Raw genomic sequence first — 72,089 nt, forward strand, 5'->3', positions numbered from 1 at the left:
TGGAGACCCCCTGCTTCAATAATGTCATTAAAAAAAATTAAAAGCCACGCAATCGCCTGTTAGAGGTGCGCCGAGAGAGTTACTTATTCTGTCTACTATTACTGCGCGTCTCTTACTAACAGATGCAGTCCAGTGGGATTCACACAGTGGGGGTGTTATTCAGAAGAAGGGACCCCCTCTGTGTTAATCCTGATTGGCCATTAGTCTGCACTTGGGGAGGTTTCTAGCACCAGTTTGTTCTATCCCAGGCTAACAACCATATGCACTCTACAACAAAGTTGCCATACTCCAAACTATTGCGAGTTTCTAAACTAATGTTGCGAGGACAAGAATTTAGCTGATATATATATATATATCTATCCTCGCAAACATAACCTGCTTCAATATATATATATACATATGTATATATATATATATACACAGTGTTCGACATATATATATGTATATATATATATATACACAGTGTTCGACAAACCTATACATTTGCACGCCCCGGGCGAGTGGATTTAACATCGTGGCGAGTACCTATTGGCCCAAGCAGCACACGTGTGGTACTAGGTGGCGAGTACATTTTGTTGTTCGGCGAGTACATTTTTTGGTGATTTGTTGACCACTGTGTATATATATATATATATATTACTGATCCCTATCGCTATGCTGATACTGACAACATAACTAGCTAGCAGATAGACAGTTATTAGTCATTTCATAATGGGGGATCCCTCTTGCCTCATATACATTCTAGATTGACTATAAACAGCTAGTACAGTAATTGATACTTATTTACTTGTAAAAACTGTTTATTCAGAGCCTTCAAGCTTATAGTCTACTGCAGCTAATATGGAAGTATGAATTCAACATCTAAATACTTGATGCTGTCCTTCTGCACTACCCTCTCTCAAAACAGGTTTTACCAGTTTTAGTCTATTCAAGGGCATTGACCCCTAATGACTCGACCTCTATTTTACCTACAGCAGGCATCTATTAGAGCTGTCATTACCTACAGAAATGTAGTACTTGTTGATTCTACTGACCACCTGTTCTCCTACGGTTTTAGTGTATACTTACCTCACTGGTTCAAGTCTCCAGTATTTGGTAGCTGATACTAGTATATCCTTGTCTTACTCGCTACACTTTAAGGGGCATTATCACCCTCACACCTTATCCATTGCTAGGTTCGAACATCTTTAAGTCCACAAACCACTTCTACTGGTTAATTTTTGACCATTAGAGGGTGTACACGGTACTTTTAGACATACTGTGGTTTTGTACTATGTGTATACTTATCAGCTCCTTTACCTATTGAGGGTTCACACTATTATACTGTATCTGGAGATTGAAGTGCACTTTCAAGCTGTGCATCTACACCCCATACCTATCCCTATATATTTGACCAAGGATATCAGATTTGTCCTTTGTTGGGCATCATAGCCCAGGGAGTCTGGACTTTATCTACAGCCCATAAATCCCATATACACAATCAATATCCCAGCACTTATGACAAAGTTATTCGAGGGATTTATTCTGCATCGTTGCTTTATTTTAATACCATTTACTTTATATGATTATGTTAATAAAATGTGTTTATGATGTCACATATACTCATCAGGGAGATTGAGTACCCATAACTGGGTTTACTTGTCTTGTTTCAGTCTACTATATATCCCTCTACCCAGAGGTGCACCTTCTCCCGGCACGCACCCTCTAGCTGAGCGGGGGTCATTCTTTTTTTGTACAGGGCCATTTGTCTGGTCATGGGGAATCTGCGGTCTGGCAGTGGTTGAATCAACCGCCATCTATGGTTTTCTGGCATACTACGTGACCAACCATCTGGCTACATAAGTTGTAAATCAAACATAATGTACAAAAACAAGAAAGAGCACAATGAAAGAACTGGTAAATGTAAATATCGTTTATATAGAGAAGTAGCAAAATATTAAAAACTCACATCAAGTATAGGATACAATGGCACACCCGCAGTAAGCATCACAACAAAACGCAGTGTCTGGCTGGTAATGTCCGACCTCCTAGCAATGAAAGTCCTGCAGAGGAGTACAGCAGCTGAGTAAAGCACTGTGTCGGTAGCTTTGTGACAGGCTATAATAATACACCACCAAGAATATAACTGGGTTGAACCGGACGAGACTTAGATATGATAAAATATAATTTATTCCTTGAAAAAGGTGAACACACGAGATATACAAATAACAGACAAAATATGGACACTTACTTAAAGGTTAGGACAAGAAAGCCATCAGGATACAGGATGGGCTATTTCTTCCATAATTCAGTTGACATCACAGCAATACATGCAGATCATGCAGACACATGAAGGACACATGAAGACATGAAGACAATAGCCATAGGCTGAGCCTGGTTCTTATACAATTATTTCCCATTGAACACAACCTAAACCCAGCCCCTCTCATAAATCAGTGGTGAGGTTGACATTTTTCCTCAGAGTAAAACTCCTCCCACCCAAGGACGTTTAAAAACTGCTTTTCCTATCTAAATAACTTCATAACTTCAGTTCAATTCAGTTATACTTACTGGCACGCGAGACATATTAATACATTCCGGCATGCATGACGCTCCCAATAAGACTAAATATTATAGTGTAATACTAAAATTAAGAGAAATATTAATATCTGTCTCTTAGGACCTGCTAAACATCAGGTGTCGGTAATCGTTAGTTGCGGCTCGGTCCCACGAATACACATATGTAGCTTTTAGCACGTTCAGCCAAGGACATCTCATAATATTCTTATATTTAATAAGGTCACTCATTCTGATATCTGCTTGCGTAACCGCACCCCTGGCCCCCATCAAGAAATACTTTGAAGCAGGGCTGTGTAGTGGACATCTGTCACTGGTGCTATATTTCACACCCAATGCCCCAGACCTCCTGTCCTAGCTGTCTCCCAGCAATATACCCTTGGCCTGAAAATTAGGTATTAACATACTGTACACTAAAAAAACCCTCTACTTTTCACACCCAACTTCAATCAAGCCTTTTGAAGCCCAGAGATTTCTGAAAAGACACCACGCATCCTAATGTATTTTCCTAAACTGCTGCTCATTAACCCCTTAAGCCCCAGTGTGTGTGTGGTGCAGACACTGGCCCAGAAACAATACATTTATACAGGGGAATAAACAGTTGGATGGCTGAAGCAAGGCAAAAACACATTACTGGACCCCAGCCCAGTTAACCCCTTGCTTCCCAGGTGAGAGTAGAGGGTGGCCAAATGGGGTGTAACCCCTTTAATCCCGGGCCAAATCCTCTCTATCATGACAGGCACCAGCTCCTAGCAGGACAGCTGATCGGCAGCTGAATGGAGACACCAGTGGTGACGTAGCAGAGGGAGGGTGACACAGCCTCTACGCGTTTCGTGTAATACACTTCGTCAGAGGCAGTCTCATGAAACCCATCAGGCAGCCAGATATACTGTAGGCAACCAAATTGGTAACACATAGTGCAAGGTAACAAATGAACTAATGAAAAAATATAAAACTGACACTGGCACCAAAAACTGAACAGCAATAAATAACAAATTGAAATATCAAACATTGACGCTGGTACCAAACATTTTTAAGCAATAAAAAACAGATTTAACAATACATTGAACACATTATTGAAATAAGTAATAAAAAAAGCAGGGACCTTGTTGGGAGTTGTGTCCTTGCAAGAAAAAAGTCAGTAAGTCAGACAGCAACAAGCATTATTTGATAAACCAGGGCAGATTTATTCCTTCCAGAGATTGGTACTTGAGATTCAGAACCAATCAAATCACTTAAAAAAAAACAGCAAACTAGAAAAACCTGGTTTAAAGTACCATATGGATTGCAGGGTTTCTTTAAGCTCACCATATGATTGCAGGGTTTCTTTAAGCTTACCATATGGTTTGCAGGATTTCTTTAACTCAAAGCCCCCGTCCTTTGTTTGGACTTCCCTGAAAAAGTTTTTTAAGAAGGTAGGAGCAATAGATCCTAGAGAGACTGTAATTGCAGGGCAGCTGCAGTGAAGTCAAACCTTCACCCTCTCCCTGATCTCTCAACTGATACCTCCTTAAGTATTACCAGACACTTGGTTAATTCCAGGACTAAACCAGGTTTAGCCAAATACACAGGGGAGATATTTCAAAACAGAAATGTAGCACTGTTCACCCCCCCCTCCCCCCCCTTCTGGGAGATGTTGCTGCTGCTACAGGTGTTCATAGTGCAGTCATACCTGTGAGGGTCCAGGAGAGCCGAGTGGTCTGCGATGGTGTGGGGAGCAGGACAGGCTTCTGGTGATCTTGATGTTCAGCTCAGGGTGTCAGCGCCCTCAGCTTCAGTGGGCTCCAGTATTCTCAGAGACAGACCCCACCAAAGCAAACATCTTCCCCACCCCTGCCAAAGGATGCTTTATTGTTGCAGTCACTGCAGATGTTACACAGCGGATGCAGATGGATATCAGAGGGTCCCAGGTCTCTGGATGGTGCTAGGCCCTCTGGTAGTCTTGAGGACTTAATCTCTCTTAGCCCAGCAATACCAGGAGGACTGACTGCCCTGGCTCACTCCCAGTCGGGAGGTGCTTGACTTTTTGCTTCCTCACCCCAGGAGGGTGGGAGCTGGACTCAAGGTCTCACCCCTGTAAGGGGCTGAGCTTCCTCTATAATTTGGTCACTTCCTCCCTGAGGCTCAGAAGGGGAGGGCACAGGATCTGCACCATGATAGGCTGCACACATATTCCTATGTCACCACCACTTCTGTCACTGAGGTAGTCAGAATGAGGGGGGTCAATGCCCCCAGGATAGCCTGTCACCGTCTGTAGCTACTAAGGATTTATGTGGCATGGGGTAGAGAGGCTGTCTGGGCCAGCCATGCTACATAAACAAATTAGAAAACATAATAAACATGGCATTAAATATACAGTTTCCTACAACCAAAAATATGTGAATATTATACTGTAAATACCAACTGCAAGTTTTTACTCTTGCAAAGTGAGAATTCAAACCATTGCGGTACCACCTTCCATACTTTAAACACCTACAATGGTATAATACACCATGTCTGGAATTGCAGGAAAGAAACTCCCCTTCCTTTACCAGATACTGCCCAAGAAACAGCAAACACCAAACCACCTTAATAAATCCTGATATATTCCAGGTAAGGATTTGTCTATCTTTATACCCTGGAATTAACCTCCTTTCTTTTATTCCTGCTAGCATTGCATCTTACACAGGTAAAATACATTAAGTACTGTGTAACAAGAAAATAAACAATTCCTGCATTTATTTTGCTGCCTTCAGGACACCAAATGAAGTTTAGAAAAGTTTAGGGAAAAGTAGAGAAAAGATAGCTAGGCCCAGCAAATAGGAAACAGAAACAGAAAAGACAGAGTCAAGTGGTGCACTGATTGCAAGAAAAAATATTCATTTTAATTTAAAAAAAAATTTACAAGACCCCCTCTGTGTTGATCCTGATGGGCCATTAGTCTGGTCGTGGAGATTCCGCGGTCTGGCAGTGGTTGAGGCAGCTGCCACCAACGGTTTTCTGGCCGACTATGTGACCAACCATCTCGCTGAACAAGTTGGAAGTTAAACATAATGTATGTAGTCCTCTTTCCTTCTGATCTAGAGCGACCACTAGTGCTGTATGTACCTGCTGTCTCAGCGAGATCTGGGCCTCCGCTAACTGTGAGCCTCGGGGTAATATTAGGGTTTTGGCAGCGCCTCCACTTACCCAGGATCCCCAATAAGTGAGATTCCCCAAGGTAAGAATAATAATAATACACTTCAACTTTGTAACCGTTTACTAATACGTTATTGCATAAACTTAGCTTATTAGGGATAACACACATACAATACCACATATGAATGCATGACATGCAGTAATAAACACCTGTGGCTCGGCCACTCTCCTAAGAGTAATGTCACTTCCCACCACAGCGTGCACCCCACACCGTGTCCACTGTATATATATATATATGCTCAGTCCCTTGGTCACTCAACCCAGTGTCCCAAATGAGTCCTCCCCCAAGGCGGGATCAGTGCCTGATGGTACCGGTGTTGGTGCACTTATTAAATACCTTCCAGCTACTCCTGTAACCAGCAAGAGACTTCAAAAAGGATCTGCCGATCCAGCGCAATCTCTCACGAGTTGGTGATGCCCAGCAGCTTGAGCCCAAACCACTGTCGCCACCGCAGCTCCACGACACTGTGTCCTTGTCTGCTACTACAGTAAGGAATAGGTGTCTCTCTATAGGGCGTCCCTGCAGCACCACAAGCTTATGGTGACTCAGGGTATACACTGGGGCTTGAGGGGAAATCTGGCCTACACAGGTGGGTCACTGACCCCCTGCACACACACAACTTCTCCCCTTTCTCCTCCGGTGCCCTCTGGCTAGCGTGGTCTCTCCCCCACGCTTCCCTTTCCTGCCTGCCAGCAATCCTGCACTCCTATTGGTTGCCTGGTGTCAGGTGGCTCTGCTGAGGCTCATGGAACTTGTAGTTAACTGCAGAGCCTCCTGGTGATTGGCCGGCCGTTCGCACGCTTTGCACTGCGCATGCGTAAACTCTCTCTGTCCTGGCAGTCGCGCCTGACTTTTGCGCAATGTCCAACCAACATGGTGGCGCCCTGTACTACCGGGCCACCGCGGAACCTCCGAACGCTCCCTCAATACACACCCCCTCCGAATGCTCCCTGCGGCGAAGGTGAGAGGGAAACCAGGACACCCCTACATGTATATACTAAGTTAAAACATATAATACACATACATGTACAGTACATATGTGCACACACACACACACACACACACACACACACACACACACACACACACACACACACACACACACACACACACACACACACACACACACACACACACACACACAGATGAATGGGAGAAAAGGTTAAGGATTAGCACCCTGTCTTGGATCTGGGTTCTAGATTGTAAAGTCCTTGCGACAAGGTCTTCCATTACCTTACAGTACTGTATGTTATAATGTATCTGTTTCTCTTATACCCACTGTTTGAACTATATATTCCCTGTTTTTTATTTTCTAAAGTAAAGTAGGGGAGTGACGATTTGAAGGGTGAGTGCTATCTTTTTTTAAACACATTTTAGAAAGGACATGAAGTAAATGGGTGAAACAACAGCAATAAATATCTATATATATTTAATTGTTTCCTTTTGTTTTCCCAAAAAGGTATCAGGAATGATAACAGGATGAATCTCAGTGTCCCAGTTAAATTGGCAGCCTTCATCCTGCAGACTTCTCTTGGGATTTTGGGAAACATCATTGTCCTAGGAGTTTACACTCACATCACTCAGATCCAGCAGAAGATGAAGCCGGTAGATAAAATATTCTGCAGCTTAGCATTTTCCAACATGATGATTCTCCTTACCAGAGGATCGCCACAGATAATGTCATATTTGGGCCACCAAAATATACTGGATAACGTTGGCTGCATTGCCATATTCTATACATACAGGCTATTGCGTGGTGTGTCAATCTCTGCCACCTGTTTTCTGAGCGTGTTTCAGGCCATTGTTATGGCTCCTGCAACATCCAGATGGGAGTCCTTGAAAACCAAAGTGCCTAATTACGTTCTCCCATTCTTGGCTGCTTTTTGGCTAGGCAGTGCAGTTATAAACATATATATCCCCCTCGGTGGTCTTGCAAATGTTAATGGGACGGATCCCTTCTACAGGGTGGGTAGCTGTTTGTTCAGACATTATGGACTAGTCATTTCAGCACTTTACAGCACTATGGCTAATGGATATGACTTCCTCTTCATCTCCTTAATGCTTCTTAGTAGCACGTACACTGTGTTCATTCTCCGAAGGCATGGACAACAGGTCAAGTATCTTCACTCCATTGGAACTGCCACGCGAGAATCAGTAGATAAGAAGGCGTCTAAAAATATCATTAAGTTGACTGCCCTTTATGTTTTCTTCTTTTCAATCGACACTTTTATTATGATTTACAGTGTCACTCCGAGCAGTTTTCCGGCACTACTTCCTGAGATTCGGCTGTTTCTGTCTTCTTGCTATTCTATGCTAAGCCCTTTCCTGATCATGACTTTCAACAAGAAAATTAAGATTCCAGTGGGCTGGTTCAGAAAGATGGAAAAGTCTAATGTGTTGTGTCTGTAATGGGGAAATGTAGCTTTATAACTTCCCAAATAGCAGCTTATGGGTAAAGTTCTTAGACTGGGTATTTTGTACATTCTCTTAATTAGTTGGAGGCTAACAGGTTAAAACACACACACACATATATATATATACACACACACACACACACACACACACACACACACACACACACATATATATATATATATATATATATATATATATATATATATATATATATATATATATATATATATATATATATATATATACATACACAGAGAAAAGCCTGCAACAGACCAAGAATCAATAGTGCCAAAATCAGTATGTAAAGTGTAAATAATAAACACTACTGATGGTGCTAGGGATGATTATAATACGTAAACAAAATGAAAAAGAAATCCCAACTACAGCACTCTAGCATACAACAAATATCAAATGTATTAAATACATCACATAGAAAAAAATGACAATTAAAAATAACCACAGTGTCCCTGAAGCAAAAATAAAACTGAAATCCTCACTAAAGGATAAAGAGACCTCCCTTAAGTAATAAGAATGAACAATATGCTAGAACACATTGTATAAGTGTGCACTCAAATGCTAGCTAACCCACAAGTGTGGAGGCATGTGAACAGCCTCCTATCACTCAGACCGGCCGGTCAGTAACCACAAAGGATTAATAGTACCCTGACTGCAAAAATTGTATTTAAAGGTCTAAGTAAACCTATAGCAAAGATTGGTATAGAGCACAGATTGAAACAATCAAAGAAGGTCAACAGATGCCAAATAGCCAGCATAAGAAATAGCAGTTGTATCCTCTATTAGCAAAAGAGAAAGAGGAGTGGAAACCCCCTCTTGTGATGCTAACCAGGGAGCAGACTATGCCTTGGTATAATTGATCAACATCTTCATTGCATAAGACAGTTCATTAAGACTCAGGAATCCAATTGTCCAATATAATAAACACACTCCCATACACATGCCACTAGCCTGTATAGGTATATCTTATGTGGTAGTCTGGGAAATGTGCAGGACTGATCACATGAATGAGAAAAAGATTACTCACTGCTGACCTTGGGGGATTTCCTGGTCCTGTAGGCGTACTCCTACCCAGGAGTATCTGCAGAAAGTAATGGGAAAAACGGCGGTGCATCTGCTGCTGTTGAAGATGAATTGTAACCCAAAAACTGCAAACTGCAAAGAACTAGGTGCACCTAGTTCTTTGCGTATCCTCTGTTAGTAATAATGGGATACTTAGCATAAGTCCATTGAGGATATCCTACACCAGGAGTCAGCTGCTAACAATGTTGTTAGAGGAAGCAGCATCCTCACTGCCGGCGCTCCGTCGTCACCAGGAGCACCACGAGTACTTCCACAGCAGGGGAAAATGATGAATCAGTGACACCACGGCACACACAGACACATGAGCCCCGACGCGCACGTTTCGCCACCTGCTTCGCCCGGGGGCTTAACGTTAATGCTGATTGTAGCTTTTTATGTAGTCGCTGTCGTCGTGATGTAGAGGATAATCAGAGAAGTGATAGTGACGGAAACAGTACTGCTGATTGGTTAGTTCCGAAAACACTCCTACGAGGGGAGGAGTGATCGGAGCAAGGCTGATGTAATATGCCTAAATGAAAATAAAGTATCAAGACAATTAAAAATTATATGTATAAGTTAAAAAAAAAACAGAACATATATATACAAAATGTTACAGCTAATCTGCCATATTGTGGATACACACATCCTTACTGATATACTGAGAACAGAATGCAAGCACAAACCCACCCAGCATCTTAATACAAGAAGGTTTACTAAATGCATAGCCGTAGTTGTACCTGATAGTATTATTTACTCTGTACAAGGTGAGAAAAAAGACAAAGGGGGGTATGCACTAAGCTCAATGGGTTTGCGTTCTGATGTTCCAAAAAAGCACGTCCGTTAAAAAGTGAGGCCAGGGACGCGATTCGCTAAGGTCTTGAGCTCATTTTTTAACGTACCTGCTCAAAACACCCACAGCGTACGGTTTGTTTTTTTCCCCCTTCTAGCGTTCTTAAACTTCCCGTACGCTAGCTGATAGAAAAAAAAAGCCGCATGTAACATTTGCATGGAGATTTGCCATATCCATGCAAGGCTGTTACAGGCGATCGTACACTAAATAAATACATTTGATTAATAGTGTACATGAGCAGGGGGTCTCCGGAGCTGAACAGCATTGGTTTCAGGTCTGAGGACCCCCTACTTCAGGAGATATAGGCCCCGTTATGGGGTGCCGGTATCCCCTGTAGAATTTCAATGTCCCGGTCACATGACGCAGGAGCTTGAAAGTGCAGTGGATACCGGCACCCCATAACGGGGCCTTTATCTCCTGAAGTAGGGAGTCCTCGGACCTGAAAACAATGCTGTTCAGCTCCGGAGACCCCCTGCACATCTACACTATTAATCAGATGTATATTAAAAAAAGAATTAAAAACATCAATACACGACCCCCCCCCACCCCCACCCCCCGCCTAACAAATACAGTACAATAATGTGCAAAATTACTATTATCCAGATATGGATAATAGATTATTTTCCCATTATTAAACACTGCATTAGCATACCTAAATAAAGTCAATAAAAACAGTAGCCAGCTAATCCAATCAATACAAGCAGTAACAACAGTAACCATTAATTAATTAAACCATTAACCAATTAAACCAATTAATTCCTAAACCAACTCAAAATGAATAGTAACACTAACCAATCAAACCAATGAATTACTACTACATTAATGAATGTAACCATTTAAAGACAAAGAAATACATTCAAACAATCTCTGAAGTAACCATAAAACACATTAGCTAACATAATACAACATTAACTACAAGCGAACACCAATCGCAAGCATTTTATTACATTAAGCAGGGAAAAAAAACAATGACATCCACATAAGAAAGTGACATTAAAAACACCAACAGCAATACCAAGCCACAAATGCCCCCAAATATTGTCATAATAATGTATTCATCTGTACCCTAAAGTGGTACAGATTAATATATTATATGTCAATGTGACTCCCCCAAAAAATCAAGAAACACATCTAATGAAGACACCTGTAAAAAGAGACATTTACAAACATTCAATATATTACTTACCACTAGAAGTGCTGGCCCTCCGACTCCCGGGGTAACAGGAAGCTCACGTACCTTGAAGGCCTCCAACAGCATCCGATGCCATCCGCCATGAAGATCCGGATCAGGTACCCAAATCTTCTTTTTTCTTTCTTTAATCACCTTCTTCTATCTTCATCTGTCACCATTTCTTGATCTTCTTTATCTTCTTTCTTCATCTGTCAATCAAAAAAACCCCATGGTAAATCCCAACCAATGTTGTCTCGTCATCTTCTTGGGCTCAAATGAGGCGTCACAGCCTTAAATAGGGCTTGTGACATCACATTTAGCCTCAAAATGGTTAACAGCCACCTGATTGGCTGTTCAAACCATGTTCCGACTTTAATTTTTTTTTTTACATGACGTCACTTAAAGGGAATGATGCCAGCCAATCAGAATGGCTGTGCTTCATTTGCCTGGCAATGCACAGGTTATTAAGAATTTATATTAGTGTAGGGACCCTTGAAACGTGGTCTGCCGTGAAGTTTGGCTCAAGGGCTTACAACAATTTGGCCAAAATGTTAAACTAAAAGACCATTTTATTTATTAGTTATTTTTACATGTATATTTAGGCACTGTACCGTATATAAGTTTTTCTGGATGTGCACTGAGCTTTGTCTGTGTTTTATGTTATGTCTCTGGTTTTAAGTTTCTTTTGAGAAGCAAGAATTCTCCCACCAGCACACCCTGAATTTGATGTGCCGGATGGACACTAGATGCATGCAGTATCGTATTAGTTGATGTACTTTTACGATGGATATGAGTACTGATGCTACCATCTAGATCAATATGAATTCTTACATCCAAAAATTCAACATAGTCTAGGCCAATAGTACTGGACAGCTTGATGTTAAACCTATTATGGTTGAGGCTCTCGATGAACGTCTTAAGGGCCAAAGGTGACTCATCCCAAATGATAAAGACGTAATTTTGAGCCTCAACCATAACAGGACATGCTCGACCCCAGGATTGATCTCTTCCTGGGAGACGACCTCCCGTTCCCAAAATCCCAGAAACAAGTTGGCATAGGAGGGTGTGCATGTGGCGCCCATTGCCGTTCCCCTGATCTGCAAATAAAATTGACTTTTGAAAACAAAATAATTGTGCGTTAAAATAAATTTTAGTAACTGCAACAAAAATTCAACCAAATCAGGATCCAGATTGCCCCAGGTAAGGAAATACCGTGCTGCCTGTACCCCATCGCTGTGATATATGCTGGTATAAAGGGATTCCACATCACAGGTAGCCAGCACGGTACCACCCTCCAGGGCAATCTGTCCAATCAAAGTAAAAGGTCCGTTGTGTCCCTAAGATGAGAAGGGAGTGTATCAATGAATGGTCTGACAAAATGATCAAGGAAACGGCAAATGGGCTTACACAACCCTCCTGTACCAGATACAATAGGTCATCCTGGGGGGCGTGTGACATCCTTGTGCACTTTCGGCAACAAATAAAGTGTCGGGACTACTGGATGTTTTGAAATAAGTCCCTCACTTTGTTTAAGAGTAATGATCCCTTGCATTACTGCATCTTTAATAATGCCATCCATACAGATTTTAAATTTAACTGTGGGATCATTGGGGAGTGGTTCATAGCACCCTCCATCACTCAATTGATGAAGGGCTTCCCTTTCATACATGGCCTTGGGCCATAAAACCACATTCCCCCATTTGTCAGAAGGCTTAATTACCAAGTCAGTCATGTCTCTAAGTTGTTGAACAGCAAGGTATTCACCTTTGGTCAAGTTAGATGATTCTCGTGATGTGGTCATTGTTGTGAATTCTTTCGTCACCATAGATGCAAATACTTCAACTTGAGAACAAGTCTGCAATAGAGGACAGAATACAGATTTTTGTTTACTGGCGGGAATACAGTGGACACCTCACCCACAGCAGGTTTTTGTTTACATACCTATATATATATATATAAGACACGAAAAGCCTGCAACAGACCTCAAATGACACGTGATAAAACCAGTTAAATAAAGTGTGAGGGTCAACAATTGTTTCATTGTTCAGTCATTATAATTTCAGCTTTGTGGACACTGTGGACCTTTTTATTATTTATGTAATGTGTTTGAATAAATTTTTATATATTTTTGTATGCTAGAGTGCTATTTTGGGATTATTTTTGTTCTTTGTTCCTGTTGCGGTATATGTATATATATATATATATATATTTATATATATATAATATATATTTATATATATATATACAGTAGAGGCAACTCTTATTCTAACAAAAACCAGTGGCAATTCCCCAAAAAAACCAGGAAACACCCAGGTACATTCTGAATACATGCCTTAAACTTTCCTTAACTAGCCCCAGCATTTCTGCATTGATTAATGGCCTATCAGATTAACAGTGGGGGTCCCTGGCAGTCCCATTCAAACTGAATTGGACTGCCAGGGATCCCTGCTGTGTTAATCCTATGGGTCGTTAGTCAATGCAGAAATGCCTTAAACGTGCCTCAAACTAGCCCAGAACATACCCAGCACATACCCAGCACATACCCAGAATGTAACCCGGCTAGTTTACGGCAAATGTTAGAATAAACATTGCCTCTACTGTATATATATATACACACACACAGCTGAACCCCGTTATAATGCGGTGCTCGGGGGCCACAGAATGAGACTGCGTTATAACCGGGATCGCGATTTTAAAAAAAACGGGAGCCGCGCTTAATCTGTGTTATAAGCGAATCCACATTGTAGCGGATCACGCTATAACAGGGTAGATATATATATATATAGACATGTGGTAACCAGGGGGATCCTGATGACAAAAGACAGCACACCGCAGTAATAATCCAAAAAGTGTGTATTGTGAACACAGGGCCGCCAACGTTTCGGTCCTCGTAGAGGGACCTTCCTCAGGGCTGTGCAACAAGTGCTTCATATGGGATAAGCATCTGCCTTCTAACAAACGTGAGTGCAAACCTCCATACCAATAACTATATATATATATGTATATATATATATATATACATATATATGTATATATATATATATATATATATATATATATATATATATATATATATATATATATATATATATAATGTTTAAAAGCAAAATTGTTCCAGTGGCATCAGTGAGTATTTTAATGTCTCTAGACACAATTATTTTTCTGTGCATCAATCAAATTGCTAGACCTGAGCTGATGTTAACTAGTAACCAATGTATTAACCCTCAAACTAATATACGGTATATATACATACATACATACATACATACACATAATGCAGAAACCGCCCGCAGTAAAAGGACATTAGAAATGCAAGAATGTCCTTATCGCAGGGATATTGGCATTTCAGTCTTCACTTGTGACGTTTCTCAAAACATAGTGCAGGGTGAGACACAGATTCTCAAATACCCTCCATAAGACACTAGAAGAATTGCCACAAAATACCCTGAGCTTGCAGCTGTGAATTTTTGCTCAACTACCGCTGGAGCATAAACAAACTGTCAAAGCCACTCCACACGAGCACAAGGAGCAGAGCCACAGAGGGTTTGATTACTGTCTTCATTTGCTATTCCCATTTACCTTTCATTGACTGTTGTGGACTCCTGGTGCTTCTTTGCAAGCTGCTTTCTTGCAAGCTGTGTTCAGCCTTTACTGTACCATTGCTAACAGTTTCTTGTGGTACTTGAACTACTGGCATTGACTGTAGTGGATTCTTGCTTCCCTGCTATTAGCTGTTTAGCTGTTTAGCTGTATTTAGCCTACACTATATGTTTGCTATCTATTTTCAGGGGTGTCTGATTTGACCAGTTATAGGGGAAGGGAGGCTTAGGGAAGTACCTCTGGGACCTTTTGGACCAGGGGGAATGGGCCAGATAAAGAGGTAGTCCCTCGAAATGTCGCCCCCCTAGCAAACTTTCCGTTCTCCGTTTTTTGTGTATATTCCTTGTGTTTCATGTTTTTTCCCCTTTTCCTTCCCCCCCCTCCCCCCTCACTTTGTGACATGCCCATTTGTGATACTGGTTTCTGCAAACACATTTGATTTATTTCTGGTTTGTTTTATTATTAAATGTTTATTCTGCATTACAACTGTTTTCATCATTTAGCTATTAGACAGTGAGTGCTGGTACTTACGTAGATTTGTTAGTACTATACAGAGGAATAAGGGTCCCCTTTTGTTCCGTGCACCCTGCAATTACATACATTTAACACTATCAGAGTGCTGTCTATCATCCCCTTTTACCTGTAAATGCCAACCACCAGTGAACATAACATTGTGACACAATAAATAACTAAACGCAGTAAAAAAATAAGATGCATCTGTAGCTAGCTGAGATACAGAACCATAGTGTAACTTACTGAGATACAGAAACATGGTTTCATTTACTGAGGCAGAAACATACAGATGCAGCGTTATTGTCGGCCGCACTCGCCTCACAAAATCCACTGTGGTCACATTTTTTTTTAAATCTGTGTATGCAGAATCCCAGCGGACAAGACTAATGGCCCATCGGGATTAACATAGCGGGGGTCCCTGCATCTGAATGGGGCTCTGTAAATCCTTCCAGGCTCCACCTGTCTGTAAGAAATGCGCAATAAGAGTGAGACTGAATCAGTCACTCTCCCTGCGCACCTCTAACGGCTTTTATTTTAATAACACAGTATTAAAGCAGGGATCTCTGGAGCTGACCAGCATTCCTGTTAGACCCGTGGACTCCCTGTTTCCTGAGTTATAGGCCCCATTATGGAGTGCTTTTATCTTCGTTGTTGTTTATTTAATTGTGTATTTTTTTAGGTTGCCCATTGACTGACAATGTGTTTATCTATGCCCCTTTCAGGGTATTGATAAGCACATTAACAATCATTGGCATTTTTTGGCAAATGTTTCTTTATATTTAATTGTAATGTATTTTATTTTATGGTCCTTTTGAATTATTAGACGAACACCTCTCAACAAAGAGAGAATCAGCGGGCACTGCTATGCAAAAATATAAGACTGCACTGTGCTATTGTCAAAGCCCCATGGGGTGAAACGCGTTAGATCTACAGGGGGCTTATCCCCTCTTTTATCCATTTTTTGTCCATGACTCAATAAATATTTTTCTACTATTGCACAGTCCAGCCTTATATTTTTGCATAGCAGTGCCCGCTGATTCTCTCTTCGTTGAGAGGTGTTCGTCTGCTTGATTACACAGCTAGGAGCACGCCTACTCGGACGGAGCGACAAGATGCAGTAAGTGATTTGTCATTATCAATACCGGAGCTTCGGCCAAATATGCGGGACTATATTTATAGGGGTCCGGTGCTGGTTGAGACCTCCCCCGGTTATCCCTTCTCCATCGCTAGGCCACTTCCCTCATTAGGGGTTTACGCTGATTATCAAAGGCTCCGTTCACTCATTCATTTATTCATATCACTACTCTGACTCCAATATATCCGGATGGATTTGCAAAACTAATACACTTTACACAGTTGGATTGTATACTCTAGCGCTTGTCACGTCAGGGGACCCCCACCCCAGTTTTCTCTTTTGAATTATTAGGCTGTCCATTTTTGCCATTGTGGCAATTTATGCCAATATTGTGGGCATGGTTTACCACTGTGATAATCAATTGGTTTATTGTCAAATGTTTGTTTTTATTTAAATGTAATGTATTTTATGTTGTGGTTATTTTTACTTTTTAGGCTGCCCATTCATTGCTATTGCGGCAATCCATGCCCATATTGTGGGCATTTATTTATATATAAAAATGTTTTACCAGAAAGTAATACATTGAGTTACCTCTTGTTTTCAAGTATGTCATGGGCACAGGGTTATAAAAATACATGGTTACATTAAAAGAACAAGGTTAAACAAGTCAATTCATAGACATTTCATGGACAGATAGAGTTGGAAAATTGGGTCCTGGGGATAAAAGGCTTGTGATTTTCTGATTGAAATAGAGCAGCTTTAACATCACCAAATAGCAGTGAATGGCAGCAAACAGCTCACACCCTCTGGCTGCACTTCAGCTGTGCCAAAAGCGGCCGCTTTTGGGGCAACTCAGATGTACTGCACCGACACACTTTATTCGAGCAAATACCCGGTATGTACCTGGCAGATACCTGGAATGCGCCGCTCCTCACCTCTGACAAGCCCCGTTGCATTTGCCTTCCCAGCCTGGGTTCATGCCTGGCTGACGGGCGGCTGATCTGTTAAATGATAATGATTAGGATTTAATAGGCTGCAATGCTTCGCGTGTCTACCAGATGGCATAAATTCATGAATTGTAATGCAGTATATATATATGTACTGTGCAGTATTGCAGCCAACGGGAATAAAATGCTTCAATCCCTGCCGGAAAATAACTCAATGCACTCGGGCAGAAAACAGTCACAAACCTCAATACACCCGGGTATACCCGAATTCGTGGGACTAGCCGAGCTCGAATAAAGTGTGTCGCCAGTGTACACTGGGGTTGTTGATTTTCAATGCAGCTGTGAACAAAACATTCTTTGTGTCCTCTTGGCTCATTAACATTCCAGTGGGTGGGGTTGAAGTTCCACAAAGCACAAGCAAATATTAACCCTTAGCACACTGGTCCCATGTAGAGGGTTTAATACAGTGACAATCAATAGGGTAATTGTAAAATATTTGTTTTTATTTAAATTTAATGTATTTTTAATAGTGGTTATTTTTTAATTTGTAGCTTTCTCATTCATTGCGATTGTGGCAATCCATGCCTATATTGTGGGCATAGTTTACCACAGTGACAATCAATGGGTAGAGAGGGTGGGGGTAGTTTCCCCGGGGAGGGTAGTTACGGGAGACAAGGTTTATTGTAAACCTTTACCAAGATCATTCATTGAGCAAAACAAGATAATGAAATAAATTGTTTATTCACAGAAATAGGCATACACACAGTGGAACACAAAATACAGACGAAAAGCACACTTACTGGGGGGTGGGGGTCAAAAATTAGACTGTTCTAGGTGCAGGGAACCTAATAAGAGATTTCCCCTGAGCGGAACATAGCCTGAAATCCTCTGGATCCCAAATCGGCGTGAAATTACACATGACACCGCTGCCCTCTCTTCTGAGAACTTAGACTCATATTGACCGGGGGATAGTACCAATCTCCTGGAACTAAAATTGCTTGTAGTTCCAGCCATGACTGCTACGTTCAATTATTAGAACTTGGGTGCTAAAAACGGGACTTAAAAACTGGGCAGGCTTCTCAGGTTGAAAACTGAAGCCGGTGCTCTGGTTTTCACGTAAGACCACTTTTTAAAAGCCCAAACCTGATTGGCTCAGATGTTTCTTATAATATTTGGAGATTCATTCACAAAATACTACAGCCAATCAGAGAATGGGAACTTTCTCAGTAGCCAATCAGAGCAAAGCCTGTATGGAAAGCCAGGTCTGTGAGAAATCTGAAATTGCAAAGGGACATGCGTAAGTTTGTCACCTCGGTCCCTGGCTATCTCATGTCACCCACTGGGCCAGACTCCTCCAAGTCTGGCAGAACAAATGGCAGCCCAGACGACTGCCATTGATGCATATACAGTTACTGGGCTCAAGAGCTAACACTCTTGAGCCCTTATACTCGGATCAGAGGTAACCAAAACAGGGCTTGAACTTTATTAAGAGCCTTGTTACCCCTTCACCATCACAGTGGATACTAGGGATTTTGCCAATTACTGTACTCTATGTGTTAGCGGGTGGAGCAATAGGGTGCTCATTCATTGCCATTGGGGTTATCTTTGCTCCCATTGAGGGCATAGGTAACCAAACTGGAGATCAATGAATGTATTAGTGTTGGTATTGTATTTTAATGTTTATTGGGGGTAGATGGGCTGGGTGAAGGGGGTTGTTTCCCCAGGGTGGGGGATTAGTCCTCACGTGTGGGTAGTGAGAGGGTTTAACCACCCACCCTGGGGTAACAACCCCCTTCACCACCCCCTATACCCCTGAAAATGTGCCCTTGTATTCTCCAACGTCTTAGCGTGAAAATACACCGTCTGCCGACTCGTGATGACTTTCAACCTCCGGAGGATTTAGCCCACTCTTAAAGCACTGATGATCTGGGAAAACAAAATGGTGGACGAGCTCGGAGGAAAGCAGTAATTGAGTCAGACAGTGAAGCTTTGTCAAAAACTGTTCTCCTGTTTATTGAAGGGTATACAGCCAGTTTATATAGCAAACTTGAGCATAGAAAAAACACACATATGAGAACATACTTCCTCTTTTAATTTACAGTCTGTCTATCTCAGCAAAATAACAGTTAGACAGCATAGACAGTTTATAGTCTGGGAAGGGGCCTTAATACCGAACTTGGAGGCAGTTAAAGGAAATGTCAGTCTTTAGGACAGTATGTTGAGTAATGCATTCTTGTGTAACTCATGCTCAATATGGCTGGGAAGAAGTTCCTGTTTCTACAGGGCAAAAAATAAGTCTGAACAAATACAGTTCAGCTAGTGATAAGTGGGTGATAGTTCAGGTCATTTTCTCAGACCTGCCTGGACAGCACAATTACGTATGGCATATAGCATGTGGTTAGTTCCTGAGACTTAAATGTTAGTACAGAATAGTTATAGAAAAATGGTTATCCAGCAATCAAAATGGAGTCCCCCCTTATATGCACATTTTCAACCCCCAATAAACCAGGTACTCTGGATTAACCACTTAATTTCCTTAATGCAGGGCTCTGCAACTTTTCAAGGAATAAGAGACATTTTATTAAAAATGTATTTGTCTACAATATTCAGAGAGCTGCAACACATGCATTAATATTACACCCCCACAAACACATGCATATACTGTACACACACTAATAGGTATATACTGTATAAGCTTTTACATACGACAAACTTACTTTAATCAGAATTAGGGAAATAAAAAAATGTGGGGGAATAAAATGCATCTCGCAATAATAAGTCCCTTTATTTATTTTTTTCATTGTTTTTCTGTGCAAAAGTTTGTCCCATAGAAATACACAATACAAATACACTACACCCCCCCACCCCCCCACATATACATGCACACACGCAGACACGCAGAGATCCTTGAACAGTTTGTGCTCAAGCAGTTCATACAGATACTGGCCCCCTCCTCCCGCCGCTCCTGGGTAAAAAGGCATGCTGCAACTTCCCTAGATTCAGAGGTCCGCTTTTGTGGAAAACTTTCTTGGGGATGATAGCCAAAAGGGTAGCTGGGATTGGCCCGCACAAACGCCAGCTGCTTCCGGTGATAGCAGAGGCAAGAGAGCAGATAATCAAGGGGTCTACCACCTGACAGCACAGGATGTCCAGTCAGAAAATCCTTTCCCATCTCAGAGGGGTCCTGGTACAAACTGTCACAGAGAGGCCCATCCCAGATCTAAGGCCATTGGAAACCCAAAAAGAGGACACCACCCAAAGTAACCCCTGAGTCCCTGGACTCCCGTCACCCATCCGGTGGAGAGGATTCCACCATAAAACAGAAGGCCCGGCTGACGACTGAGTTTGCTGAGAATATGAGATGGACTGTTCCTATGGAAGAACCACTGCCACGGCTTCTCTCTGAGGGGACCATGATCCGTGGTTGGTCCCAGCATCGTGGAGAGGAAAACAGCAAAATCCCTGATAGACTCGGGATCTTGAAAAACCCTGATCCTAGAGGGCCTAATGTCAAACAACCGACTATCCTATGACTCGCCATGGAATATTGAATGTATCCATGGGGATACAAAGAAATACCCGACAGCGAACATCCTCCTCTGTATCAATAAGCAAGAGGCTAGACTACTAGTAGGAGTTTATCCCTGGCAACCTGCCCTTGTTCTACTTGGCTGAGATTGGCCCTACTTCGGAAAATTGTTGGCCCCTACTCATGTGGAGCTTTCTTCTCCGGTACCGGAGAAGCCCAGGGACTTGTTCCCCTTTTACACAGCGATTTTTCCCATAAACACTGCATCCTAAAGACGTGTAAACAGAGATGTGCGGAAAATGAGGACTGGTTAAGAAAGACTTGGACTCTATGTAACCTTAACCAGCCCAACAGACTGCAAGTCTTGGCAGGAAATGGCCAGGATGGGGAACAGACAGGTACCTGTATGAGAATTTTGCCAGACCTGGCTCATCGTGACTTCCATCACAGGCAGAGGGAAGACCCAGCTCTGGCTAGACAATATAAGAAGGCGGTATGGGTCAACGATAACATAGTGAATGAACAAGGTGTAAATATGTTTCCACATTTACAACTACTGAATGACATCCTATATCATGTGAATAAGGTTACACAAACCGGGGAGGTGATTCACCAAATATTAGTCCCTAAAGTTTTAATTAAAACAGTGTTTACCTTAGCCCATATTCTCCCATGGGGTTGTCAACTGGGCAGAGATAAGACCACGGGACGTATCTCGTCCTGATTCTACTTGCCAGGCATACAGCTGCACCAGCCTTTATTCTAAATCAGCCTAAGCCATGCCGCTCTGATAACCGCGGCCAGACGCGCTGTTTTCTTTTTTTTCGAGCGTTTTTTGTTATTTTAGCGTTCGGTTTTTAAGCGTTGTGTGCAATACTGCAATACCGTCTAGAAACTCAAGTGGGCGATCGCGAGCTGTTCTTTTAAAAGTCTAATAGCAATTCAACCTACAGTGCAGCCGAACATTTCTGCAAGTCTGTTTGTGCGCGCACAGTAATTGCTCTGTAAATTGGAAGATTTATGTTTGAAGCAGAGATTAATTAACGTTCTGAGTTCATACTGTATACAGTAGTAGTATGAGGCTCCTTAGGGAAAAGAAGTACAGTATTACAAAAATATAACGTTGCGTCTTCTTCCGAAAATAACATTATCACATTTCTATACTATATGTATTATTTATTAATCAATACTGTTTTTATTTTATGCGCATGCGTGTACTGTATGTCTCATTGGAACATTTTGAAACACATAGGCGTGTTACAGTATCACATTTCTGTGCATTAAACATTATGATGACCTTTTGAAAATATTTCTTCGAACTAGTAATCCAGCATACAGCGCTCTCCCCTTCCCCCCGCACACACACAAGGCTAAAGTATTTCAACTTCTTATCGACACCACCTCTCCCAAACCATTCATTTGTAATGGTTGGCTTTCTGGCTTGAATCTTCACAAGCGTGGCATCACATTTCTGCGCATGCGTATATGACTTCCCATTCAATTACAAGTTCAAGTTTTAACATTTTTTTTTTTTTCCGGTTATCGACATGGGCTTACATAACAATTCTTGATATTCTGAGAATCAATCACTACTGTAGCTTTTTAATTCTACACTAGTCATGTACATACTTCCTGAAAATTTAAGAATAACTATTGTGGAGGAATTGTGGCGCTATTTTTCCATTACCGATCATTTAATGAGAATCGTGAGAGACTCCATAAATGGCATTTTGCGGCATACAAGGGCTCGGCCCTGGAAGGACAGACTGGTGGGGATCGAATTTGCTGCGTGATTGTTCGTCTGTTCAAAAATGTTTTTACTTACTCCATAAATGTTTTTACGTACTGCAATAAAAAAAATGTTGATTCTTTTAAATTGTTTCATTGTGTCTCCTTTTATAACAAAATACAGTGTTTCTAGAACATACTGTACAGTCAGTAATGGTTGGTTAAAATCAGTCAAGAAGGCTGCAAGAATTTGCATGAATGGCTCTGTGGAGGGGCGGTAACTGCTACTATCGAAGTGTGGGCAGGATTAGTTACAGTAGGCATGCACATTAAATCAAAACGGTATAAAAACAATACAAACAGTACAGGTATAGAATACACATAATGTATACTGTAGTATAAATATTGATAAATAATGATCAAGTGGGGTTTGTCTCAGGTAGACAGGCCTCAGATAATACACGCAAAATTATAAACATAGTTGACCAGGTCCATCTCACAGACACCAATGCTGTTTTGTTAAGTCTTGATGCAGAGAAGGTTTCGATAGATTTGATTAGCTATTTCTCGATCAAGCAATGCAGAAATTTGGTTTTAAAGACTAATTTCTAGATGGAGTCCGAGCGCTCTAGCGCAGCCCATCCGCGGTGGTCAAACTACTGGGTGGTGCTGCAAAGAATTTTGAAATAAAAAACGGGACGAGACAGGGTTGCCTCCTGTCCCCTCTTCTCTTCACCTTAGCAATCGAACCACTGGCAGCAAAAATACGGGACAATATAAATATTCGGGGGTTACCAATTTGAAAGACCAATTATAAAATTTCACTATTTGCCGGCGATATCATTCTAACCTTGACGCACCCCCAAATTTCCCTTCCCAACCTCCATAAAGAACTGTTAGACTTTGGCAAAATATCAGGCTATAAAATAAATAGTGATAAATCAGAAGCCCTAAATTTAAACCTAACAGAACCAGAGATACAATTATTAAAACTTAATTTCAATTATAAGTGGAGCCCTTCATACATCAAATATTTTGGAGTAAATGTATCAAAGGACTACCGCTCTCAATACCAGCATAACTATCCAACCCTTTTTGAGAAAATCAAAAAGGATCTGGATAAATGGGAAGGATACTAAATTTCATGGGCCGGGAGAATGACCTCGGTTACAATTAATATACTCCCCAGATTATTATACTTTTTTCAGACTCTCCCGGTCCGGGTCCCTGGCTCTGAATTGAAAAATATCCAAAATGAAATATTTCAATTTATTTGGCAGGGAAAAAGACCCAGAGTCACCAGATCAGTTCTAATGTCGCCAAGGGGGGAGGTGGGGGGGGCAAGGGGGTCTCAGACGTCTCAAAATACTATCAAGCAGCCCAATTAAGACAGGCGGTTATATGGAACTCGGACCCAGACCAGCACTGTTGGCTAGAAATTGAGTCTCAGTACTCCAATACGCCTTCTCTGCCAACTCGTCTTTGGTCTATGGACAAAGGGGATTTGGTGACCCACAAATTTGAGCTAGGGGCGATGGGACACACCTGGGAAGTATGGCTAAAAGCTAAAACTAAATTCCAGCTTTCGTCATCCGGTTCACAGTTTACGGCAATCTACAACAATCCTAAATTCCCCCTCGGATGCGAGTCAAAACAATTTGAGCAATTGAAATCTAAGGGGATCGGAGCGGTTGTTGATCTGTTGAGTGATAGAAAGCTCCTGAGGTTCCAAGATTTGCGCACCAGAATTGGAAACGTTCAAATATCTCCAAATTCGGCACTTCCTACAAAAGATGTCCCGAGCGTTAAAGTTTCCCCCTCTCACAAAATTTGAGAAGTTGTGTCAGGTAGGCACGCATCAAAAAGGTCTAATAACAAAAATTTACGCTTGGATGAAGAACCCAACGAACCCCATCGCACATGATTATATGCTCAAATGGGCAGCTGAATTGAACATGGTTATTGACAGAGAGGATTGGGAAGAAATATGGGACTCAGCATCAGGAACTTCCATATGTACCACAATCAAGGAAAACATATATAAGATAATGTATCACTGGTATATAACTCCAGCGAGATTAAAACAAATCTACAGTATCCTCTGCCTTCTGATCTATGCTGGAGAGGCTGTGGACAAAGAGGGGACATGGCCCATATTTGGTGGCTATGCCCAGAAATTGAGAAATATTGACTCACAATTCAAACTTTAATAAAAGAGTTCACAGACCTCACAATTACCATCGATCCACTGATCTATTTACTGGGCAGATCAATAGAAGAAATTTATCGCCCAGCATGGAAATTAATCTCCTTCATTCTTACAGCGGCAAGATGCTCAGTGGCGTCCTCTTGGAAAAAGCTGTCTCCCCCCACAAAACGAAATGTAAAGAAAAGACTAAACGAGGAAATACTTATGGAAAGGCTGACGACCTTTCTTAAACATTTGACAGAAAGTTTCTATAAAATTTGGGAACCCTGGCTGTCCCATTGACCTTGATCAAATTATATTCCATTCAGTAAAAGGAACAAAGACAGGATTCTGTGTATGGATGGGGGGGAACCGGCGACCGGGGGTGGGGGGTCTTCCCCCCCTCACTCTCTTTTTCTACCCTCTTAGCTCTCTGGGCCATGCTGTGGTCCTGGGGTCCGTTTCCTTCTTGAGGGGATGCCATCTATGATTTCTTTCTAATCCGAAAAACCTCTTCTCGTATTAGGTTATGTTTGTATTGCAATGTCTGTAAAATTTACTAATGCCTAATAAAAATGTTTGGGAAAAAAAAACATATTGGTAGAAATATTACTAATAAACGTTATTAACATCAATTAAAAAATCTAAACATTAGACTATCATAAAACCTCAACCCGAGTCACAAAAAAACCCTCTAATTCCGAACTACCTATATTAAAAACTAATGTTTAAAATAAGAAATAATAATAACCAAAAGAAATCAACATAAAAATTATACTAAATCTATTTCCTCATTGAAATCGCTTGGTGATAATGTACCTAACTCATGAATCCAAAAGGTTTCTCGCTGTCGTAATTTTAAATATCTGTAACCTCCCTTTGGTGCTGCTGGTACGGGAGTAGGAGTCACGTGACGACGCATCAGTGAGGAGTCACATGGTGCGGAAGGAAGCTCCGGCAACTGTGCAGCCAGCAGGGCACAGCGGACGCGCTGCATCAACAGCGAAGTACCCCCACGGAGCAAGGACTCTACATACTACCAACACAACCCTCTCAATCACTGCGCATTTTAATTGGATGTTTGTGAGTGAATTTCTACTGTTTGTCTATTATTTGAGTAAAAAACTTTATTGCACCAGGAGGTGTGCGCTTTCTTTTCTTCTCTTTTTTCTTATATAACACACTTTGCCCCCCCCCCCCAATCGCAGATAGGGACCATGTGTGGGAATACACCTGTGTTACCGTGTGTGGTGCGTTACCTCCACCGCTGGGAGCCTGGGGTTACCTGATTCTTCAGATACAGCGCCTCCACCTGTAAGGGTTCCGAACAGGGTGGGATGGTCCTCTTACAGGAACAATAATAATAATTATGCACGCACACAATATATGCTAGCAACCTTTTTACTATAAGTAATAATCTTGGTACTCTGTACCACACAGTAATATGTATATAACCATACGTATAGAAGTTCACCCCACCGCATACCAACATAGGTGTCCCCAAAGTACCTGGGTGCTCGGCACCATTTCCCTGATGTCCCTTATGTCCAGGCCCACCCAAAGTGTTGGAAATTGTGCTATCCCGTGGAGTGTTAGTGCACTACTATAGTTACATGCCTGGGGCTCCTGCACACGGGTACAGCAGAATAACAGAATGGGATCCGTCTAATCCGACGTGCTGTCCGCCTACGCGTGGGGTGAATTCCGGCGGGGATAATATCACATTACCATCTATACCTTGGGGCTGGTCCGTCTCCAGTCCGCAGTCACTGCTTGGTGTGATCCTCCGTGAGGATAATCTATCCAGAGGGGGTATGTTCCCAGACGCAGTGATCAGGCTGCACAGCTATTCCTTGATCTAATCAAAAAGCTAAAGGGGCAGATTCCTTACTTAAGGCCTGTCCCTGATGTAACCACAAGCTGGGGCAAGGATAGTAGTTATCTGGGGCTATGGAGGTGACTAGTCTAGTGCAGGAGCTACACCTACACCCTCACTTACCCAGCTCCCAGCTCCAACTAACGTGGGCTCAGCGCGCAAAAAGTATCTATTCCCTGCTCACACACACATTGGCTGGCGTTTGTCAGGTGACTAAAAAGCCCCATGGCTCCCCCATGCAGATCCTATGTGTCATGGCCACCGCTCTCTCTGCGACTCATGCACATGTGCAAAGCCCTGACTTACCTGCCTGCCTTCTGCGCATGCGTGCGCACTTGAAGATGGCGGCCCCCGCTAATCAGATGCGCTGCGCAGCCTCCCAAGCGCTCCCTGCTCTGGCCCCCACCTTTGTGGCCAGCCGCGGGTCCGTCGTTGACTACGGTGGCTCCCGGGACAGCAATGAAGACAAGGAGGGAGGGTAAATGGGAGAGACCAAGGGACCTGGGCTACACTTGGTTACCTATTGGAGTGCTGGGTTGGCATCCTGAACTAAGAGAGCAGCACCCGCTGGAAATATTGGACTGAACTTTTGTCTGCTTCACTGTAATTTTTTTCCTTAATCAATGACCAAGTGGTCATACAGTGGTTCTAATTATCCATTATATGGTTCTGTCTGAACGCCTGTAGCTGAGACTCTTTTGTATGTGTTGTCTCTTATACATTTATATCAGGATTATAGTGAGGGATACATTCACGGCAAGGGTTTTATTTGCTGTGGATGTGTTCCACAGCTCTGTCGTGTGTGTTTTCCTCCATTTGAGCCTTGGAGGTTTGTCTCACCTATTTGCATTAATATATTAATTGTTTTACTGGAGTGGAATCAGCTTGTACATTTTTAGTTAGCAGGAGGGCCCCCTGAACCCCTTTACTAGTTGCAAGGTATCTGGGCATGTAGCTGAGTACCACTCTTTATACTAGGGACCCCTCTGTCTACTAGGGACACCGTGGGTGATCGCAGGTATTAATTAACCCCTTCATGCCCATTTACCTTGTCTGGAAGATGCTGCAGCAGGAATCCTGGCGGTGAGTCGTAGTAGCGCTTTCAGAGTCAGAGCTTGCATGGAGCCATGTGCTGGGTTGCATCCGAGAATCTCACTTGATTCCCAGATCCAATTCCTGGGGAATCCCATAACTCTGGAACCCCGATACATACACTGGCAACACACTTTATTGAAGTGTGGCCAGTTCCGCAAGCCGGGAGATTTCCCGGCTTGCAAGTGGCATCCCCTCGGCGTGCCGCGCGTCACCGATGCGCGGTCACGCGTCATCGGGTGCCTACGCCCCCTGCACGCACGTCCAGGGCTCCCCGAGGGAGCCCTGGTGTCCCGCGATGTGGGGGACGGCGGCAGGGGGTTTCGGGGGACCCGGCGGACCCGGAGAGGAGAGGGGGAAGCCGCGATCGGCGGGCCTCTTCTCCGCTGCTTCGGCGCGCGCCCGGCACCCTCCGGCGCGCGCCAGGTAACTGCTGCGGCCGAGAACGGGCAAATGCTCGAATAAACTCGGCCGCAGCAGTAGACACGTTCTGTAAAGTCTTTCTCCAACAAACCCACTCTGAAACTTACAGCCTAGAAATCTCACGATTCCAGCAAGAAAAAGACAAAACACACAGAAATCTTTAATGTCACATAATTTGCACACAGTCACAGTTATGCATTTAGGATATCTGGGTCCAGGAGCACTCTAGGATAAGGGTTAACCAAGTGGGCTTGACCTTTATTAGTGAGCCTGGTTAACCCCTCCACCGTTACAATCAGTGCTAAAGAAGTATAAGTACTGATAGCTTTAAAATTACCAGCCTATAATATGAATTTAATGAGCTCACTGTACTGTATGTCTAACACTCATTTAATTAGGAAACATCCCTAGGTACCACCTCACATCAAGAGAAATTAGAGGCATATCAAAGCCTTTGGGAGAACGTAGTCACAAGATATAAATATGGAATTCGGGCTGCGCTGTCTGAGAATCGTCCCGAAAACGAGACGAAAAAGGTAGAAGCATTTCTAATTCTCCGTAAATGGTAAGAGAATCCTTAATATCTTTGCTGTGTTTTTGATTTGTGTAACATCAAACTGGTGTGTGTATGTGTGTGTCTGTGTGCATGTGTGTGTGTGTGTGTGTGTGTTTCTTGAAAAATAGGTGAAAGAACTCTGACGTGAGAATGGGACCTACCTATTTCAGGGACACAAAATAAACTGTACTTTTATTTGCCCATTTAATTCAACAATTAGAGACCAGTACAGACTACTTTAAAGGGGCAATGCCTCATTGGACCAAAGTGAATTAATTCCAGTTGACACATTTAAGGTGTGCCATCTGGATGAATGATACCTTTTTACCAAATCAAACACCTATAAATATTTGTTATTTCTTTTTTATGTTAGACTTGGGAAAGGTCTGATTTCCGGTGGCTTCTACCTTTTGTGCGATTTCACTGTGTGTTCAGCAAGTGCTTGTATAGCCCACCTCACACCTCCTTTCGGGTGTGCAAAATATATTCAAAGGACACCTATTAGCATATATCCCAGGTATCTCAGGTGTGCTCTTTTTTGTGCACAGGTGTCTCTCCGTGTGTTGTTTGAGGGGATATATATAGCACTTGAGACTCTAGTAAAATAGGCCTCCCAAGATATTTCAGGGTTTGGAGGGCGCTATAACTACTTTTAGGAATGACCTAAATAATACATCATTAAATCCCTGTGTTAACTACAGTTAACAGAGTTCTCTGAATAGGTGTTGGTAGAAGGAACATCTCTAGCAATATAATTAGTACTAATTTCCATAGTTAATGCAAGGGACTGTTACAGCTGAAAAGAGCCCTTAACATTGCCTTAGTGAGCTTTGAAGATATCCGTTAACATAACATCTTGTTAAGTCAATAACAAAGCATTGAGGATCTCTGGTGGGTAGGGGGAGGGTTTAATCCTTCATTACCTTAGTGGTAGTAACCGCTGTGACTGGAGGGGGTAACCAGGCTATACAATAAAGGTTTTAGCCCATCTGGTTACCCGTGAAACCGTGGGGTCCCTGGTAGCTACATAGAACCATATGCCAGGGACCAGGGATTATACATGTCAAAAATAAAGGGACCCCTGCTTTTCCTGTTTACATGTTAACTATGCCCTAGAACTGTGAAATTACATATGTGCAAGTTTTAGGTTTAATATTTTGGTAGAAATGCAAGTATTTTGTTTGCAGGAAGTCGGGGGCCGAAGTTACCCTTAGTCCTTTAATTCTCCCTGGCAAGCAGGCATGATTTGCCGGTACGCAGGGTGAATTACTGTACACCGGGCAACCCAGTGTCTGCCAGACTCCTGAGTTTCGAACCCAAATATCCCAAACCCATTTCCCTTATAAGTATAAGTTTTACCAAAGTTCATACTTTATTAAAGTGTACTTTGTAATGTTTTATACGTTTGCTATAAGACTCTATACCGTCAGCCAGGGCATCTGCATAGACGCCGGCATGTCTGTATAGAGTCCGTAGTTCAAAGAGGAGAGGATGTCCACAGGTGAGAAGACCATTTGGTGGGTGAGGAAGGGCAAATTGCCAGGTCCTGTGGGGACACCTTTTGTATCTGTCGGACCTGGTGGAGCCTGTCCAGAAGATGGCAATGAGTTAGCTGGGGGAGATACAGCTCGTAGGCGCTTCTCCCATTGGCTAATTCATATTTCCCGCTCACCCAGCTTTTTGAGCCGGCTTGGCACACCTCCTCCTCTAACGTCAGCCAAAGGATGATCTATTCCTATTGCTGATGGGGAGCAATTAGTCGCTCCTCCTTCCTCCATGCTGAACATAGCTCAGCGTATGGTGTGTAAGGAGTAGCCCCAGTCAGAGAACCAGGCCATCCATTGACTTGTGTCGATGAAGCTAAAGCAGGCTTTTCAATGTTGCTCTATTACAAATAGCAGAGCAACCGGTTTCGTTTTGAAGCTAGAAATGTCTGCCTCGTAGAGACGAAGTCCCGTCTTTTGAGGCCAAGTTCTACAAATCGAGCGTAGCGGTCGTGGACAGGATATCTTGCCGAAAACATTTCCAGGACGATCAGGACAAGGTCTCGGTCAGGATTTTCTGCCGAATTTCGTTCCAGGACGAGTTCCTGGTCAGGATAAGCCCTTGCAAATTGGCAACCTGGACCTAGGAAAAGCTAGATTTCAACCCCCAGACCCGAGTAAGTCTGTATATTTCTGTCTTTTGTATTTCTGTTTCTGAGGTTTTTATCCAAATGAACCCAATTTTATTTCACTGCCTTGTTTTGCCTATTGAATGATCCTGGAATAAATTTGTTAAAAGTCCTGGTCTCCTGTGACAGGCTTTTTTCTGGTAGTAGCGGTGGGATCATAGGGTTTTGGACTATAACTTCCTGTGGGGAATTATAGTACAAAGTTAGCTTGCGGATTGCAAGCTCTCAAAACAAGTGGTGTCTGTAGAGGGAGAAAGGGGGTGGCCCAGGATTAAAGGGGTTACACCCCATTTGGCCATCCCCTGGCCTCACCGGGGAGACAAGGGGTTAACTGGGCTGAGGTCCAGAAATGTGATTTAACCCTTGTTATGACATGTTAATGTGTATTCCCCTGTTCCCCTGTTTTATTGTAATATCTGGTTTAATCAGTGTCTGCATCACACACACTAGGATCCATCCGGGAGCACAAGGGTTAATAGTTGTTTAGTGATAATAGCCCTTTGTGTAATTTTCCCGCCTTTTCAGGCACCATTTTGCAGGGTCCCATAGGCCGCCATTGAGGCTCCATGTGTTTCAATGGCGAATCTTGCTGTCTGGGTCCTGTTTCCTGTGAAGACCAATCACCTGTACTTAATGTTAAGGATAGGGTACAAAAGGTTTATAAACTGTTGTCCACCCTTTATCCTTTGTCTTCTGATATCATCTGAATTGTTACCTGATTGCGAGAGAATTGCTATGCTACATACTTCTCATCCCCCATCCCCAAAGTAAGTGTACTTCTTGTCTGTTACTGTATTATTTTGTGTGTTCACCTATCCAAAGGAATACATATACTTTATTATATCTAAGCCTCGTTCAGTTCAAACCCAGTTATTTGTGTAAATTACAACCTGTGATAAGCTATCGTCACAGGCTTGTATATTAACTGGTGGCAGCGGCAGGATTGAACTGGACCTGGATTACAGTATTCTACGGGGTACTGTGATCCAGTGGGAACTTGATGGTAATTGCAAGTTCCTGGGACTTAAGATATTGAACACACGGTAGTGCAACAAGTAACGCAAGTTGTCACACCACCTCACTGCTGCGACCCAGAACCATGAGTGAAGCGGAAAACATCTACTACCTGATGACAAGAACTCAGCTAAGAGACAAGTGCCGTGAATATGTACTGGAATATGAGGACCAGGAGGTCGAAGACATGGTTGTCGCAATCACGGCATATGAAGCCGAGCGGGCAGAGTCTCAGGATACGGCTCAGCTTGCCCTTGTACAGCCGCCCGGGAATCAGGGACTGAACCCAGTGCCAGAGCGGCAGAATCCCGGGGAGGGGACAAGTGCACCTCCCGGGACAAGTGCGACAGGAGGGGCACTGATGGCTGCGGCCACCAGTCCGTTTACCCCTGAAATGTTGGCACTGATTACCAAGTGGGGAGACCGAGGGACAGCGGAGGAGCGGCTAAAGTTTCTCTCTATGGCAGTGAACAGACCCGCTTATTGCCCCCCGGTCCAACCCCGCAAAGATGAACTCCAACTGGACAAGCACAGTCTCACCAAATACGTAGAAGGCACTGATCGGATCAACATGTTTTAAGGAACTTTGAAACGCAGTGCCGGCGGTACAAGGTGCTTCCCCAGCATAGGGTTGCACGCTTGGACCTGCTACTCTCCGGCTTGGCTAAGCAGACATTGATGGCGCTTACAGAGGAGTTTGCTGATGATTATGACCACCTGAAAGAACTATTGCTATTTCAGCACGGTTTTACCCCTGAAGCTTACCGGGGTAAATTCCGGCTGGAGGAGAGGCAGCCTCAGGAGACCTACGTCACCTATGTGACCTGCATGGCTTTATACGGGCTACACTGGGTGGAGGGCTGTGAGGCCAGGACTTACCAACGCCTGCTGGACCTCATCTTTCAGGAGCAGCTCATGCAGCAGTGCCCGCCGGCGGTGAGGGCTTGGGTGTATGACAAAAATCCCAAGACTTACACCGAGGCAGCGAGGCTGGCAGATGACTATGTGGTCAGCCGGTCCCAGATGACCGCCAATGCACCAGCCAAAGTGGCGGCAATGCCGGCGCCGGCCAAGAAGTCTGTTACTACCCCCCCCAGTGGACCCAAAAGCCGCCTGCGGGCAGCAGTTCACAGAAGGCGGGAGAGCTCCGGCATGAGCGCCGGTGCTACAACTGTAACAGCACTGGTCACCTCAGACCAGATTGCCCGGAACCCCTGCGATCCAACGGACCCCATCGGGGGCAACGCACCCCAGCTGCGAAGCCGGTAGCCCGCGTGCGGGGGGCTTCCACCAAAGAACCAGGACCGGTCATGGAAACAACTCCCAGCGTGACGTCCCATGTCACCCCTATCCCGGTTTCATCGGTGCCTACAGCCAGGAGCGGAGGACATCTCAGCGCAGACCTGCAGCAAATGGACGGCCGGAGCAAACTTCTCACCCCGGTCACAGTCGGTGACCGGCAAGCAGTCGGCTTGCTGGATTCAGGAGCTGCAGTGACCCTGGTCCGACCTGATATGGTCCGGCCAGAGGAATTGCTCCCAGGCCCTAGGATGCAGATCACTGTAGCCGACGGAGAGCCACGTTTCTTGCAGGTGGCCGCATCTTTTTGGATTGGGAGGTGGGCAAGGGTGTGCGGGAGGTGGGGGTTTTACCCGGTTTGGATGCTGAAATTCTTTTGGGCAATGACCTGGGACCGATGACCTGCACCTACGACCGTGTGCCCCAGCCCGCTGCAGTGGCAGTGGTTACCCGGAGCCAAACAGCGGCAATGCCGGCAGCGGCCGCTCCAGTCCCCCAGCCTTTGGGACCAACGTTAGCGGAGGGCGCAGAGGAGCCCGGGGCGGTAAGCCAGGATCAGTTGCAACCACAGGCTGACTTACTTTTCCCTCTCACCCTGTCCCCTTCCCCTGACAATGACATGAGTGGGGGGTGGCCAGACTTAGGAGCCCAGTTTAGGGAGGCAGTGAAGGCAGACCCTACCCTGGCCGGCGTGAGACTTCGGACGTCCGAATCTCAGGCAGGGGAGGGCACTGAGCGCTGCCTATGGCATAAGGGACTCCAATACAGAGAAGAAGGGAACCCGGGCATAGAGGAGGGATTGACCGGTAAGCGACAGCTAGTAGTGCCCCAGAGGTACCGACAGCAACTGTTACGGGTAGCTCACCCTATTCCGTTAGCGGGACATCAGGGGGTCACCAGGACGCGAGCCCGGTTATTACAGCGTTACTACTGGCCGGGGGGATCCCGAGATGCGAGCAATTTCTGCCGCTCTTGTGATGCCTGCCAGCGAGTGGGTAAGGCGGGCAACCGTGTGAAGGCACCCCTGAGACCCCTACCGATAATAGGGGAACCGTTCCAGAAGGTAGCGATGGACCTTATAGGACCCCTCATGATTCCTAGCAGGCCAGGGAAGCGTTACATCCTCACGGTGGTGGATTTTGCCACCCGGTACACTGAGGCGGTAGCGCTTGGCACCATAAGTGCCAAGACAGTGGCAGCAGCTTTGCTGAACATTTTCTCTAGGGTCGGTTTCCCTGGTGAGATCCTAACCGATCAGGGGTCGCAGTTCATGAGTGAACTGTTACATTGTCTCTGGGATGCCTGCGGTGTATAGCACCGGCGCACTACCCCTTACCATCCCCAGACAAACGGATTATGTGAGAGGTTTAATGGTACCCTGAAGCAGATGCTTCGGACCTTTATAGAGGCGGAGGGGAAAGACTGGGAGATTCACCTGCAGCACTTGCTGTTTGCCTACCGAGAGGTACCGCAAGAATCTACAGGCTTCTCCCCCTTCGAGCTACTGTATGGCCGCAGGGTACGTGGACCTCTGTACCTATTCCGTGAGGGATGGGAAGGGGAGACTACTTCTACTGATGCTTCAGTGATCCAGTATGTAGTAGATCTCAGAGACCGGTTAGAGATGCTAATGGGGGTGGCTCAGGACCACCTCAGGGCCACTCAGACCAAGCAAAAGCAATGGTATGACCGGCAGGCCCATAGCAGAGAATTCATCCCAGGACAGCAGGTGCTTGTTCTCAAACCTAATCGGGAGAACAAGCTGATGGCTGCCTGGTCGGGACCGTACTCGGTTATCCGAAAGGTGAATGAGTGCAACTATGTTGTACAGGTAGCGCCTGAGAGGCATAAGACATACCACATCAACATGTTGAAGGAATACAGAGCACCGAGTATGGGAGCAGTGCTGGCCATTTGTAGTCCACTGCTGGAGGATCCGGCGAGCAATGCTCTGCCTGATCTCCTAGGGGAGGCTAGGCAGGGAAACACTGTAGAGAAGGTAGAGATAGGGGCACAGTTGAGTGCTAGGCAGAAGGGAGAAGCCAGGGATATGCTAGCTCAGTTCAGCGCCCTCTTCACTGACATTCCAGGGACCACACATCTCACAAAAAACCCAGTGCACACCGGGGACCTGCAGCCTCTGCATAAGCATGCTTATAGAGTGTCAGCAGAGGTCAAGACAAGTATGGAGAGAGAGATAGAGGAGATGCTGACCCTAGGGGTAATTACTCCATCCCAGAGCCCTGGGACGGTGTCAGATGCTTACCCCATGCTCCGCATGGATGAGTTACTAGATGAACTCGTGGGGGCAAAGTATCTGACCACCATGGATTTTAGCAAAGGCTATTGGCAAATCCCACTGACCCTGGAGGCTAGGGAGAAGTCAGCATTCATCACTCCAAGTGGCCTCTATGAGTTTTTGGTGATGCCATTTGGGATGAAGAATGCCCCGGCTACCTTTCAATGCCTGGTCAATAGGTTACTGGAAGGGATGCAGAGCTATGCCAGGGCTTACTTAGATGACATTGCTGTCTTTAGTAGTTCCTGGGAATCCCACATAGGACATGTAACTGCGGTGCTGGATAGGATCAGGGAGGCTGGGCTTACCTTAAAACCCACTAAGTGTATGGTAGGGATGGCAGAAGTCTTGTACTTAGGGCACAGGGTGGGTGGAGGGCATCTCAAACCAGAGCCAGCCAAGGTAGAAGCCATAGTTGAGTGGCCTGTTCTAAAAACCAAGAAACAGGTCATGGCATTTTTGGGCACCGCAGGGTACTATAGGAAATTTGTCCCACAGTACAGCGCCGTGGCCAAACCCCTGACTGATCTGACTAGAAGCAACTGCCTGTGCTTATTACCTGGACTCCTGCCTGTGAAACTGCTTTCCAGGCCCTGAAAACTGCGCTTGCTGGAGCCCCCATACTGGCTGCCCCAGACTATACCAAGCATTTTCTTATTCAGACTGATGCGTCAGACTTTGGTGTTGGGGCTGTGTTGAGCCAGGTGGGGGACGACGGCAAAGATCACCCTGTGGTGTATCTCAGTCGCAAACTGCTCCCCAGGGAGGTGGCATATGCCACCATTGAGAAGGAGTGCTTGGCCATTGTGTGGGCACTCAAAAAGCTCCAGCCCTATGTATATGGGAGGGCTTTCATGGTCATCACAGACCACAATCCCCTGAGTTGCCTACAGAGGGTATCAGAGGAGAATGCCAAGTTGCTGAGATGGAGCTTGGCTTTGCAAGAATTTGAATTTACCATTCAACACAAAAAGGGCAGTGAAAACAGCAATGCTGATGGACTTTCACGCCAGGACTATCCCTCTGAGACTGAATTCATTAATGGTGCCAGCAGTGCCCCACTCCCAGCTAGGGCCAGTGGGACACAGGTCACCTATTAAGAAGGGGAGGTGTAGAGGGAGAAAGGGGGTGGCCCGGGATTAAAGGGGTTACACCCCATTTGGCCATCCCATGACCTCACCAGGGAGACAAGGGGTTAACTGGGCTGAGGTCCAGAAATGTGATTTAACCCTTGTTATGACATGTAAATGTGTATTCCCCTGTTCCCATGTTTATTGTAATATCTGGTTTAATCAGTGTCTGCATCACACACACACTAGGATCCATCCGGGAGCACAAGGGTTAATAGTTGTTTAGTGATTCCCTTTTTGTAATTTTCCCGCCTTTTAAGGCACCATTTTGCAGGGTCCCATAAGCCGCCATTGGAGCTCCATGTGTTTCAATGGTGAATCTTGCTGCTGGGTCCTGTTTCCTGAGAAGACCAGCAGATGGCGTCCGAGAGGAGGAGCGGCGGTTTCCCATTGTAAGTCAATGGGCCCATTGACTTCAATGGAAATCCCTCGAAGGAGCTTTCCAGGAACGAGTTGGCTGCCTTCCAAACCGCAAAACCGCAAAGCGGATACATTTTCGATAGGAGAGCTTTGATCACTTAACAAGTCAAGTTCAACGACAAGTGGCGTGGGAATAAACAGTTCTAGAGCACCTAGAAATAAAATTCTTTCTGCCCCTAGTTCCTAGACCTCCCCCCACTCGACCACAACCGGGTCCCCGTATCCTGGACCCCCGATAAGGGTCGAACCGAGAAGAGCGGGTCGCGCCATAGGTTCCAATGGCAGCGGCAGAAACGGCTCAGGAAAACGGCTACGTGTCAAAAGCTGAAATTTGGGAATCCATAGCTCCGGTTCCGGAGGGTCCAGAGGATCAGGGTTTGGGGTATCTGTAGTCACTGCTCCGGCAACGCTGCAGAACCATCCTTGACCCTCTTGGACCATCCCGACGGAGTATGGACCCCCATGAAAGTTTGGGACTTTTCCCATAGACTCCAATGGCGGCCAATCTCCGTTGACCGGCTACGGCGGAAAACCCCCATTGATTTCAACGGCGGCGTCGCCCCGTTGAAAGTCTATGGCGGCAGATTCCCATAGCCGCCAACGGCGGCGGTTTGCCATTGAAAGTCTATGGCGGCGGAGCCCGTTGTTTTCAATGGGGATTTAGTGAAAAACCGTGATTTAATTTACAGCGGAGATTTTTGTATTAAAATAAGAAACGGTTTTAAGTGTATTTGTGTATCTCCGGTTCCGAAGGTCGCAAATTGGACCATAGGGTGTCCCCGTTCCGGCATTGAGAACTGGGAAGTGTGGACCTGCTGGACCCAACGAAACCGGATATTTTAATATGTTCATGTTTTATCTTTCATACTGTGTTCCAAGGTATGGGTAAAAGCCAGAGGAAATGCCTTTGCATACTAGGGTAGCATATGGCCAGAAAGGTGACCCAATGTCTAGGACTTAAGTATGGTTCAAAGGATTTTGTCACCTCCACTGTTTGCATGAGGGCAGAGATTACTCAAATCAGAGCAGTCTTCAAGTGTTCCATTTCACACCTCACAACAAAGAATATCCTGCCAGGAATCCAATCTGGTAGACTAGCTGGCATTCCTGATGCAGATGAGGGGCTACAGAAATGAGACCCCAGAGCTCTACTGCGCATGTACAAACTAGCAGGGGGCATGTATCAAAATGTGTTCCCACGTTAATGAGTGCTAGAGCTAATTGAAGACCAATCACCTGTACTTAATGTTAAAGATAGGGCACAAAAGGTTTATAAACTGTTGTCCACCCTTTATCCTTTGTCTTCTGATATCATCTGAATTGTGACCTGATTGCGAGAGAATTGCTATGCTTCATACTTCTCATCCCCCATCCTCAAAGTAAGTGTACTTCTTGTCTGTTACTGTATTATTCGTGTGTTCACCTATCCAAAGGAATAAATATACTTTATTATATCTAAGCCTCGTTCAGTTCAAACCCAGTATTTTGTGTAAATTACACCCTGTGATAAGCTATCGTCACAGGGGAGTTTCTAGCACCAGCTTGTTCTATCCCTAAACAGGTTAACAACCATACGCACTCTGCAACAAAGTTACCATACTCCAAACTATTCTAATCTTGCAAGGACAAGAATGGTTGCTTTGATGTCTGGTCTACTTATGAATCAATTAGCTGTTATATATATCTTACAGTACTGTATGTTATAATGTATCTGTTGCTCTTATACTCACTGTTTGTACTATATTTTCCCTTTATTGTATTTTATAAAGAAACGTAGTGGAGTAACGATTTGAAGGGTGAGTGCTATCTTCTTATTAAACACATTTTAGACAGGACATGAAGTAAATGGGTGACACAACAACAATAAATATCTATATATATATATTTAATGCTTTCCTTTTGTATTCCCAAAAAGGTATCAGGAATGATAACAGGATGAATCTCAGTGTCCCAGTTAAATTGGCAGCCTTCCTCCTGCAGACTTCTCTTGGGGTTTTGGGAAACATCATTGTCCTAGGAGTTTACATTCACATCACTCAGATCCAGCAGAAGATGAAGCCGGTGGATAAAATATTCTGCAGCTTAGCATTTTCCAACATGATGATCCTCCTTACCAGAGGATTGCCACAGATAATGTCATATTTGAGCCACCAAAATATACTGGATGACGTTGGCTGCATTGCCATATTCTACTCATACAGGACATTGCGAGGTGCGTCAATCTCTGCCACCTGTCTTCTGAGTGTGTTTCAGGCCATTGTTATGGCTCCTGCAACATCCAGATGGGAATCCTTGAAAACCAAAGCGTCTAATTACATTCTCCCATTCTTGGCTGCCATTTGGCTAGGCAATGCAGTTATGAACCTCAATTGCCCTTTCAGTGGTCTTGCTCTTGCCAATGGGACGGTTCCCTTCTACAGAGTGGGCAGCTGTTTGTTCAGACGTATTGAACCTGTCTTTCAAGAACTTTTCAGCACTTTAATTAACGGGTATGACTTTCTCTTAATCTCCTTAATGCTTCTTAGTAGCACGTACACTGTTTTCATTCTCCGAAGGCACGGACAACAGGTCAAGTATCTTCACTCCATTAAAACTGCCACGCGAGAATCAGTAGATAAGAAGGCGGCTAAAAATATCATTAAGTTGACTGCCCTTTATGTTTTCTTCTTTTCAATCGACAGTTCGATTTTGATTTACACGGTCGCTCAGATCAGTTTTCCGGCACTACTTTCTGAGATACGGCTGTTTCTGTCTTCTTGCTATTCTATGCTAAGCCCTTTCCTGGTCATGACTTTCAACAAGAAAATTAAGATTCCAGTGGGCTGGTTCAGAAAGATGGAAAAGTCGAACGTGTCAAGTATCTGCAATGGGGAAATGTAGCTTTATAGCTTCCCAAATAGCAGCTTATGGGTCAAGTTCTTAGACTGGGTATTTTGTACGTTCTCTTCATATATTAGCATGTTTAAAAGCAAAATTGTCCCACTGGCATCAGTGAGTATTTTAATGTCTTTAGACACTCCCAGAAGAAGACCGTTTGGTTGAAACGTGTTGGAGTCGGAGTTTTTGCACAGGGACCCCTTTCTCCTCACCACACTATAAGGACAGTGCATCAGCACTTATGGATTTTTGGTGATGTATTGTGGGACTAACGTTACTTTGGACTTTATTCCTTATCTGGATTGACACATTCACAGTGATATATACTACAATTCTCTATCACAACAGTTATTATTTGGATATTTCAACTGGCTTTCACATGTATTGACAGTTTATAACATCTTAGTGCAGTCTCTCTATTTTTTGGTGATTGCTCTGTCTGTCTGTGTGTGCAGCTTTGTGTAGCCATTCATGTCGTTATATTGCCTTCTCTCTATTTAGGTTTTTAGGCAGTATTTCCTCTGTACTTGGCAAGCTGCCAGACATTATATTGTGATATTGATTTTCATTGTGTACTAGGTCCTTTGTATTTTTGTCCCATACCCACACTCCCCTTTTTGTCCTTTTGTGGTTATTTGAGGAGTTTGGGCAGGTTCCCCTCTATTTTTAAACATTCTCCCCTGTTTTTAAATAGTCCATTAATACATTGTTATTTTTTCATTCCCTTGGTATACCTGTGTGCTTCATATTTGTTTCTTTTTGTTGTTTATATATTATTAGTGTTCCAGGAGCACCGCTGTCTATTATTACTTTAATACATATTTGAAAGTTTATGTTAACCAGTTTTTGATACAAGGCGTGCATGCGGTATACTGTGTGTTTGTGAGAGAATATATATATATATATATATATATATATATATACACACATACATATATATATATATACACACATACATATATATATATATACACACATATATACATACATATATATATATATATATATATATATATATATATATTAACTTATCATAAACCTGTCAGTTGTCTGAATTATATAGAAGCTGACAGTAATCATTGTGGCGGGGGAAGGAAGAACCAGGGTTATAATAAAGGTCAAGCCCACTTGGTTACCCGTGACCCATGTTTTGGGGTCCTAGATTGTCAGCTCTTGGGCCCGGGCATTGTGTATGCATTACTGTGACTGTGCAAAATATGAGACAATTGCCGTTTGTGTTTTACCGTTTCCAGAGTTGCTGGGATGCCCTGCTTCAGCACAGAGCAGGAAAAGGTAAAAATGGGACACAAGGGGTTAATGTATAGCCCCACACTCCAGCCAGGTATAAGACAGAGGTTTGTTTGATTAAAATAGGGTTCAGGGGGGAAATCATATAATGTATGAAGTATGGTAACAATGTTTTAAAATAAGGGAAAAGAGAATGGGGGTTTTAACAATCCCCCAAGCTTGATATGTTTGAAGGAATGTCCTAATGTTCTAATTTGTTTTATGCATAACCGAAGGGCTGGCTTCTACGGGACCCCGGGGAGAGGCCCTCCAGGATGTATACCAAAGTTAGAGCTTCAAAGGGGTTAAACAGCTGGCCAGCAACTGGGGGGATTCTTTGACCAGAACCAGATATTCTGTCACTGAGCAAAGGGGGTTTGGCCAGGTGGTACTGTATTATAAGTTGGTGCCGGCCATAGGGAAGTTGTTCTCTGCTGTAACATCAAGAAGGAGGGGTTGGGGGTGAAGAGGAGATTTATCACCATCACAGATTTGAACCCCGCTCAAGATTCATCAGTTCTAAGAGATCCATCTAATTTTTTCATGAGTCCAGCAGTTCCATCTTGTGTGATTCACCTGAGATTCAGTCCCATTTGAGAAGTTCCAGCTCTGAGTACTGTAAATCGCCTACATTTCTCAGAGGATAAGTGACCCGAATTCAACAGCAAGAGGCCACAGGAAAGAAAAGTGGCCAGGGATTATTTTGCTGTGTTGTTGCAACTAGAAAGATTATGGGCCTCATGCAGAGAGCAGGGCTAAAAGGAATCTCGCCATTAGCCGGCGAAAATGGAGCTTTAAACTGCCGAAACAGGCAAGTTTTTAAAAAAGCGCCATTTTTTTTTTCCCTTGAAATTCGCCGCGCGGCTGGAGAGTTTCTAATCTCTCCAGTTTTTTTTCCTGCCGTATGCAGAGAGCCGCGATCGCCATCTAGTGGCTGTTCGCGCCAAAAAAATGGCGCGATTTTCAACATTTTTCCTCTCCACCAAGCAGCTGGCGCCCCGCGGCCGGTGGAGAGGAAAAAAAAAACCGCGATTTTTCCCCCACTAGTTTCAACAGCGCTCATAGCGCTCATAGCGCTGGTTGAAACTCTCCATATGCAGAAAGGCAGTTTTATGCCCTTTCTGCATATGGAGATAAAAACTCTCCAATAAAGCTAAAAAAATTCCCCCTCTCCAATTCTGAATAGCGCTGCTCTCTGCATGAGGCCCTAGTTTTGTTATCCCAGTTTCCAAAGTAAGTGTGTCTTTTTACAGTATTTTTGTGTAACATAGTTGTGTGCGTTCATTAGGTGAATAAATGCAATATATTTTTATTTTTTCAATCACTGATCCCAGTAATTAAAAGTCGTAATAAGCTGGGTCCATCATAATAATATTAATCATCATAAACTATGGCTGACCAATATCCCCCAAGGGGAATTGAGGAGAGTTAAGCGCAGTTGTTCAGAGAATCATATCTATGAACAACAAGCACAAATAATGTTGTCCAAATTTAAATCTAAAAAATATCAGGACTCTACTCTCAAAAAAGCCTATACTAATATCAATAAGGTAGATAGAAATGATATGTTAAAATATATGTAGCCAGGTCTCCCCAGCCTGTCAGCACCCCCTCACCTAGCTGCCGATCGCGGGTGCCGCCGAGTCCAATGGCGGCTCCGCCCGGCGATCGCAGAGGTGAGGGCGGTCAGATCCCGGCTCAGGGGTTGCCAGAGACTTGTGCGGCCGGTTGCCAAGGCCACACGCGCGTCACAGGGATCCCGGCGCTCTCGGAGCCGGGCGGTGAGGGCGCCGCCATTGAGGAGAGAATCGCGCATGCGCAGTGATCGCACAGGCGCAGGTAAGGCCGCAGAGCTAGGGAGAAGTCGCGCGAGCGTGAGGCTAGTCAGGGAAAAGTTGAGGCAGCCCCAGACAGCTTGCACAGGCTCAGGACAGGAGATAGAAAGCCCGCGAAGCCCTAGCCTACAGGATAGGCTATAGGTAGGGACTACGAGTCCCAGGAGCCTCTGCGCGCCCCACGTGACACCAGGGAGCCAATAGGGCTTAGGATCTCCAGGCAGGGAGAAAGATACATTTTCGCGGGCTTGCAGCATGACAGGCAGTTGGAGCCAGGGAGCTGTGAGGGAAGGAAGGGTGCGGGGAGCGAGTGCAGCTCCTGCACCCAGATAGATACCCACACCCCAGGTAGGCCCCAACTCCCCACCAGATTAGTGGGTAATTGATAAGGGACGGCCCAAGATAAGGACGCTGCCCTTAGTGTTAGTGTGCTGTCTTGTCAGGGTCACGGCTGTCAGTGCCGTGAGGTCTGACAGGCAGGCACAGTGTTAGTGCAGTACGTTAGCTGCAGGTAGCGAGTAGGTCGTAGCGCATTATTGCAAGTGCTGCGAGTGTTAATAGTTAGTTAGAGTCAGGACCGGGAAGAGCTAGGGTGACGGGATAGGCCATTAACCCCTTAGGTCCCAGGTAGGTCCTCATTCCCCAACTTGTGGTTCTACAGGGACAGGCCCTAGGTTAGGGACCGTGTCACGTAGTGCCAGAGATAGACAGGGACACAGCGGCTGCTGCACTCCACGAGAGACGACTTGGGCTCAAGTCGGTACCCAGAGACAAGAGACTATCTCCAGGGTGGGATCGCCCCTGGGGGACCCCAAGCAAGGATTCACCGGACCGGATCAGACGGGATCCCAGAACGACTGATCCTTTGCGAAGCTCCGGAGTGCTCGGCAGGTACTATACATACACAAGTGCACCAACGGGCCCTTAGTATAATAGTGACTGCGCAGTCACCCATATCCTCTCTCTGCAAGAGTGCGGGACATTGGGTGGGGATCCTATGGACACTGGATGGGATCATCCGGTGTTGGGGAAGCGTCCTGCGCGACGCCGCAGTCAGTGTCGCACTCAAGCACTTGACAGGACATCAGGAAGCCTCAAGCACTTGACAGGACATCAGGAAGAGGGTTTGCTTATACTTGTTCACTGATAGACATCTGATATCTGCATATGTTCTGTGTCTTTTACAATATTCTTGTATTCACATTTATTGTTTGATATTTGATATCTGCTTATGTGATTTGCCCTCTTTAGACTTTATATTTATATCATTAGTTGAGTGTGGGATTATTTGACAGTGGGGAGGGAAGGCTTAGGGAAGTACCTCTGGGACCCTTTGGGACCAGGGGGAATGGGCCAGATGAAGATGTCACCCCTCGAAACGTCGCCCCCCCAAGTTTGCTTTCCTTTTTCCATTTTTGTGATTTTTTGCTTTTCTTTTGTGTTTTTTTCCTCTTCTCCTTCTTTCCCCTCTACCCCTTTTATTTTTTGATTTTCTCTATGGTGATATTTATTCTTGCATTGGCGTATTGGCTATTGTTGCTATATTTTCAGTTTATTATTAGTGTCATTAAATTATTCATATACCATACACTGGTATTTGCTTATATCTGTAGCTGTGAGACAGAGAGTGCTGGTACTATCTTTTGATTTGTTAGTACTTCTGAAGGGAATTAGGGTCCCCTTCCTATTCCGTGCACCCTGCAACCTCGCTAAGTCATTGTGTCAGAGTGCTGTCTATCAAACCCCCCTCCCCCCCCCCTTTTGTAGTATATAAGTGCACCAACACCGGTACCTGCAGGCGCTGATCCCGCCTTGGGGAGGGTTCTTTGGGGACACTGAGGGTTAAGTGACCAAGGGACTGGTCCAATACATTGGACACGGTGTGGGCGCACACTGTGGTGGGTAAAGGACATTATTCCAAGGTGGAGTGTGGCAAGGCCACTGATATCTAATTATTGCATTGCTATATATGTATGCACTGTGGTTATATGGGTGATATGTGTATGTTCATGCTCTGCATTCAATTAATAGTAAAAGGTTACAACGTTGTGGATGATTATCATTATTCTTTTCCAGGGGAATCTTACTTATTGGGGATCCTGGGCAAGTGGAGGCGCTGCCAAGTACATATTGTTATCCCAGGCTCCCAATTAGCGGAGGCCCAGATCTCGCTGAGCCAGCAGGTATATACAGCATTAGTAGTCTCTCTATATCAGTAGGAAAGAGGGCTACAATACATACACATAATACAGAAACCCCCGGCAGTAAAAGGACTTTACAAATGCAAGAATATCCTTATCGCAGGGATATTGCCATTTCAGTCTTCACTTGTGACCTTTCTCAGGACATATGCCTTATTGCCGTTTACTGCATGAGGCCTTACTGTATCTCGCCAGTTTTTTGTCAAACATGCCTACTGCGATTCAGTAAACCCCGTTAAGCTGGCGGGATAAGCAAATCTCGGGGGGGGGGAGGGGGTTGGTGCAAAAAAAATCTGCCGCGCGCTTGGCGATAAGCCCTATCTTGCCGCTCATCGCCAGCTTTTCAAATTCTCTGTGTTCTAGTAGCCCCGATCAGCATCTCGCCGCTGATCGCCGCTCTAGAATGAAGAATTTTTCTCAAAATCGCCCTACTACAAAAAGTTGGCAAGAAGCTAGGGCTGAGCGGCGATACGGGACTTAGACAAAATCAGACCTTTTTTTGTTCATAGGTTTTTATCATGGAGGCTATGGAGCTGAGGCGTTTAACTTAGGATTTGTGATGCCGTGGCCTTAAAAATAACTATTTGTAATCAATATAAGCGTTTCACTTATTGACATAATAGTGTCCCTGTGTTAGTTAAAGTATAAACAGGTAAACAATGAGTTAACCTACTAGGTGCTCCAGAAGTTACAAATAGTTGCTGAATCTTGCAAAATAATTCAATATGTGCAGCAGGTCTAGGCAAAGCTTTAAACAAGTGAGTATAAGAGTCTCTCCCAGCAATTGGCTCCCCAAGAGCACCGTAAGAATTGAGATAGAGGGACTCACAGTTTGTAAAGCAAGTGGCGCCGAAACTGAGTTGTCTTCCTGCAGTCTGTTGCACCGCCAACCCTCAAGCAACTCGTGCGTCGCGTTGGGTGGTCTTTGACCGGCGGTGAATAGGCTATCGGCCGAGACAGCAACCCGGCGTGCTACAGGATGCAGGCAGGAACAAACAGGAACTCCTCCCACCGGAGGAAGATTTGATGCACCGCCATAATGAGGAATAAGATGTGATGCCGTAGCCTTAAAAATAACTATTTGTAATCAATATAAGCGTTTCACTTATTGACATAATAGTGTAACATACTGGACACCTAACAAGCTCCTATTGAACTCCCAAAATAACCACAACATATATATAAGCATATGAGTGTCACAGAGGAGTGCTACTGAGCATGGCAATATATATTTAAAACCAGAGACAGAACATAAAACACAGACAGAGCTCAGTGCACATCCGGTGAAACTCATACACGGTACAGTGCCTAAATATATATGTATAAATATCTATTAAATAAAATGGTCTTTTAGTTTAACATTTTTGGCCAAAATTGTTGTAAGCCCCTGAGCCACTACACGGCAGACCACATTTCCAGGGGTCCCTAACACTAATATAAATTCTTAATAACCTGTGCATTACCAGGAAGAATGATTTATAATAAATCTGTCAATATTAGTTGCAAAGTTCTAAGTCTGATTGAAGCTTTTATTAACCTGTACATTACCAGGAAAAGCACTCTGTATTAGATTTGTCACAACCATACTGCAAGCAAGCAAGTTCCCCTGAGAGTTGGAGATGCTATGGAGTGAGCTTTTAACCATTTAAATGTGGGAGGGGGTAAGCTTTAATTAGGTAGGAGGTACCGTGTATGAGTTTCACTGGATGTGCACTGAGCTCTGTCTGTGTTTTATGTTCTGTCTCTGGTTTTAAATTATAAACAATACAGACCGGCGCCAATTAGTCCAAGGTGGAAATAGTGTCCAGCAATGAAAGAGTCTCAAGTTAGCAGATAGCTGCAGAAGTATCTTCACAGCTTTACTTCAATGGGTAAACTCCGTTGACATAATGCATGGAAGAAAAAACAGACAAAGAGAACATATCATAGTGCAGTATTGCAAAATACTAAACATGCAGGACTAACAAGACAAAACAAACACTACATATAACAGGCAAGGCTGACTATTCCTAAAAAATGTATTTATTAATCACAATAAAAAATGAGGTAGCAAACGTGGGATCCGGTGGGTAAAAACCGGAATCCTACTTACAGGACTGCCACAGAACATAAGCAGGGGTGTAAGGATAGAGGGTAACTGGCTGCAGCTCCGTCTGCTCTCCAGACCTCCAGGGCTCTCCTCTGTTCTGTAACCGGAAGTGCGTCACACCGCGCGGCTTGGCGGCCCTCGTGGAGCTCCTAGAGCTGTCTGTCAGGCTGGATCCGGAAATACACTCACAGAGGGCGGGTGAAATCGCCGAGTGTCCTCTCTCCAAACTACACAACTCCCGCAGTGCTTGCCAGTCCTCTGCTGCTCTCATATATCAAATCGGCCCAACGCGTTTCGTGCGCATGCGCACTTCTTCAGGGGATAATGGATGCTGGACATAGGTTACTTAAATACTGACAGAACTATTTCAATTGGATGTTTTGGCTAAAACCTAACACATGATTGGTTTAGGCTGCTGTCAGTCAGACAACATCTCTCCCTCCAATTAATCTAGAATCGTCAAATTTAATAAAGTTGACTCTGTTCACATTAGTACACAGCCCCTCATACTTCCCCAGATTATACCTTTCGGCCCAATAATTAAAAATTATATCATCATTATAAAATCTTCCTATAGGAGTAATATCATGATGTCATTATATTGTACTATAATGTTTTGTAATGTCTTATTGTAGTATTATGGTGAAATCGTGATAGTACTGTAGTGTATCATATACGATACAATATGGTATATTATTTAAGTATATAATGTTATAGGTATATATATAAATATAATATTATGTATAAAGTATATAATATTATTAAATTGCCCTAAGTCACTATAAATTACTCTAAACATATTACCCCATATTAATTATATATATATCAATGCTTATATACGGTGTTGTATATCATTAGACTTATTAATTGGTATATTATTATATACATTTTTGTGATTTCATGATTAGGATTTTATATTATACAGTAATATCGTGTGCCATACTTTACCACATAAAGGGTATTATATAATAATGAAAAGATGAGAAGCAGATAAAAAGGTTGAATCAGACACATAAGTTAATCAAGGGGACATAAGTTAGGTATAAGTTCTATTTATAAGTCATAAACATAGTAGATGTTAGGGACGTTTTAGATATGTTATAGTTGATATTCATGTTAATTAAAGTATATATACAGGATATAGATTATAAGTATATATTCCACACTGTGCAAATGCTATGTATATGTACATGGCTATTGTTGGTTGTGGTAATTATGATTTATATAATAGCTATATGTTAAATATGACAGGGTACTTTAAACATATGAATCGAACGTGCACTATATCCGACATGTCCCTAAGCAACATATTGCTATATCCCCTTACTAGAAAGATCAATATGCAATAAGGAGATACAAGGCAGGAAATTTAGGGGACACATTATATGTTTTGACCTAAGGTTTGTCATAGTTTTCAGGTTTTGCCAACGCACATGGCTAAAAGTTATTACGGTATTATTATTATGTTATTTTACAATACTAATGTCGCTGACATATGTTTAATCCCAATTACAAAGTTCACACATTATTGAATGGTGCTGGGGGAGCCACTCGCCTTCGAACATGTGGCCCCCCTTTCGGTCCCCAGTTTTAAGGGCCCGATTACAAGACCCAGGGTGGTCATCCTCCACATTTGGAAACTGGCTCATCTTCGTGAAGAAGCCACACGACCCACCCTCTGGGCGCAGGAGTTACTCTCGGGGGCTCCCGAGCCGTACTCTTGCATTTTGTTTTTTTCTTGTTATTTATTTATTTATTTTTCTTCTCACCCTTCCCATTTTTTCCCACCCTCGTTCTACACCTCTCGTTATTTTCCTTGTCTTGTCTACCTACCCCTGCCCTCTCCCTCACCTCCCCCCACCCAGGACGCATTGCTCCCGGCGGGTTCCCCGTGGCGATGTGACAGGTATAGAAACATCCGCAGGAAACCATAAGAACAGCACCAAATGTAAGTATACAGATCATTCTACATATCACCTCCTACACCATAGGATATGGCGCTAACATTAATCTCACATAATGTGAAGGGCTTTAACAGTCCGACCAAAAGAAAACTGGCCTTCACAGATTATAGGAGAAAAAAGGCAGAGGTGTTGTTCCTGCAGGAGACACACTTCAGTAGAAACAACTCCCCTAGGTATCTAGACAAAAGGTTTCTCCCAATTCTATACGGCCTCAGCAGCAGTCAAAAAAAGAGGAGTAGCCATCTTACTTCACAATACCGTACCTTTCGTGGCCCAGACAATCAAAAAAGACACAGAAGGTCGTTTTATTATTATAATTGGAACAATTCATGAGCAGCCCATCACACTAGCATCTGTATATGCACCCTGCGTTCAAGAGGCATCTTTCTTTGATAGATTCTCCCGCTTGTTACAATCAGTAGCCAAGGGGCACATCATAGTTGCTGGAGATTTTAACATTACTCTACAATCTACCTTAGATAGATCAAGAGGAAGCGACTCAGATAACAAAAAAGCCCAAGGTGCCCTACACAGTGCCTTAAAAGGCAATCACCTCGTTGATATTTGGAGGGAACTCCACCCTACATCTAGAGATTATACTTTCTATTCCCACCCGCACACATCATACAGCAGGATCGATCACCTCTTCGTTTCGTGCCACCTGGTTCCTAAGGTCACACATACAAAGATACATGATATTTCATGGTCTGACCATGCACCAATCGAGCTTAGGTGCAACAATATTCAGACCAGTCGATCAGGCGCAAACTGGAAACTTAACGAATCTATTCTCAAAATACCTGACATATGCAACACAATTGGTCAAGAAATAGCTCAATTTTACGCGTTAAATACAGGCACTGTAGAGTCCCATATAGTATTATGGGAGGCTCACAAAGCAACTTTAAGGGGCATACTAATCTCCACCACGGCCAGAAGGAAAAAATTAAAAGACTCCAAAATTCTGACGCTTCAATCCAAATTGCATACCCTGCAATCAAATCATAAGAACACCCCAGACCCAATCCTGACTCAGGAACTAAAAGACACAAAAATTGAATTAAATATGCTATTGACTTCCCGGGCAGATAATTCTCTATGTTGGTCTAAGAGGAAATTTTACGAAAAAGCAAACAGGCCGGATACGATGCTGGCTCGGGCTTTGAAAGATAGGCAATCTAAGTTTAATATCCAAGCTATACGCTTAAAATCGGGCACAGTTACAGCCAACCCCAAAAAAATAGTAGAAGAATTCGGTTCATTTTATGGTTCCCTTTACGATGGAAAGAAAGTGGCACATAATAACAACACGAGCAGAGCATTGAGACATTTCTTAGCCAGCTCAAAACTAGAGAGGTTGACAGAGTAAGACAGAGAAGCTCTGGGCGCTGACTTCACATTGGAAGAAGTGTCGCAGGCCATAAAGGAACTTAAACCATCAAAGGCACCAGGCCCTGATGGCTTTTCGGGGCTCTACTATAAGAAATTTTCCGAGTTACTTGCCCCGAAGCTGCTCCAATTGTATAATGCTATCTTAGCAGGAGCCCCTATTCCCGAGGACATGTTACGAGCGTCTATATCACTTATACATAAACCTGGCAAGGATCCGCTAAATTGTAAAAGCTATAGGCCAATATCTCTAATCAATACTGATATTAAATTATATGCTAAATTACTGGCCAATAGATTAAGTCTTATCCTACCCAGACTAATACACCCAGATCAGGTCGGTTTTGTTAAGGGACGGCAGGCTGCGGATAACACCCGACGATTTATTGATCTGTTGGAATTGGCTAACAAAAATAACACGCAAAGCATGCTATTAAGTCTGGATGCAGAAAAAGCTTTTGATAGGATAGACTGGCCATACTTAAAAGAGATGCTCGCGGCATTTGGCTTCGGGAATCGGGTGAGTACAGCGATTATGTCACTGTACTCAGGCCCAACCGCCAGGGTCATACATCAGGGCTTCCCCTCAGTCCCTTTTCAAATACAGAGTGGCACAAGACAAGGTTGCCCCTTATCTTCCCTTCTGTTCGCCCTATGTATCGAACCCCTCGCGGCACGAATTCGAGATAGTCCGGATATCTCAGGGTTAAACGTTTACTCATATAACAAAATATAATGCCGCTCTCCACCTGTGAAAGATATTATGGGAGATAGGGTGCATACAGGATATGAGCATACATATATAGAGGGGGGTGGGATACAAAGAGAGTAACCCAACAAGAACCTATTTGCACTCGCTTATCTCAAATAAATGGTTAGGAACAATTTAATCCTTGGGTGAAGCCCATACACCATTTAATAATACGTATAAAATAGTTTATTAACATTTATGCAAAGACACTTAACAACTAATGGTTAAAAATGATCAGGGGGTAGGTGGGGATAGAGGGTAGCGTGTAAGGTGCCTCCTGTGTAAGTATCACACAGGTATTTCTCTAGCACCAATGGATCGGTCTGATGTATGCAATGCTATATCTATTCCCTAAGTGGGCTGTATATAGCAGCTTATTGCTCATATGTAAGCAATGGGGAGGATATGCAACATTTGCCACCCCTCATACAAGTACTGCACAGAAAAACACTCGACCTGCTTCACAACACATCAACCAGTGTACTATAGCATGTGTTTATGGAGATATCACTAAGTGCACTCAGTCGCTGACACACATGATCAATTCCAACGGGTATAAGCAGCCCGCTGCGTCAGCCCATGTATATGGTGAACAACCCTATTTAAGTGAGGGCTCACAGTAGGCTTGATCGCACACAGTCACAGCTTAACACAGTATCCCACCTGGTCAAAATATAGTCTGCTGCGGCATATATATAGATAGTGCAAAACAGTGTACAGTACTGTCCCTTAAGGGGACCGGAATAGCGGACCGACTTCAGTAAGTGTAGGCAGCTAGCTGCGACATCCGGGATATGCAATATACACCCCAGTCTCAAAAAAAGCCTATATTAAGCTCGATCGCCAACTTGCGATCCTGCTGGGGAGAAGGCATACAACCTGGTCATTTCGTCTCTCTGCTACCACTCCGATCCCGCGCCACCTGATGACGTCATAGTGCTGACATCTAAAAACGAAACCGACGTATGTTTCGCGCCGCCTGGCGCTTTCTCAAGGTAATGCAGGCACTGCTTGAGCGTCATTTACCCGGTGTTTTATCTAGGTTGGCTGGGGGTGCGTCTTTCTTAACAGCCAATCATTATCGGCGGGGAAGCATGACGCGGGCATATATATATCCCAATTACCTTTCCGTGGGCCCCATGGGAGATGTTCAATCCCACAAAACGTTAAATATTTTGGGTCCCCATTGTGGAGTTCATTGATGTGGCGTGCAACCGGGGTATCAACTGTATTTCTTATTGCCCCCAGATGTTCAAGGACCCTCACCTTCAGGGCCCTGTGGGTTTTCCCAACGTACCGCATGCCACATCTGCAGATGGGGACCCAAAATATTTAACGTTTTGTGGGATTGAACATCTCCCATGGGGCCCACGGAAAGGTAATTGGGATAAGCGTCTACTACAACGCGAATGTCAATACATATTCACCCTATAGACCCTTCAGCCAAACGGGCTTAATGAGGGGTACATCTATACTCCGTTTCTATAGTTTCACATGTCTCTACCCCCTCAGATATACATGATCTGAATATACACTAGAATACTGTTGTACCTTTACATCTTGGGGGTCTGGGAAATATAGTCGGAGTACTAAACTCATTATAGCCGTATTGACTGGTAGAGGCGGCGAAACTAAGATCTCACAGTCCTACACACGCACACAACGGTGCATATGTTCGCTTCTGATTTTTGGGGGGGCTCCTGGTATACAGTTGGAGTTTCTAAAACTCCATTGGGTCGTTTTGACTATTAGAGGCGGCCGATTTAAGGACCACACACTCCTACGCCACACATGGGCATCTGCGCATACACATGTATGTATATATATGTATACATGTGTGTGTATACACATGGGTATTCGCATAGCTAAATATGTATTGGGGTCCTCCATCCGCAGTGTTGGTCCATCACCTCATAGCCCTCATTTATTGTATCACTCGTGCATGGTGCACACAATCATACAGCTAAATTCATGGCAAACCATTTCTGTCAACATTAAAACATGGGTGTACTTACACCTATGAAGGTTCATTGTTATGATACATTAACTGTACCACATCTAAGGAATATCCTCTTAATAGGGCATCATGGACATCACATTTGCCAAACTAATAATGTGCAGGTCTCTATATGCCCGCGTCATGCTTCGCCGATAATGATTGGCTGTTAAGAAAAACGCACCCCCAGCCAACCTAGATAAAACACCAGGTAAATGACGCTCAAGCAGTGCCTGCATTACCTTGAGAAAGCGCCAGGCGGCGCGAAACGTACGTCGGTTTCGTTTTAGATGTCAGCACTATGACGTCATCAGGTGGCGCGGGATCGGAGTGGTAGCAGAGAGACGAAATGACCAGGTTGTATGCCTTCTCCCCAGCAGGATCGCAAGTTGGCGATCGAGCTTAATATAGGCTTTTTTTGAGACTGGGGTGTATATTGCATATCCCGGATGTCGCAGCTAGCTGCCTACACTTACTGAAGTCGGTCCGCTATTCCGGTCCCCTTATTACATTAAGGGACAGTACTGTACACTGTTTTGCACTATCTATATATATGCCGCAGCAGACTATATTTTGACCAGGTGGGATACTGTGTTAAGCTGTGACTGTGTGCGATCAAGCCTACTGTGAGCCCTCACTTAAATAGGGTTGTTCACCATATACATGGGCTGACGCAGCGGGCTGCTTATACCCGTTGGAATTGATCATGTGTGTCAGCGACTGAGTGCACTTAGTGATATCTCCATAAACACATGCTACACTGGTTGATGTGTTGTGAAGCAGGTCGAGTGTTTTTCTGTGCAGTACTTGTATGAGGGGTGGCAAATGTTGCATATCCTCCCCATTGCTTACATATGAGCAATAAGCTGCTATATACAGCCCACTTAGGGAATAGATATAGCATTGCATACATCAGACCGATCCATTGGTGCTAGAGAAATACCTGTGTGATACTTACACAGGAGGCACCTTACACGCTACCCTCTATCCCCACCTACCCCCTGATCATTTTTAACCATTAGTTGTTAAGTGTCTTTGCATAAATGTTAATAAACTATTTTATACGTATTATTAAATGGTGTATGGGCTTCACCCAAGGATTAAATTGTTCCTAACCATTTATTTGAGATAAGCGAGTGCAAATAGGTTCTTGTTGGGTTACTCTCTTTGTATCCCACCCCCCTCTATATATTAAACGTTTACTCCCAATTACATAACGCGGCCCTGTATGCTGACGATATCCTATTAATTATCTCCAAACCCCTTACTTCATTACCTAACCTGTTTGACCTACTAGATAAATTCTCTAAGGTTTCAGGTTTCAAGATCAATTAATCCAAATCTGAATTGTCAACCTCCCTGGACATATGGAGAAACTACTGAAGCTAAATTTCAATTTTAATTGACAAAAGAATTCAATTAAATACTTAGGGATCCACATCACCAAAGATGCAAAAAACATTTACAAAGCAAATTATCCCACACTGATTCGGACTCTAAAACAAGACCTCATCAGATGGTCTTCCAAGAAAATCTCTTGGATCGGAAAGATTCACAGCGTTAAGATGAATCTACTTCCTCGTATCCTATACCTCTTCCAGACATTACCTGTGCCACTCAAACTGAAGGACATACTCTCACTTCAGTCTGAAATATCCAATTTTATCTGGGGAGGTAAAAACCGAGAGTAAATAAATTAACTATGAAAAGACCTACCTCAGCTGGTGGCCTAGCGGTACCCTGCCTCTTGTCATATTTTAATGCGGCTCAATTAAGTCAGATCATACAATGGCATTCTGACCCCAAATTAAAAAGATGGGTAGAGCTCGAACACGCGGCCTGCTCCCCTATAGAGCTTAACAACTTAATTTGGCTACGTAAAACTTCAAGGAAAAACACTATTTTACCACTTACCTCAATGACTAACTCCATATCTGTTTGGGAAGCTTCAAGAAGCACTCACCTCAAGAAGTTCTCTGATGTCACCCATTTGGAACAATCCTAGCTTTGCGCCGGGTCTTATTGGTTACACTCACTCAATTTGGAAACAAAAAGGCTATGAAAGACTCAAAGATCTGGAAGGTTATGACCTAAAAATTAAATCTTTTGACCATCTCAGATTAGAAAAAGACATCCCCCACGCTGAATTTTATAAAAACCTCCAGCTCAGATCATTCTATAATAAATTTGCCCCATTCCCCCCATTGACGTATTTTTTAAAAGCTCTGTCGGGCAGAAACTGACACTAAGGGACTTATTTCTACAATCTACGGAGAGGTGGTCGAACCTGCAGCCTCAAAGCTACAACCACCATCATTCTGCACCCAATGGGAGAGGGATTTAGGGGAAGCTCTAGACAGCGAAGATTGGACTATTATATTTCTGGGAGCCGCGAAGAGCTCGATATGCACCACACTGAAGGAGAACGCATATAAGGTTCTCATGAGGTGGTACCTTACCCCACTTAAACTTTCTAAATTTATACCAGGGTCCTCCCCATTGTGCCCTAAACAATGTGGAGGAACGGCTGACTTGTTACATATGCTGTGGTCCTGCCCGAAGATATCCCCGATATGGGAAAAGATCAGAAATTGGATCCAGAGAATATTTGATCTCACTATTCCCCCAGACCCTTGGCTGTTTCTTATGAACAGACCCATAAAGGGCCTATCAAAATCACACAATAAACTTATAGCTACACGGTGCGAGATCGCAGCATTATGGAAACGCCCCGAAATCCCAATTATCCCAAAAATTCGGAATCATATTTGGTTTATCTGCCAGATGGAAAAACTAACGAGCTTAGTTAATGACACTGGCGACAATTATATAAAAGTTTGGGCTCCCTGGCTTGCCCAAACAGACATCCCTGGGGTAGAGCGTAACACAATTTGGCTTTAATAGTTATAAATGCGTTCTCCCTCGGGGACATAAAAGCCAATCCTGCAACGAGAACATCACACTCCCTATACCCATCCACTTATACCGCCAAAGGACCGCGTTAGCTGATCCACAACCGTCACGGCGCCGCGTTGCCTCCTGGGAGCAGATGTACCTTTATCCTCAGATCCCCCCCTTTCCTCTCTCCTTCGCCTCACCCCCACACCCCCTTATTTATTTATTTTTTATATATTATTTATAATATTATTATTATTTTATTTTATTTATTTTATTTTGTTATTATTTACCCCAATACCTTACAGTACGAATGAAGATTCTCACTCACGTGGTTAAGTAGGGCTCGAAAAACTACGTGAGTTTATTATGACTCTGTTATTGTTTATGATATGCTAAATATGCACCTGATGTATTTTTTTTCTATGTATATCATGCATTTATGTATAATAAAATACAAGTTATAAAAAAAAAGGCAACACCTGTTGCTGACAGTTGTGTACGTTCCAATAATTGGCTTTTTTTTCATAAAATATTGTTATTAACCAAGGTATATGAAGATTTACATCACGTAGGAAAAATATTTCAGATTACAATACATTAAAATAGCTAATTAATACATATTCATGTTTTCAACACACACATTGTATTTATATATTTGATTTTTTTTTTTACTTTTGTAAGTAATTACAATTAATTAAGTCTCGTGACAAAAACACATAGCTACTTAAATTAAGCTAATTGCACACTTACTTCGAGGTACAGATGACGTTTACGGAAATGGAGATGGGGATGGAGATACTGTAGACGAGATTATGTTGAGAAGAATAAATTTTGATGAGAGACAGGGGAGAGAGGAGATGATAGGAGAGGGCAATGATTGGAGAGGGTGAGGGCACAGGAGAGACATGGTGGCCTGTCCACGTCTATATTGGGAGAGGACAGTACTGGATGTGCTTATGGAGGACGAAATCATTAGGCGATATCGCTTGAATTCAGCAGAAATCTTACCTCTTTATGAAGATTTAAGAGAAGGTTTAGATTTTGTCACAGCCAGAGGCCGTGCAGTCCCTGGGTTTGTGAAAATGCTGTGCTCATTAAATTTTCTTGCTTCTGCATCTTTTCAGATAACTGTGGCCATAGTAGGCGGGTTTTCGCAGTCGTCATTCTCGCGGGCCCTTAGCCAGTTTCTATGTGCACTGCGTAGACACGCTAGGAATTATATACATTTTCCTAGAGAGCACACAGAGTGGCTGGAGCTTAGGAATGGCTTTTACACCATAGCCGGTCTACCATGCGTGATGGGTGCAAATCGATTGCACACATGTTGATTTGACCCACCGTCTGTAGATAAGCATGTGTGCCGTAATAGGAAACACTTTCACTCCATCAATGTGCAAGTTGTATGCGGTGCCAACATGAAAATTCTGAATGTGGTAGCCAGATTCCCGTGTTCCAGCCACCATTCCTCTATCCTGAGGAACTCATCAGTCTTCCAAGCATTTGAAATGGGCCATTTTGGGAATGGTTGGCTGGTGGGTGAGTAGAATATTTTTTTTATCACTGTTAGGCAACCTTTTATGGGTATGTTGTTTGTTTTATAAGTGACATGATTTTTATTATCACATATCCACTTTGTCAAATCCTCCCATCAACATAAATATATATTTAAAATAATTGTTAGAAACTAGATTTGATTTTTGTTCATTAAAAAATCCATATGTATTGTTTATGTCACATATAAACAAACACACCCAACCCATTTTACATACAATACATAATTTCTGTTAAAAATAAGATGAGTCATATTTGCTTCCAACCTATGTAACATCCAAACATGCCATTTAGTATAACAGTTACTATGGATGTTTAATGTCATGAAATAATATTATTTGTTAAGGTTTCATTTACAGATATCTGCATGTTTCATGATCCTCTCAGATATGGATAAACACTTCATAACTTCGATACACCATGTTTGACATTATAGAACAGTTGAGTGAATAACAATATATAAGTAGAAATATTAGTACATGTTGCTATGTATTTTAATTATTATAATATGATGTATTATAGGTGACTCAGGATACGGGATCAGACAGTGGCTCTTAACCCCACTGGCTAACCCTCAAACCCCTGCAGAGGTAAGATATAATGTGGCACACATACAGTACATGAGCTTTGATTCAAAAGGCTGTATCCTCATACAGCAACTCACAGTCCTCTTTGCTATTTTTATTTCACAATTAGTTTAGACTGCAGCGTTTTATGTTAGTTCACGCTAAGGCTATCAGTTTTATGTTTCTATGTGTCATTGTTTGCCATAATGGGGAGCACATTATGTCTAGTAACAACACACCATATCATTACAAGTGATTGTTACTAGATTGAAAGAGAACTGCAGTATACAACTTCATACACACATACAGTATACATCTCACAATAGCCAGGGAATCACATCAGGTGAACTGTATGTCTTTATTTATATAGCGCCAAAAGTGTACTCAGCGCTTCAAAAAGAATACAGTACAGGGAATTATAATAATACATTAAGAGCAGGAAAATCAGACAATAGGAAAGGAAATCCCTGCCCCGAAGAGCTTACAATCTAAGAGGTATGATGGGAAAGTTACAGAGACAGCAGGTGAGAGAATAAGTGCAGTAGATGGCAGTGTTTGGTCACAATGGGTGGTAGGAGTGACTGTGGGTGTGGGACAGTAGCCAGAGGCTATTGGGATGCTTGATTTGTGGGGCAGGGTGTGACACAGTTGCACTCTCTAACATTTTAAAGTGTCACTGAGATTATTATTGGTATCTGCTATATTTGAATAAGTCTAATTAAAGATATATTTTTAGAAGCTTACCGATGATTTCAACATTGCATTAAAACTTGCTAATTCCAAGCCACCATTTATGATTGGGTAATTAGGGTGTGCACCAAGAGGAATCACTTTTCTCTCTAGCTACTTTTTTTTGTGTTCAATTATCTTTGACTCCCCTGGAAACACCCCTTCACTGCTGGAAGTTCATTTATCTAGACTGGTATTGCAAAGTCTCTTCCCTCACACCCTCCCCCCTCTCTTCCTAATATAATATCTGTCTCTTCAATAAGCAATAATTCCATGCAAATATTTCTGTTTCATTATTCTTTATTTGTTATGTTTGTAACCATGCTGTAAAATGGTTGCAGTCATCTCTCCTGCTGACAGTAAGGCCTGATAAGTTATGGGCATGCCAGCAGTAATCATGGAGGTTTGCCCTCACACCCTGGTGAGGTGCCCTATGTATGGATGGGAGTGGTCGCAGGCTCTGACTCCCTGATTGGTGATGTCAGAGTTGTGTCAGCCCCAGAGGATACATAAGGCACGGCACTGAGCCAAAAGTTAGTGCTGTCTAGTCTAGAAGTTGCCAGTTATCAGAGGAAGATCAGAGTTAGTGTATTAAAAGGACTAATGAGACTGTGACCAGGGACCTGGCACAGGTGAAGTATCCCTGCGGGGATAGGGAATCCCTACATTAGGAGGACATACCTTTCAAAGGGAAGTACGGTGAACGATGGAGGGCTAATTACACCCATTGTGGAGGGCAGCTGGCCCACCGTACAAATAAAGATGTTCCTGATTAACAACACTCTCGTGTGCAAGTGTGAAGTTATTGCACAGAGAGGGGCACCACAGAGGAGTTCCTCACCAGGACCATCCCTGAGTGACCGAAGGGACCCTGATGAGGTGGAGGCGCTGCACTGGATCTAGGTAGGACTCAAGCACACTACCTCAGCTGCCTGTCTGGGTTGGCAAATCCCCCACACAACATCATGCGGGAGACTCAGGAGTCCTGTTGCCAACAGGTGCACCACCAGACATCACACTGTAATGGGGGCTGGTTAGACCACAGGGGCCAATATGAGATTGGGAGGGTCAGACCGGTCCAGAAAATCCGTTACATGTTTAAAGGAGATACCCGAGATACAATGAGAGAGAAGCCAGCTTGTGTTAACTTTCTATAACGGAGTCTCTGTAATGTGTCCTTATCAATGTGTTTCGGGTGCAAAACCAAAGCAAAAGAAAAAACAAACAGCACCAGAATTATCAAACGAAAAATCGAACTGCTTTAAATTGTGATTCTTCCCTTGGAAACCCTGGTGCTGTTTAAAGCTCTGATTTTGCCAGTTTTGCAGTGGGGGGATTTCGATAAATAAGTGTAGAGACATAAATTGATGGCAGATAAGAACCACTTGGCCGACGAAGACTATCCATTTTTTTTTAACTATTGTTAAACCTCAGACACCTTTAGATTCTAGGATTTATTTCATATTTAGAATCCAACATTACTGTTTTGTTTTTGTTTTTTTAAACAATTAGAAACTTTTTTTAGATTTAGAAATGTGGGTATAAAAAGTTTATAATAAAAAATATAGAATATATTATCAAAAATAAATGATATAAGATTACTGTCGCGGCCGAGTTTATTCGAGCATTTGCCCGGTCTCGGCCGTGACAGTAACCGGGCGCGTGCCGGGGTGTGCCGGGCGCGCGCCGGGGTGTGCCGGGCGCGCGCCGAAGCATCGGAGGAGCGGTGCTCCGATCGGGGCTTCCCCCTCCACTCTCCGGGTCCGCCGGGTCCCCCGGAACCCCCCACCGCTGTCCCCCACATCGCGGGACACCAGGGCTCCCTCGGGGAGCCCTGGACGCGCGTGCAGGGGGCGCAGGCACCCGATGACGCGTGACCGCGCATCGGTGACGCGCGGCACGCCGAGGGAGTGCGGCTAGCAAGCCGGGGCATCTCCCGGCTTGCGGAACTAGCCGCACTCAAATAAAATGTGCCGCCTCTGTAGATTGAAACTCAGCCACCTTAGAAACAATTCATAAAATGTGTCATGGAAGACAAGATGGTTACACCAGGAGCACAAGAACAAGACAGAACAAAGAAATTAAATAAACTGCGTTTGTTACGGCTTCCCCAATAGGAGCAAAACAATGCACAAAACAGAGCGTTGCTGAGAGAATCCAACGTAGATCGCTAGGTGCTGGGTGCTGCCATAACTAGCTTACCCAAGATGTTTTCCACAATCCGTCCATCTCAGGGTATCCCAGTACCTTGGGTTGATAGTCGCTCGCTTAATGGATCAAATCTCAAGCTAGTCTCTGACACCAAGACTAGCTATGAACCTCCGAATATCCATAAGAACCTGTGGAGCTCTGATCAGCATTGGCTTACAAAATTTCCCGGCCTTCATCTGAAACCATGAAAGAACAGGTGCCGTCCAATCAGCGAAGAGATTGTCATTGATGGATAATAAGAGCGCGATGGCTTGCCTGACACTGACCAATCAGAACCATGGGAGGAGACAGCGCTTTAGGACCTCCCAGAGATAGGCTTAAAAAGAGTGAGCAATTCAAAGTGACCAATCGAAATGGAGTCAGCGGGGCTTGGACTCAGGCAGCGGTTCTCATTTTCAGCCTGATATCCTCCTCAGAGGGGGATACACAATGGCTCCACTTCAGGAACAATGAACAGCAAAGCTGCGCACCACTAGTATATAGTAAAATACTTGCAACAACCGGTGATCCTGGTTCAGGGAAATCTGCCTGCAAATCCTGGGTTAGTAGTAAGAATAGATGATCCAGGGCACAAAACAGATTTCCAAAAAGATTTCATATATCATAGTAGCACCAAATACGACGTTTCGTCCTTCTAAGAGGACTTTTTCAAGTGACTGGCCATCCACTCTTAGAAGAACGAAATGTCGTATTTGGTGCACTATGATATATTATATCTTTTTGGAAATCCGTTTAGTCCACTTCAGGAAAACATGTTCCCCTGATCAGTCCATGCCCTCCCCTATTTCCCCAGTATTACCAAACCCTTCACCTAATCCAAATTTAATTATGGCCTCAGCCTCCATTGTGTGCTGGCAGGTCTGAGTAGATGACCAGACCACAACACAATTGAACCTTGCAAATACACAACAGTAAAATACACAAGCAGAATCAAAAACGGAATAAACCGACCACATTGGGTAAACACAGAAACACATTTTGTCAGCCATTGTGGCTACAGTGAGGTGGCCATGTGCGCGTAAGAAATACTGAAGGCACAGATCTTGATGGCTAGGGGCAAGCAGTGGGCTACAGTTGTAATATGCCTTCCGAGCTGCCCCTACTGCCACACTATTCATTTTTGGTTTAATAGGAACTAGGCCTATGCTTATTTAAAGATTTCTAATGTAAAATATGAAAAAGAAAATATCAAAAATTAAATATATATTTTTTTATCAGCTGGATTCTCGTGTTACTGTACTTCTAAATATATTTTTAGAAAGATTGTTTCTGTAGAATATTTAGTCCTCTGATTTATTCCCTGACATTTGAAGTGCAAGATCACAATTTATCGTTCATTGCCAAAATTATTAGATAAGTCATTATTTCACAGTATCATAGACCAGTGCTTCTAAACCAGGGTGTCAGGGAACCCTGATGTGCCACGACCCTCTGACACGGCTGCTAAGCGGGTGCAACCTCCGCTGCCTGGAGACGTAGAAGCTGCAATCAGCCTCTCCTCTTTCAGGCAGGCACAGAGGAAAGAGAGAAGAGTCTTCATCTCCAGACAGTGCAAGACACCCCCGCTGAGCAGCTGATGTGTTTGAGGAGTGTGGGAAGGTGGGAGGAAAGATGAAAGGAGGGGAAGGGAGGGGGAGGTGATGGCGTTGTGTGTGAGGGGTGTGTAATGGATTTTATTGTGTGGCGGGTGAGGAATGTTACTACTTCTTGAGGGGGGGGTGGGGGAAGGTATGTGGTGGAAGTAAAAAAAGGGGGGGTGAAAGTGGTGTTTATGATTAGGAAAGAGGGTGAGTGAGCTGTGTGAGGAGGGGCGATACATGTGGAGTGTATCTTGAGTAAAAGGGTGAATGTGTAGTGTGCAAGAATGGGGTGTGTGAGTATGTTGGGTGTATGCTTGTGAAAAGGAGAGCGAGTCTGTTTGTGTGTAAGCAAGGAGATGAGTGAGGTCTGAAGAGCAGTGGTTCCCCCAAGATTTTGATAAACCATAAGGGGTTCCCCTGCTAAAAAAAAGGTTGAAAGCCACTGCCAAAGGCACTAAAATAAATATTATTTACACTGCACATACAATCAGTGACTCGGGAGACCAGGTTTATTAACACCTTTTTATACCGGGATCATTGATTGAGCAAAGCAAGGTGGTAAAATAAATTGTAATTTATTTCAAGCAAAGACATACACACAATGTAACACAATGTACAGGGTTAACACACTTACTGGGAATGGGGCTAACAAATTAATCTATCCTCTAAACGAAATAAAAAAAAAATGACCTCTATAGGAGCCCTTTTCCTTGACCGGTAGTCCTGGAACTGATTTCGGCATGTAATCCCAGCCGTGACCGCTACGTTCTCAAAAGCAGGACTTAGAAACTTTTCTGAGTTGAAAATCCTTGAATCCGGCTCGCGTCTATTCAGTACAGGGCATCTTTGAATTTCCCGCTGATGGTTTGGTGCTTGGAATCTGCCTCCTGGTTGGCTGCAAGCCCTCTTAAGGCTTTCAGGCTCTCATTCACCAACTTCTACAGCCTATCAGAGTATGGGAATTTCCCTGCCAGCCAATCACTTATTTGATGGGTTTGTAAAGCCGGATGGGCACATTTTCTCAGTCTGTAAAGGGGCATGTGCCAACATGGCACCTCTGCCTCTTTGCATAATGAGCCCACCTGCTGTCCAGGCTCCACAGAGTCTGGGTTCTGGCAAATGGTGGCCGGATAGCCCTGTGTAAGCCCAGGATGTGGGTACTCAAGCAGAACTGCAGTACCCCTGCAGTTCATACACCTTGGCATCCCTGAGGCTTTCAAGTCCTGACTTCTCACAGACCCATAGGCACCAAGCTTGGTAGCCACCTGGTCTGCTTGAAATTCATGACTTGGAAATCCCACAGTTCATTTACAGGTTACCAATACAGTACATATACCTATTAAATATAATCCTTTAATAAAATATACTGTGTCCTGTCTTATGTGTGGTAAAATATGTAAGTCCCTGTTCTGGTGTCAGGGATGGACTGAGTGTACATATTCCTACATTCACTAGCCTCATACTTGGCACACTTTAGAAAAATGACTTTTAAAACTTTTACACACACGCACCACTCTCAGCTTTATTACTTAGCTGGAGTGCCTAAGAAAAAAGAGAAGAAAAGAAAGCGCACACCTCCTTGTGCAATAAAGTTTTTTACTCAAATAATAGTATTGAAAAGGGAGATAAAGAACCCGAAATAGCACTCTGGAGGATAGTGATTGAGTTAAAACATTATCTTTATTAATATCAATATATAAAATAGGGATGATAGAGCAACGTACTGGAGGTAGGTTGATCCTAATGGTTAATAGCCGTGTTGGCTCCGGATCAGACTTAGTATATATATACCAGACAGTTTTAATAAAGCGCTGGTATCAGAACAACACAGAAATCCTGGTGTGGATCTGTGTAATGAGTGAGTACTCTGGGTATGCCCTGGTAGGTAGCGGAGCTACAGGTAACAGGAGTAATTGCTGACTAGACCTTGGTGAGACTTAGTCAAAGTGACCAGAGATAACTGATAACATATACAGCAATACTAGTATGTATATCAGTGATGCAAACAGCTGGCCTCTGCAGACAGAATCATATGTCCATAACAGTGTCAGAGTGACCTCAAGTAACCCTCTGGGTGCCAATCTGCAGGAGTGTGTAAACTTGCAGTGACCCTTGTGGCTGTGTCAGAGGTAGGTGCCTTATGGTCGTGGGGCAGGCCTAAGTAATAACTGTATACGAGACACTGATGTGGAAGACATAATGTGGCATATAGCAGGAGGCCAGGCTGTTGCGCTGTCAGGGAGGTGGAGTCTCACTGCTGCTGTGAAGGGATCCGAACACAGCAGCGCAGCTAGTGTTGCTGCAGGCACAATAATCAGTACTGTATTAGCTCTATCATCCCTATTTTATATATTGATATTAATAAAGATTATGTTTTAACTCAATCACTATCCTCCAGAGTGTGAACTTGAGTGCTATTTCGGGTTCTTTCTCTCCCTTTTCAATACTGTGTTCAAAACCCTAGCACAGTTCACAATTATCTACACTTGTGGCTGACGCAGGGGCTCCCCTAACACACTTTACTCAAATAATAGACAAACAGTAGAAATTCACTCACAAATATCCAGTTAAAATGGGCAGTGATTGAGAGGGTTTTGTTGGTTGTGTTGGTAGTATGTAGAGTCCTTGCTCCGCGGGTGTACTTCGCCTGTTGATGCAGCGCGTCCGCTGTTCCCAGCTGGCTGCACAGTTGCCAGTACTTCCTTCCGCACCATGTGACTCCTCACTGGTGCGTCATCACGTGACTCCTACTCCGTACCAGCAGCACCAAAGGGAGGTTACAGATATTTAAAATTACGACCGCGAGAAACCTTTTGGATTCATGAGTTAGGCACATTATCACCAAGCGTTTAAATGAGGAAATAGAATCATTTTCATGTTGATTCTAATATTTCGTTTGGTTATTATTATTTCTAATTTTAACCTTTAGTTTTTAAAATAGGTAGTTCGGAATTAGAGTTTTTTTTGTGACACGAGTTGATATAGTCTAATTTTTTTTTATTGATATTAATAACGTTTATTAGTAATATTTTTTATAGTTACCTATTGGAGTGCTGGTTTGGCATCCTGAACTAAGACAGCAGCACCCGCTGGAAATATTGGACTGAACTTTTGTCTGCTTCACTGTAATGTTTTTCTTTAATAAATGACCAAGTGGTCATACAGTGGTTCTAATTATCCATTATATGGTTCTGTCTGAACGCCTGTAGCTGAGACTCTTTTGTATGTGTTGTCTCTTATACATTTATATCAGGATTATACAGCTGAGGCTCTTTTGTATGTACAGTAGAGGCAACGTTTATTCTAACATTTGCCGTAAACTAGCCGGGTTACATTCTGGGTGTGTGCTGGGTGTGTGCTGGGTGTGTGCTGGGTGTGTGCTGGGTATGTGCTGGGTATATGCTGGGTGTGTGCTGGGTATGTGCTGGGTATGTGCTGGGTATGTGCTGGGTGTGTGCTGGGTGTGTGCTGGGTATGTGCTGGGTGTGTGCTGGGTGTGTGCTGGGTGTGTGCTGGGTGTGTGCTGGGTATGTGCCGGGTGTGTGCTGGGTGTGTGCTGGGTATGTGCTGGGTGTGTGCTGGGTGTGTGCTGGGTATGTGCTGGGTATGTTCTGGGCTAGTTTGAGGCACGTTTAAGGCATTTTTGCATTGACTAACGACCCATAGGATTAACACAGCAGGGATCCCTGGCAATTCAGTTTGAATGGGACTGCCAGGGACCCCCGCTGTTAATCTGATAGGCCATTAATCAATTCAGAAATGCTGGGGCTAGTTTAAGGAAAGTTTAAGGCTTGTATTCAGAATGTACCTGGGTGTACCTGGGTCTTTTGGGGAATTGCCACTGGTTTTTGTTAGAATAAGAGTTGCCTCTACTGTATTGTCTCTTATACATTTATATCAGGATTATAGTGAGGGAGATATTCACGGCAAGGGTTTTATTTGCTGTGGATGTGTTCCACAGCCCTGTCGTGTGTGTTTTCCTCCATTTGAGCCTTGGCTGTTTGTCTCACCTATTTGCATTAATATATTAATTGTTTTACTGGAGTGGAATCAGCTTGTACATTTTTAGTTAGCTGGAGTGCCCCCTGAACCCCTTTACTAGTTGCAAGGTATCTGGGCATGTAGCTGGGTACCACTCTTTATACTAGGGACTACTCTGTCTACTAGGGACCCCGTGGGTGATCGCAGGTATACATTAACCCCTTCATGCCCATTTACCTTGTCTGGAAGATGCTGCAGCAGGAATCCTGGCGGTGAGTCGTAATAGCGCTTTCAGAGTCAGAGTTTGCATGGAGCTATGTGCTGTGTTGCATCCGAGAATCTCACTTGATTCCCAGATCCAATTCCTGGGGTATCCCATAACTCTGAAACCCCGATACATAGACACGTTCTGTAAAGTCTTTCTCCAACAAACCCACTCTGAAACTTACAGCCTAGAAATCTCCCGATCCCAGCAAGGAAAAGAAAAAAACACACAGAAATCTTTAATGTCACATAATTTGCACACAGTCACAGTAATGCATTTAGGACACCTGGGTCCAAGAGCTGAGACTCTAGGACCTCAACACATGGATTAGGGTTAACCAAGTGGGCTGAACCTTTATTAGTGAGCCTTGTTAACCCCTACACCGTTACAATCAGTGCTAAAGAAGAATAAGTACTGATAGCTTTAAAATTACCAGCCTACAATATGAATTTAATGAGCTCACTGTACTGTATGTCTAACACTCATTTAATTAGGAGACATCCCTAGGTACAGTACCACTTCATATCAAGAGAAATTAGAGGCATATCAAAGCCCTTGGGAGAACTCAGTCACAAGATATAAATATGAAATTCGGGCTGCGCTGTCTGAGAATCGTCCCGAAAACGAGACGAAAAAGGTAATAGCATTTCTAATTCTCCGTAAATGGTAAGAGAATCCTAATTATCTTTGCTGTGTGTTTGATTTGTGTAACATAAGGCTGGTGTGTGTGTGTGTGTATTTCTTGAAAAATAAGTGAGAGAACTCTGACGTGAGAATGGGACCTACCTATTTCAGGGACACAAAATAAACTGTACTTTTTCTTTGCCCATTTAATTGGACCAAAGTGAATTAATTCCAGTTGACCCATTTAAGGTGTGCCATCTGGATGAATGATACCTTTTTTTTTTTTTATAACTTGAATTTTATTGATGAGTACATGCTTGTTATACATATATATATATAAAAAAAAAACATTTAAACAAATATTGTTCAAAATAGCATATAGTGAACAATAATTAACACATAACTGACCCACATGGTTTTTCGAGCCCTATTTAACCATGTGGTAAAGGATAGTCATTCCTATTGTGAGGAGTAGGGGGATAATAATAACAGAAATAAATTATAATAAAAAAAAAAAAAAAAAATTAAGAGGGGGAGGGAGGAGGGAAGAGGGAAGGGGTGTAGGAGGGGAATGGGAGAACGGAGGAAATGGATGGAATATTCTCTGAAGGCTGTTGAGAGGTCTTTGATGCTGTCGATTAGCCGCAGTAGCTAAGGAAAGGTATATATGAGCGAACTCATATTGTGTGAGGTATTTGTTGTGGATATGGGCTTCACCTATCTGTAGGAGAACGCATCTATTGCTATCATAGCCAAATTGTGTCACGCTCTACCCCGGGGATGTCTGTCTGTGCTAGCCAAGGGGTCCAGACTTTTAGGAAATTGTCGCCAGTGTCATTAACTAAGCTAGTTAATTTTTCCATCTGGCAAATAAACCAAATACGATTCCGAATCTTTGGGATAATTGGAATTTCGGGGCGTTTCCATAGTGCTGCGATCTCACACCGCGTTGCTATTGCGAAATGTGCAATGAGTTTATTATACGATTTTGCCAGGCCTTTTACTGGTCTGTTTAAGAGAAACAGCCATGGGTCTGGGGGAATAGAGAGGTCAAAAATCCTCTGGATCCAATTCCTAATCTGTTCCCAAACTAGGGAGATCCGAGGGCAAGACCACAGCATATGTAACAGGTCAGCTGTTCCTCCACATTGTTTGGGACACAGTGGGGAGGACCCTGGAGCGAACTTAGATAATTTGAGTGGGGTGAGGTACCTTTTTAACCAAATCTAACACCTATAAATATTTGTTATTTCTTTTTTATGTTAGACTTGGGAGAGGTCTGATTTCCTGTGGCTTCTACCTTTTGTGCGATTTCACTGTGTGTTCAGCAAGTGCTTGTATAGCCCACCTCACACCCCCTTTCGGGTGTGCAAAATATATTTAAAGGACTCCTATTAGCATATATCCCAGGTATCTCAGGTGTGCTCTTTTTTGTGCACAGGTGTCTCTCCGTGTGTTGTTTGAGGGGATATATATAGCACTTGAGACTAGTAAAAGAGGCCTCTCAAGATATTTCAGGTTTGGAGGGCGCCATAACCACTTTTAGGCATGAACTAAATAATACATCATTAAATCCCTGTGTTAACTACAGTTAACAGAGTTCTCTGAATATGTGTTGTTAGAAGGAACATCTCTAGCAATATAATTAGTACTAATTTCCATAGTTAATGCAAGGGACTGTTACAGCTGAAAAGAGCCCTTAACACTGTGTTAGTGAGCTTTGAAGATATCCGTTAACTTAACATCTTGTTAAGTCAATAATAAAACGTTGAGGATCTCTTGTGGGTAGGGGGAGGGTTTAACTCTTCATTACCTTAGCGGTAGTAACCGCTGTGACTGGAGGGGGTAACCAGGCTATACAATAAAGGTTTTAGCCCATCTGGTTACCCCTGAAACCGTGGGATCCCTGGTAGCTATATAAAACCATATGCCAGGGACCAGGGATTATACATGTAAAAAATAAAGGGACCCCTGCTTTTCCTGTTTACATGTTAACTATGCCCTAGAACTGTGACATTTCATATGTGCAAGTTTTAGGTTTAATATTTTGGTAGAAATGCAAGTATTTTGTTTGCAGGAAGTCGGGGGCTGAAGTTACCCTTAGTACTTTAATTCTCCCCGGCGAGCAGGCATGATTTGCCGGTAAGCAGGGTGAATTACTGTACACCGGGAACTCAGTGTCTGCCAGATAGTGGCTATCCGCTATGGTAATTAAGCTGCATTAATGTAATTTTTATTAATAGTGTGCGTGAGCAGGTGGTCTCCTGAGATTAACCGCATTGATTACAGCCTTGGGGACCCTCTGCTTCCCGAGTTACTTGCCCAGATATGGGGTGCCGGTATCTCCTCCATTATTTAAGTGTCCCGCATCATGTTCACGGACACTTAAAAAATGGCGGTGACACTGGCATCCGTTGCCCTATAATGTACCGGGGACTGTAACTCGGGAAACAGGGGGTCCTTGAGGCAGAAATCAAAGCGGTTCAGCTCAGGAGACCCCATGCTCCAACACACTATTAAAAAAATACATTAAAGCAGCTTCATTACCTTAGCGGCTAGCCACTAAGGCAATGAAGGGTTAAGGCCCAATAGCAGCTTTATTGGTGGCAATTCCCCCCAATAAACCTTGCAGTATTTGCTACCCACCCCCTGTGCCCCAAACAACCCCTATACCCCCTAACATACGTTACATTTGTTTGTTTTATAAAGCATATAAATGTTTCTATAGGCCGGCGGGGGGCCCTCGGGTTTTCCCCGTGAGTGTCCGTGTGCCCTCGGGTGGTCTCCACAGGTGACTGGGGTCCATGCTAGCTTGCAGTACCAATCCTGTGCATTAAAAAATATATATAGTTGCCTGGGGAGAGTGTTTAGGCCTCCTGGGTGGGTAGTGGGAGAGGGTCGGTTAACCCCTTAATCGCTGTAGCGTTACTAACCGCTAAGGTGATTAAAGGGTTAGGGGACATTAGATTTGTTTTATTGTATTGTTTGTGGCAACGGAGGACATAAACGTTGATGAGGATGAGGACGGCCTTCATTGTGGCAGCCTTGCAGGGGTGAGTGCAAGTTTTTTTACTTTATTTATGCTGCTTAATGTATTTTAAATGGCCAAATGCACTCTCTATCCATATGTGGATAACAGTAATTTTGCCCATTATTGTACTGTATGTGTTAGGGGGTGGGGGGAGGGTGGTGTATTTATTTAAAAGAATGAGCCTTTGTGTTTTTTTGGGCACACGATTTGTACCGCAGGCCAGCGGGGACCCCCGGACTCCCGCGGGGATCACCCGAGGGCCCCGTACTCCCGTGGCGATCACCCAGGGACACCCGCTGGCCTGTTGTTACATAGTTACATAGTTACATAGTAGATGAGGTTGAAAAAAGACATACGTCCATCAAATTCAACCTATGCTAAATTTAGACAACAGATACTTATTTTATATCTAAACTTACTTATTGATCCAGAGGAAGGCAAACAAAAAACCCCATTAAGGGGAAAAATTAATTCCTTCCTGACTCCAAGAATCGGCAATCGGATTAATCCCTGGATCAACATCCTTCCCATGTATACTTATTTGGTATATCCCTGTATACCTTTCCCATCTAAAAAGATGTCCAACCTTTTTTTGAACAAAATTATTGTATCTTCCTTCACAGTCTCCATGGGTAATTAATTCCACATTTTAACTGCCCTTACTGTAAAGAACCCTTTCCTTTGTTGCTGGTGAAATTTCCTTTCCTCCAACCTTAAGGGATGGCCCCGAGTCCTTTGTACTGCCCGTGGGATGAATAGTTCTTTTGAAAGCTCCTTGTATTGTCCCTGAATATATTTGTATATAGTTATCATATCCCCTATTAGACGCCTCTTTTCTAATGTAAATAAATCTAATTTAGCTAGCCTCTCCTCATAAGTTAGAATGTCCATCCCTTTTATTAATTTTGTGGCTCTTCTCTGCACTCTCTCTAGTTCCATAATGTCTTTTCTTAGGATTGGTGCCCAAAATTGTACTCCATATTCAAGGTGTGGTCTTACTAATGCTTTGTAAAGGGGCATAATTATGTTTACTTCCCTTCCATCCATTGCCCGTTTGAAGCAAGATAAGATCTTGTTTGCCTTTGCAGCTACTGCATGACATCGGGCACTATTGCTAAGCCTGCTGTCTACAAGCACTCCTAAATCCTTCTCCAT

General features: G+C 43.6%; 2 protein-coding genes across 2 annotated transcripts; both read left to right on the forward strand.

Moving 5' to 3' along the window:
• The first annotated feature begins 7,194 nt into the window (after positions 1-7,194).
• LOC142502318 (olfactory receptor class A-like protein 1) lies at positions 7,195-8,197 on the forward strand. Its single transcript, XM_075613129.1, has one exon. It carries the CDS (start codon positions 7,214-7,216, stop codon positions 8,141-8,143), a length of 930 nt encoding a protein of 309 aa, XP_075469244.1. The 5' UTR covers positions 7,195-7,213; the 3' UTR covers positions 8,144-8,197.
• Positions 8,198-28,735: 20,538 nt separating this feature from the next.
• On the forward strand, positions 28,736-40,521 carry LOC142502319 (olfactory receptor class A-like protein 1). The gene is made up of 2 exons (XM_075613131.1): positions 28,736-28,783; positions 39,025-40,521. The coding sequence occupies exon 2, from the start codon at positions 39,045-39,047 to the stop codon at positions 39,987-39,989; it is 945 nt and encodes a 314-aa protein (XP_075469246.1). The 5' UTR covers positions 28,736-28,783; positions 39,025-39,044; the 3' UTR covers positions 39,990-40,521.
• Positions 40,522-72,089: the final 31,568 nt, after the last annotated feature.

Source organism: Ascaphus truei, chromosome 9 (assembly GCF_040206685.1).
Source record: "Ascaphus truei isolate aAscTru1 chromosome 9, aAscTru1.hap1, whole genome shotgun sequence".
NCBI lineage: Eukaryota > Metazoa > Chordata > Amphibia > Anura > Ascaphidae > Ascaphus > Ascaphus truei.

What these genes read in the sequence shown, in the direction of transcription:
- LOC142502318 (XM_075613129.1), top strand. Translation starts at nt 7,214, where the DNA reads ATGAATCTCAGTGTCCCAGTTAAATTGGCAGCCTTCATCCTGCAGACT.
- LOC142502319 (XM_075613131.1), top strand. Translation starts at nt 39,045, where the DNA reads ATGAATCTCAGTGTCCCAGTTAAATTGGCAGCCTTCCTCCTGCAGACT.